General features: G+C 38.9%; 1 protein-coding gene across 1 annotated transcript; it reads left to right on the top strand.

Moving 5' to 3' along the window:
• Positions 1 to 50,530: 50,530 nt before the first annotated feature.
• Positions 50,531 to 55,070, top strand: LOC104213903 (uncharacterized). The gene is made up of 5 exons (XM_009763458.2): positions 50,531 to 50,857; positions 52,355 to 52,556; positions 53,459 to 53,527; positions 53,720 to 53,852; positions 54,152 to 55,070. The coding sequence occupies exons 1-5, from the start codon at positions 50,614 to 50,616 to the stop codon at positions 54,920 to 54,922; spliced, it is 1,419 nt and encodes a 472-aa protein (XP_009761760.1). The 5' UTR covers positions 50,531 to 50,613; the 3' UTR covers positions 54,923 to 55,070.
• Positions 55,071 to 72,089: the final 17,019 nt, after the last annotated feature.

Here is a 72,089-nt window from a genome sequence, read left to right as displayed (position 1 = left end):
TGCTTTTCAATATGTTGAGTATGTTGATTATGTTGTAAATAGGAGAAGAAGCAACCACACAATACCTAGAAGTTGTTCATGTCATTGTCTTATCTTGTGGGGCTGTTTAATGTTACTTTTATGATGGATATAAGGTTGGAATTTCATGTCAATATATATTTTATATGTTGGACCTATTAATGGTGTTGTAAGGACAGGGGAGATGGAAAAAAGAGTTGGGGTTTGGTTCCAATCCAAGCTTGTCGCTCGTCGTGTTAAATAGCAGTTTTGCGTATGACGTTTCACTTGTTGTTGTGTAGATTGATAGGTGTTTTTGGGATGGTGGTATATGGTATTGGAGAAGTCCCTTGTTACAAGGGAGATGCTGCCCAAAGTTACATAAACGAGCTACTAGCTTAAGTTACGGACTTAGCCTCTACTCTGCACCGATTTTGAATCTACTTATGCTATGGTAGACTGAGTTGAGTTGTTTGAAGAGTTGCTTGGAAGCTATTAAGGAATCAATGAGGTTAAGGTATGTTAAGGCTAAACCTTTCCTTCATTTTGGAATGATCCAGTAAATATATGTGTTTTATAATGAGACATAAAGAGAAATCATATTCCTGAATTTATGTACATTTTCCTAGTCGCATAAGTTACAGCATTCTCCCTTATCGAGACTTCATATTTAGTTTTGTTTTGTCTTCTTTCAGCCAAGAGAGAAGAGAGTCTATATATATATATATATATATATATATATATATATTACAGTATTTTCACCACTATCGAGCTATAATCGATGGGCAGACCCCTATTAGGCAACCTCAAATAAGATGGTAAGCTATATACTGAGCCTATTGTGGTCGAGCGCCTATGAGCGAGCCCAGAATGGCCGAGATACAGAGCCTAGTATGACCGAGCGCCTATGAGCGAGCCTACTATGGTAGAGCACTTACACATACCAAGAGATATAGGGTCAGACAACTATTTTACTTACTATATTGAGAGAATTGAGTCAGTATGAACAGGTAAGCACATCTTCAGATTATCTTTGACTCCCAATTACTTTCAGTTATTCTATTATCAATTTTTGTTGTAGCTTTCAGTTATTATATTTTCTTACATACTCGGTACATTATTTGGCGTTGACTTCCCTTTTTCTGGGGACGCTGTATTTCATGCCTGCAGGTCCTGATAGAGAGTTGAGTCAGTATCAACAGGTAAGCATATCTTCAGATTATCTTTGACTCCTAGTTAATTTCAGTTATTCTATTATCAATTTTTGTTGCATCTTTCATTTATTATATTGTCTTACATACTCGGTACATTATTTGGCATTGACTTCCCTTTTGTCGGGGATGTTGTATTTCATTTCTGCAGGTCCTGATAGACAGTTGGACAGACCCTCCCAGTGGACAAAGTCAAACATCAGCTTGGTTTGTAAGCTCCACTTCCTCGGAGTTACTAGGTCTAGACCTTGGAGTCTATTATATATATATAGGTTTGATGGGTAGGTCGAGGCCCTGTCCCGACCATGATACAGTTCAATTATCTCTAGAGGCTTGTAGACGAGTCCTGTATATTTTGTATATTAGTAGATGTTCATGGCGGCTTTGTCAGCCTGCACATTTATATATGTCAGCTTTTGGGTATGTTTACCCCTCATATGAGAGAGTTGTTATTTTAGATGATTCAGAATATGGCCTCATCGGCCTAAGTTGAGGGTTATTCCTCCAAATTTCGCAGTTACAGAGTGGTATGCTCGGGCCGAGTATGGTACCAGGTGCTGGCCACGCCTCTTCAGGTTTGGGGCGTGACAAACATTGTATCAGAGCAATTCTATCCTAGGGAGTCTACAAGTCGTGTCTAGTAGAACCTTGTTTATAGATGTGATGTGAACCACATTATATAAACATGAATCTTCAAGGCATTTAGGAGTCGGTTACCCTTCTTTCAAATCGAAATTGTGCTTTAAAGCTGAGTCATAAGAGTTCAAGCCATGACTAATGTTTGTTAATGATATAGAGATACTTGCAATTAGAAAAATTACAGTTAGCTAGAGGGCTGATACAAAAGCAAGTAAGGGAACTAGTAGAGAGAGAATTCTTGACAACGTGGCCCAGATTCAGGCCCTATCAGATCATGCATACTAGATGTGTAAATTTCAAGCTTAAGTCCCTAAAATGCGAATATCAAACACACCACATGAATAGCAGGCCATGGGAGTATCATAAGGTAAAAGTATAAGTTTCAACAGGTAACAGAAGCAAGGTGAAGGAGGGTACGAGGTACCCAATTAGTGGAGATTATCAATATTTACAATTCAGGAAAAAAATATAAGCATTTTGAGTTACCTTCAACAGTAATAGAGGTATATACAATTGGCCACACCTATCTCAATTATGCCATGTGGAAGCTAACAGATATAGTTAAGAGAAGGATAGGATATCAGAATCCAGCTGGGATTAGAGTAACCCAAAATGGTGGATAGATTGTTAGCATTAAATGACACTTCAGAAGGATATTTCAAACATGGTAATAGTTCTCCTTGGGAGATATCAAGATGGTGCACTCTAGAATAGTACAGATAGATATGAATACTAGAATGTTCAAAAAATTGAGAAGGTAGGAAATAGCATCCTATAAGGGATAAATATTTACTTTAGTATGACTCTCGTCCCTAGTAAAGAGAGAATATTAGGCGACCCAAAGAGCTAGTGAGATAGATCAAGGGGAGCTAAAGTGAAAGAATATTTTGTTGAAGTTTTCAGAATAATGTAATAGGCAGAGATATTAGTAGGAGAATAAGAAGTGTGTAAATGAAGCATTATGAGTAAGACATGATAAATGAACTATAACAATAAATCAAAATATGACAGTATGACAAAGTCTATAGTCAAGTGAAGGAAAAAACAAGAGAAGATAGGTCTTTATACTATAAAAGAGTATATGCCATAAAGTCGTATCCTTTTTTCGAAAAATGAGTTGGTGACTCCAACATGATTACTAGAAGGCTAAGTTAGAGCCCAGAAGTAATAAAAGTTAAGGACCAAAGGATTTGATAATAGTCGGCATCATGAGAATTTCAGAAATCGCAATCCGGCAATGATAGAATGGACAACAGAAGAATATCCTTTAAAGATCATTCAGGAAAATGCATCCCTAAAGAAAGCATTGTGAGTAGAGTTAAGTTTAAGGGACTAAGTATGCCCATTACACTAGGTGTCACCCTCATGCGTAAGAAATTCAATTATCCTTGGTATAGAAGGGTTATTGCAACGCGAGTAAAAGTCAGTGAAGATGTGAAAAGATGCCAAAGATGAAGGTGTAAAACATATATAGGTAAATCTTCACATCATTAAATGTTAGTACTCCCCTAAAGGGGGAAAATGGTGTGATGTGGAATTATATTAGAGTTAAGTGGTTCAGATAACTATAGAATAGTAAAAAGGCAAAAGGAATGAGATAACATTTATTCAGATCCTATAGATATGTTACGGCTTCAGAATATTATGTAAGCACAACACTGGGAAGGGGAAGTAAGGGTTATGGCACAAGATTTTAGTGATAAATAAGTGCAAATGAACACTTGATACATAAGGAACCAGTGTGAGAGGTAAGTTAAGACAATGGAAACAACCGAAGAGAGATTTTGCGAAATATAGGTATGAGAATGGATCAACGAGTAGCTAGTAGTTGATTCAGGAAGAGTCTAGTTATGGCTAGACAAGAGGATACAGACAAATCAGCAAATCGTGCAAGATAAACGTAGTATACCCAAACATAGTGAATTTAGTCTCGCAGATATGACATCATAATCCTTGAGAAATATTTAAATAGGAGTTGGGGTAGTTGAAGGTACCATGTAAGTGTTACAGAAATAAAAGAGAATACCACTGGGGAGATAGTCAAAAACTTTAGTTCAGAAGTAACCCTACGTTCACTAAGGCACAGAGGTAAGCAACTAAGGGTAACTATGGGCGAGTAAGAACATCAAAAATTCTATGAGGTATACAATGTAATAAACTCGTAGGTTTAGGAGAGCCAAAGGGTCTTTCTTGAGTATTACAACGAAAGACTTGCTGAGAAAATAATGAAGAAGGCTTCAATCTAAGCATAGTAACTTCAAGAATAAATGGTCTTGTAATAGCAGTCTCACTATAATATTGTATGCACTCCATAAAAAAATGGCACCTATCGTGACTAAAGAACGGGAATTAAAATCCAAAGTAATATTTGAGATCATATGAATTGCACAAAAATTCCAACATGTGTGGGAACTAAGATAAGCCAAGTATTCAGGCAACATGTGGCAGAAAGACTAGGAAAAATAATTGCTTACGTTTAAAAAAAAGCTGAGAAGGAATGAAAGGAATTATTCTATCAATGACCCAAATTTAGTTACGTTATGAACGCACTTAAGATTTTGGTGTATTATCCATACAGTATATATGTTGACACTCATACAACTGAAGAAGATTCCGGTATAAGTTAAAAGAAAGATTTGAGTCCAGGTCAAAAACAAAGGATTGAATTGTTAGAAGATTATATCATGAATGTTCCATAGCGTGCATGAAATGCTAAACTAATAACTAATATCCTGAATCGCAGATCAGAAGATAGCTTAAGCCTAAATAAAGGTTGAGAGAGAAGAGGAAACTAAAGAGTTACATTAACTAAGTAAATCAGGAGTTTGATTATTAGACCAACATAATTATAGAAATCTCGATTGAGAATATTGCAAAATCACTCTTAATATCAAAGGTACAAGAGAGATATTAAAGCAGTCATATTCTATAATGGCTATACGATAAAGCCAGTTAGAAGAATACCAGCCTCATAAGAAATTAGTATGAAGCTCCCGCCAGATTGTGTATGCACTAGAGATGCAAGTTTATAATAAAGCTTCATGTAGTGGATGTGAATTCTACCTATGTGGAAACAAGGTTATGAAAGAGGAAGAAGATACAATGTGAGATTAAAATCTAAGCAAGGTAAAGGTAAAGAAGGTACGCGATGCTCAAGTATAGAAGGTTGTGAAGTCCATACTTCAGATAGAGGGCTAGAGGCACTGTGATTCAGTATCCAAAAATGATAGTGGTGTCATCAGTAGCATATCTTCCACCCTATGGTTTCTAGGTACCGAGAGGTCTAGTTAAGAGAGTAAAGAAGAGTTAGAGACAGCGTGATGTCTTGCTTGAGGTATCAAAAAAACATAAGGAAATCTATGGTGCTTTCAAGGTAAAGAAAGGTTGAGAGTAGTATAAATAGATATGTGTAGGTCGCAAGCTAAAGTATGGTAGAGTTACAAGGTTTTAGGTAGACAGGAGTAAGGATAAGAAAATGTGGGTGAGAAGGTGACAAGAATAGGTAAGGCCTCGGGATTATGCCCATCAAAACAAGAGTGTTGATGAATTCCGTAAGTTATAGAAAGGTCAGTACAACCTGAATGAGCTCAGAGAAGTCTAAGACTATGAGTGATTTGAAGAGATGAAATGTTGTCCTGGTAGTATAATAAGGGTGTAATTGTGATAGATAAGAGGATGATGTTAAGGCCTTTGATTGGTTAATGATTCATAGAAAAGGGATTTCATGAATTGCACAGGATTATAATACCCCCATAAGGTGAATAACGTTGGGATGCCATGAAATACGATTATTGAAATATAATATTACCCCTAGGTGGATCAGGAAAATAACATTAGGTATTCCGCGATGAGATGTAAGCCCTCAACATTAAGGTGAATCAACAATATATGGATAAAAGTTCCAAAGTATGAGATGAGATAAGGTTGTCATTCTTAAGATGAACAATAATGAGGAAGCATTAAAGGACTTAGATTTATACATATGGGATAAGCAGTGAGAGAGTAAGCTGGAGTTAGGTAGCAGACCTCGGTAATAATAAATCGAAGTAAGAGTTATTGTATAGTATGACCTACCTAGATGTATTAAAACCATAAGTATAGATAATCGATGTTATAAAGAAATGTATGTCAGTATTCATAAGTTTGATAAAGTAACGAGCGAGGAATTTCAGTACAACTATAGATGCACAGAGGGATAGCTTGTCATAGATCTGTATATGTTCACAAAATGAGGCCTAGAGATTATCTAAAAGCTATAGGGAAAAGGAGAGAAGAGCCCATAGGAACATATACAAGGACAGAGTTGTACCGGCTGGATGACATAAGGTAGCAACAATTACGAGATTGGAAGAATTCCGATCACAAGTCGTAGTGTGAGAAAGAGGCCTAGAGGGGGGAATGCCCCGGCCTTTGGATTTATTCATAGAATAGCTGCCTAGATGGAAAAGACTATATAAAAGTATTCATTAGAGATATGGGTAATGAGACTGATAAGTGCATCAGTCAATGTTCGCGGACGAATGTTCCGAAGGTGGAATGATGTTACACCTCATGCTTTCGTACGTGAGAGTATGTCTTAAGTATAGTGACGTAAGCTCAGAAATGAGATTGTCTTTTTATAAAGTAAGTTAATCGTGTTATCTTGGACATTACAAATACTTAAGATCATGAATACGAAGTACTAAGAGGGTTTAAAGTCTAAGAAGCTAAACGAATTGAAGAATATAAGTTTCGTTAAAGGTCGACAAGTTGGAAATATTATAACACATACTTTTTGGGTGAGACTAGGGTTCTTAACATGCTAAGGAGGTTATGTTATAAGTTTTATTAGTTGTATAATAGTATTGTGTTATGTTTTGAAGTCAACCGAGTTGTGAAACAAAAGTTTGCTAAGGTCATCACAAGTTACATTCATAAAATGTGCTGAAAATTATGTCAAATGTAGGTGAGCTTTTCTCTCAATATACTTGAAATTACGGGATCCTCAACCTACCAAATTGAATATCTATGAGTCTAGTTTCTAATTCATTAAACCATTCATCTATACAATATCGAAGTAGAGATATATTCATGTTTCCGCGAGACCGCACAAGCAGCTCCCAATAGGACACACTTAGTCGGTGGACGACCCTTGGACATTTTAAAGGACTTGGACGGCTTATTTTTGGTCATTTCCGACCAAGGACAGTTCCCAAACTCTCTCAATACCTCTCTAACAGTTCTCAAGGATTCCAAGTCGAATACAAGGACGTTTTACGTAAACCTAACCTCAAAAATTAGCTTAAGTGAAGAAGAGAGTGTCTATAGTGTTGTTAGGTGATTAAGGGTGCTTGTAAGCTAAAGGAAGCTTTCGTTAGAGATTTTAAGATTATTTAAGGTATGTATAACACCCTATTTCTTGGGATTAATCTTATCTATGTGTTGATTAAGTTATTTGGATGAAGAATTACAAGATAGAAATTGAAGTTGTATAAGAAACTGTTGTCTCTTATTGGACTATTTTGGAGTTGTGTATATGACTTCATATGGATGGAAATCATGGGGAATTGGTTATAATGTTCTTATTGTTGTTATGATTGTCAATATGTTGAGTATGTTGATGATGTTGTAAATAGTAGAAGAAGCAACCACGCAATACCTAGAAGTTGTTCATGTCATTATCTTATCTTGTGAGGCTGTTTGATGTTACTTTTATGATGGATATAAGGTTGGAATGTCATGCCAATATATATATTTATATGATGGACCTATTAATGGTGTTGTAAGTACAGGGGATATGGGAAAAAGAGCTAGGATTTTGTTCCAATCCAAGCTTGCTGCTCGTCGTGTTAAATAGCAGTTTTGTGTATGACGTTTGTGCACTTGTTATTGTGTAGATGGATTGGTCTTGTTGGGATATTGGTATATGGTATTGGAGAAGGCCCTTATTACAGGGTATATTCTGACCAAATTTACATAAAGGAGCTACTAGCTTGAGTTACAGACTTAGCCTTTACTCAGCACCAATTTTGAATCTCCTTATGCTATGGTAGACTAAGCTGAGTTGTTTGAAGGGTTGCTTGGAAGCAATTTAGGACTCAACGGGGTTAAGGTATGTTAAGGCTAAATCTTTCCTTCATTTTGGCATGATCCAGTAACTACATGTGTTTGATAACGAGACATAAAGAGAAGTTCATATTCCTGAATTTATGTACATTTTCCTAGTCGCATAAGTTACAGCATTCTCCCTTATCGGGACTTCATATTCAGTTTTGTTTTGTCTTCTTTTAGCCAAGAGAGAAGAGAGAGTGTGTATATATATATATATATTACAGTATTTTCACCTCCATCGAGCTATAATCGATGGACAGATCCCTATTGGGCAACCTCCGATCAGATGGTAAATTATATACTGAACCTACTATGGTCGAGCGCCTATGAGCGAGGCCAGAATGGCCGAGATACATAGCCTAGTATGGCCAAGTGCCTACGAGCGAGCCTACTACGGCAGAGAAGTTACACGTACCGAGCCTTATAGGGTCGGACAACTATTTACTTACTATATTAAGAGAGTTGAGTCAGTATCAGCAGGTAAGCATATCTTCATATTATCTTTGACTCCCACTGAGTTGAGTCAGTATCAGCAGGTAAGCATATCTTCATATTATCTTTGACTCCCACTTACTTTCAGTTATTCTATTATCAGTTCAATTGCAACTTTCAGTTATTCTATTGTATTCTATACTCAGTACATTATTTCGTATTGACGTCCTTTTTGTCGGGGACATTGCATTTCATGCCTGCAGGTCTTGATAAGCCGTTGGACAGACCCTCCCAGCAGACAGAGTCAAACATTACTTGGTTGGTAAGCTCCACTTCCTCGGAGTTACTAGGTCTAGACCTTGGAGTCCATTTTATATATATGGGTTTGATGGGTAGGTCGAGGCCCTGTCCCGACCATGATACAGTTTAATTATCTCTAGAGGCTTGTAGATGAGTCCTGTATATTTGTATATCAGTAGATGTTCATGGTGGCTTCATATATGAGAGAGTTGTTATTTTCAGATGATTCAGAATATGGCCTCATCGGCCTAAGTTGAGGGTTACCTCTTCGAAATTCACAGTTATAGAGTGGTACGCTCGAGCCGAGTATGGCACCGGGTGCCGGCCACGCCTCTTTAGGTTTGGGGTGTGACATTAATCTGAAAAATCTAGCAACCCAATTCTTAGTAAAATGACCATAAACTCCTTATTCGATGTCCAAATTCGATGATTCTTTTTTATATGGCTTTGTAATTACGATACGGATATAATGCGTCAATAAAAATAGAAATTAGAGCTCATTTGCTTAATCTATTAATATTTATGCCTAAATAAACAGTGTCGAAATATAAAAAATGAGCGCAACACTACCCAAACCTATCTGAAACTCACCCGAGCCTCTCGGAACCCCGTCCGAACATACCAACAAGTCACATAACCCAAAATGAACCTGATCGAGGCCTTAAATCACACATAAAAACATCAAAACGATGAATCGCATTTCAAATCAAACTTAATGAACTTTGAACTTCCAAAAACTTGTGCCGAAATATATCAAATCAACTAAGAATGAACTCAAATTTTGCACACAAATACAAAATGACTTAACGAAGCTATTCCAATTCCTAGAACCACAATCCAAATTTGATATCCTTAAAGTCAACTTTCAGTCAAACTTATGAACTTTTCAAACCTTCAAATTTTTAAAGTTTGCCAATTAGTGCTGAATCCTTCTAGGAATATCCAATTGTAAATTAGGGAATATGCTTGAGTCCACAATCACCATACGAACCTAACAGAACCATCAAAACTCCGTTCTGGGGTCAAATTCACAAAAGTCAAACTTGGTAAACTCTTCCAACTTAAAGCTTCAACAATGAAATTCATTCTTCAAAATCGATTACGAATAACCTAAAAACCAAAACCGACGATTTTACACAAGTCATAATATATCATGCAGAGATACTTGTGACCTAAAACTATCGAGAAAAGTGCAAATGCTCAAAATGACCGGTCGGGTCGTTACATCCACTTGACATGCTACTTGACCCATCCCAGCCCCACCCAACTTCATCTTCGCATGATGCTCCTGCTGCTTAGACTGAGCAGTCGTGCCTTGCTACCGATACTACTGAGGTAGTGCTTGAGATGTTCACTTTTCTGGTCACTCCTAGACTTGATGATGAAACTCAATTGGTTGAGCCAATAAGGACTGATGCTTCAAGGGACACAATGATGACTGAGGACACTTGGGGAGTTTCTTCTCCCTTTCTACTCTTTGATCTTATTTTGTTAAGCATTGGAGGCAATGCTTATTTTTATTCGGGTGGTGGAGCTTATTTGATACATTTTCTTACTTTGGAATGTAATAATTGGATGATTCTACTTTATTTTTATTTTATCTTTAGTAGTTGTTACCTTCATTACCTTCTTTAGTTTTTTATCTTTAATTGTATTTTGTTTTAGTAGCTTTTATGTTTTTCTTAGTAGTGTTGATAATAAGACTTTGGTTTTCTTAATGCCACGGTTCTTTCCAAAGGTGGTCTTTTGTGTTAACCTGGTAACTCTTCCCGAGGATGGATAGCATGACAACTTTCTTAAGCGAATAAGTTCGTTTTATGTTTAGGTAATAATAGTAGTAAATAGTAATGAATAAAATTCCTAATTAAGTCATTCTCTAAAAAGAGTTATTCATGCTTCATTTGGCACCAACACACTTAACTGCATGCTTATGGTTTGAAACACGTTTTTTGGAAGAAAATAGCTCTAGTTAGGACTTTGAGGTTCTTGAGTTGACTTTGATAGTTATTAAGTGGTTGATTGGACCATAGTGATCTTTAACTTGAGTGTGATCGATGTGGGTTTTAGACTCTATATTCTTTTACGGTCTAGTTGCATGAGGGGTGAGGTGACTTCTTGTTGCTAGTCCAAGTACCTGAGTGGATAGTCTAGAACTTGCCCCCGAATGTGTTTCAAGGAAAAATTCTAGGTTTGCTTGGTTTGGAAGATGATTGTAGGCTTTCCTTGGTCCGTTTGAGCTTTTTATTTACCACCCTATGTTCGTTATCCCTAGTTAACCCCCCTTTAGCCTTTCTTTGTTGGTAATCATGCTATAAACCTTTACCCGTTTTGATCATAACCCTCTCTTATCACCTGAACCTTCCTTAAAACTCGTGGAATAAGGCATAAGTTTAAGGGAAAGGTTGAAGAATCTAAAAGAGTATTAAGGCATTGAAAAGAGAGAAAATAATTAATCTCCATGAAAAGAGAAGGCAAGAAAAGAAAGAGCAAAAAGGAAAATGCCAAAAGGAAAATAAAGGGGGAGATTGATGAAATCATAAAGAGGAAACTATCCCTAGTATGAGTATCAAGGGAGAAAAGAGTGAAATGAACAATAAAGAGTGATGGCAGTTCTCTCTAGACCCAAGAAAAGATGCCTCTAAGGGTTTGGTAAATGTGAGCCAAGAAATGAAAAATGTGGTGTGCTTAAGGAAGGGTGTAACCACTTATCCCATATGATTTCCTACCCCAGTCCAAAAGACTTCATTACAACCCGAAAGAAGTCCTACTTGATTTTTAACCGAGTGAGCTTATATTAGTGGAGATCTACATGATGGGACAAGCCTATGGTACTTGAAGCTTTACTTGTGACATTCCTTTTTTAGAGAAGAGTGAATCCTTTATTGCTCTAGAAATTGTGTGTTAATTCTTGAAGTGATCATGGCAAATGGAAGGTAGAGGAGGAAGAGTTTGGAGTCCACCATGATTTATGTGATAGAACAAGAGTCCTTGAAGAGTGAAGTCAATGCTTGAAGCTCAAATGTCACACTAAAATTATATGCACGTAACATATGTTTTGTCACCTTGTTGAAAATGCATGAATATTGTGGGTAATTGGTGATCCCAAATGAGTATGAATGTATTACAATTGACTCTTTGAAATGTCCTTTCACTTAGAGGAGGTGAGAACTAATCTATTTGCTTAAGAACAAGCAAATACTTAAGTTTGGGGGAGTTGATAAGTGTGGATTTCAACCACTTATCAATACCTTCTTGCTTTAGTTTTAGTCTGAAAGTAATAATTTTTGTTTCCAAATCCATTAAAATTGTGTCAATTGCAGGCATGTTGGAGGATTGGAGTTTAACGAATAAATCTAACTCAAAAGGAGTATTCCAGATCAACAAGGAAAAAAGGAGAGTTGCAAGCAAAAGTGCAGTCCACAGAAGTAATTCTATTGCCGTAGATGATTATGCGGTTCGTAGAAATAGAAGTGCAGACAAAGATGAAGCCCTAAAGCCTCGAAGGAGTTTTGTAGAAGCACGGTCCGCATACCAAGTTGTAAAGCCGCAAAAGCTGGTCGCATTAACAATGTTTGACAAGTTCAGAGAAGGTGCAAAATACCAAGTGTGAAGCCTCTTGAAAATGCGGTCCACAACCAAATTGTGTGGCCGCAGAAGCTGAAATGAAGCCGCAGAAATAATTGTGCGGCTGCAGAGTTCCTCCTATTGCAAGAGAAGAAGAAAAGTGTGGTCCACACATGGAATTGTGCGGCCGAAGAACCTTTCGAAGGGCATTTTTGTCATTAAATTTCTAGACACTATAAATAGACGAGAAACCATATTTAGGAAAACTTTTGTACTGTAGCAGCAGCTAGCGGTTATATTTAGCTATTTTGGGATATTTGGAGCAACAATTAGAGAAGACCCATTAATATTACACTTTAATTCTAGTTTTATGTCTTCAATTGCTTCTTCTCTTTATTTTTCTATGTCAATTAGTATGAGTAGCCAGATTTTATCTATGGTTGTCACCCAACCCTAGTGTGTAAAACTTATGTGTTGTTAATAATAATGCTTTTTTTATGATTGAGTTTTTGTTATTTAGCATTGTTTATGCTTTATATCAAGAATTAATGGTTGCAAATATTGATTCATGCCTATTTTCCTTAGTTCTTACTTGAGAAATAGGAACTTTATCTAAGAAAACTTGGCTAACAAGAAATTGAGCTAGTTAAGGTTTTGTCTAGTTTGATTAAAGGCTTTGAACTAGAGATAGGGAAAATCTGACTTGGATTCATATCAATTTCTTAGATTGCTACCCATTTCGTCTTGAGAAAGCCAATTTGGGCATAACCACTCTATGATCGAGAGGTACTGAGTGGGTACTTGAGAATTGAGAGTCATAATACGCCCCGATATACCAAACAAGCGTTAACTTATCATACTCATTAGGTTTACACCTACGTAGAGGTTACATCCTTAGGCTTTTTCTCAATTGATAAAAACACCAAAAAACAATAATTTACTCTTTAGTCGCTTTTATTTAGTCTAAATTCTTAGTGTTACAATCAGATAACAATCATCCCTCTTGTTTGAAAGTATAATTTGGTTATTTCACGTTCTTTCATTAAGTATTTACCTTAATACTTCTTGTAATTTTACGACCCGGTTCCCCCTCCGTGAACCATCGTGACGGTACCTAGTCTCTACGACTAGGTAAGCCTAAAATGCGGAAGATAAACCAATTTGCGGAAGAAAACAATTAAAAACCAAAATAGTAAAGTAAAATAGCATTTAAAAGTGCCGCTCGGCATACACAATATTAACTCTCAAAAACTAATACATTTTCCCAAAACCCAAAATCTCATGAAACTACAAGCCTTTGAATGTCTACCAATGTCTAACTCTAGAATATCTAACAAAGAAACGAAATACAGAAGGGCTAACACTTAAAAGAGAGAATAGAAAGGGACTCCTTGGTCTGCGGACGTGGCAGATATACCTCGAAGTCTCTGGAGCAGTCGCCTCGCCTCAAGGGTGGTAGGACTGAGTCGAAGTACCTGGATCTGCACATGAAAAACATGCACAGAAAGGGCATGAGTACACCACAGCGGTACTCAGTAAGTTCCAAGCCTAACCTCGGTCGGGTAGTGACGAGAAAGGTCAGGGCCCTACTGAAGTTAAATAAAATATAAGGATCAATAGTGTAAAAATAAATAGTATAAATAAATACAATAGTAAAAGTAACGCAGGATATAAAGGACAGTAACAACTACTACAGAGGAAAAGTAAACACAGAAAGAGATACAACTCAACACAAAGATAACAACCAAGGATCTCCTAAGATACCGTCCTATAGTACCAAATGTAAATATCCAGTGGATCTCCCGGGATATCATCCCATAGTCCAACTCATAATGCAAAGGGTCTCCATGAATACCGATCCGTAGTCCCAAAAGTAAAAGGGGAATCTACCGGGTGCAGTCCCATAGTTCCAATGTAAATGTGCAGGGGGGTCTCCCGAAAAACTGTTCCATAGTCCCAAAGTAAACAAACAGGGGGATCTCCCGGGATACCGTCCCATAGTCCAACTCATAATGCAAGGGGTCTCCCTGAATACCGATCCGTAGTCCCAAAAGTAAATACTCAGTACAAGGGGAATCTACCGGGTGCAGTCCCATAGTTCCAATGTAAATGTGCAGGGGGATCTCCCGAAAAACTGTTCCATAGTCCCAAAGTAAACAAACAGGGGGATCTCCCGGGATACCGTCCCGTAGTCCCAATGTAAACACACAGCAACAGCAAGAAGATGTACACAGTTCAATTCAAGTTGCATACCAAGGTAAAGCATGTATTTCTAACCTAGCATGATGCACGTAATACAAATAAGGCAGTTTGAACAAGTAAGGCAGTTAAGTCAATTAGACATGCTTTCCTAAGCTAACACCAGGCTAAATTTGCAAGTAATATAAACAGGAAAGGAAATATACTAGTAATTACTTAATAAAAACTGGATTTCCAACAATTAGCACAAGTACACACTCGTCACCTCACGTACAAGGCATTTCAATTATCAATAATACCAAATCCTAATGGGAAGGTCCCCCACACAAGGTTAGGCAAGCCACTTACCTCGAACTAGCTCAATAATCAACCTGAGATCACGTTCTTGCCACGAGTACTCGACTCCAAATGGCCCAAATCTATTCAATTCAATTGCATAATGTAAATAACACTTCAAGTAACTAGTTATACAAATAAATTCTAAGCTAATACGCGAAATTAGGTAAAATGACCAAAACGCCCCTCATGCCCACGTCTCGGAATCGGGTAAAATTTACATTTCCAGAATCCTCACTATCTCACGAGTTTAGTCATACTAAAAGTACCAAAATCGGACCTCAAATGGTCCCTCAAATGATCACTCAAAGGTCTCCAATTAGTCAAGCCCTAACCCGTAATTTACTACTGATTTTTCCTTAAATTATTCATGCTTATAATGATAAAATCCTTCCAATAACGAGTTTAGGGACCAAAGACCTTACCCCAATGAATTCCTCTGAAAATCTCCCTTGAAAATGCTCCCCAAGGCTTCTTCCCATTTGAAAAGAGGTGAAAATAACTCAAATTTCGCGAAGACAACTATTTATATGTTCTGCCCAGTTAATCTTCTTCTGCGGCCCTGGGACCGCATCTGCGGTCCCGCTTCTGCGAGGACATGGTCGCATCTGCGACATTTCACTTAAAGCCCAGCTTCCACTTCTGCGGTGACTCTGTCGCTTCTGCGGCTCCGCACCTGCGGGACCCAACTGCAGGTGCGGTTATGACAGAGATCAGCAGCTTTAGCTGCTTCAAACCACTTCCAATTATTCCAACAACCCTCCAAAATCACCCCGAGGCCCCCGGGACCTCAACCAAAAATACAAACAAGTCCTATACCACTATCCAAACTTATATCAATCCTCAAAATACCTAAAACAACATCGAAACATCGAATTAACCATGGATCAAGCCTAAGAACTCCAAAAACTCTCAATTTACGCTTTCGATCAAAAAGTCTATCAAACCTCGTCCGAATGACCTAAAATTTTGCACAAACGTCAAATTCCACACTACGGAGCTTCTCCAACTTCCGGAATTCCATTCCGACCCTCAAATCAAAATCTCACTATCGAACCGGAAACTTCAAAATTTGACTTTTGATTTTTCAAGCCTAAATTAGCTATGAACCTCCAAAACACAATCCGAACATGCCCCAAAGCCCGAAATCACCCAACGGAGCTAACAGAACCATCAGAGTTCCATTCCAAGGCCATCTCCATACTATTCCGACTATGGTCAAATTTTCAATACTTAAGCTCTCATTTAGGGACTAAGTGCCCCAAAATTCTCCGAAACTCAAAACCAAACATCTCGGAAATCAAAATAGTAGAAATAAACACGGGGAGAGCAGTTAATAGGGGATCGAGGCATTAATTCTTAAAACGACCGGCCGGGTCGTTACATCCTCCCACACTTAAACATTTGTTCGTACTCAAACGAGCATAGAGACATACCTGAAGTAGTGAAAAGATGAGGGTAACGACTGTGCATATCCTGCTCGGTCTCCCAGGTCGCCTCCTCGATCGGCTGACCCCGCCACTGAACCTTAACTGTTGCAATGTTCTTTGACCTCAACTTTCGAACTTACATGTCCAATATCGCCACTGGCTCATAGATCCTTGTCCAACTGGACAGAACTGAAATCCAACACATGTGACGGATCACCATGATACTTCCGAAGCGTCGAAACATGAAATACCGGATAAACCCCTGCCAAGCTAGGAGGTAAGGCAAGCTCATAAGGAACCTCCCCAACACGCTGTAATATCTCAAAAGGGCCAATAAACATCGGACTCAACTTCCCTTTCTTCCCAAATCTCATCATGCCCTTCATAGGCGAAACTCGAAGCAGAACCCGTTCTCCAACCATATAGGAAACATCACGAACCTTCCGGTCCGTGTAACTCTTCTGTCTGGACTGAGTTGTACGGAGTCTATCCTGAATCACCTTAACCTTCTCCAAAGCATCCTGAACCAAGTTTGTGCCCAATAATCTAGCCTCACCCGGCTCAAACCAACCCATCGGGGATTTACACCGCCTACCATATAAAGCCTCATACGGTGCCATCTAAATGTTGGACTGATAGCTGTTATTGTAAGCAAACTCTGCCAATGGCAAGAATTGATCCCAAGACCCTCCAAACTCAATCACTCACGCATGAAGCATATCCTCAAGAATCTGAATAGTGCGCTCGGTCTGTCCGTCCGTCTGAGGGTGAAATGATGTGCTCAACTCCACCCCGAGTACCTAACTCATGCTGAACGGCCCTCCAGAACCATGATGTGAACTGAGTACCTCTATCTGAAATGATGGAAACTGGAATACCATGCAGATGAACAATCTCCCAGATATAAATCTCCTCTGGACGCTCCAAAGAATAGGTAGTACACACAGGAATGAAATGCGCGGACTTGGTCAACCAATCCATAATCACCAAAATGGCATCGAGCTTCCTCAAGGTCTGTGGGAGCCGAACTACGAAGTCCATGGTGATCCGCTCCCACTTCCACTCCGGAATCTCTATTTGCTAAAGCAACCCACCCGGTCTCTGGTTCTCATACTTCACCTGCTGACAATGAGGCACCGAGCTACAAACCCAACTATATATTTCTTCATCCGCCTCTACCAATAGTGCTGTCTCAAATCCTGATACATATTCGCGGCACCCGGATGAATGGAATACCGCGAACTATGGGCCTCCTTTAGAATCAACTCTCGAAGCCCATCAACATTGGGTACACAAATCCGACCCTGCATCCTCAATACCCTGTCATCACCAATAGTCACATCTCAGGCATCACCATGTTGAACCTTGTCCTTGAGGACAAGCAAATGAGGGTCATCATACTGAAGCTCCCTAATACGATCAAATAAAGAAGACCGAGAAACCACGCAAGCTAGAACCCGACTAGGCTCCGAAAGATCCAATCTCACAAACTGGTTGGCTAAGGCCTGAACATCTATCGCCATAGGCCTCTCCGATGCTGGTAAATAAGCCAAACTCCCCAAACTCTCTGCCCGACGACTCAAGGCATTGGCCACCACATTGGCCTTGCCTAGGTGATACAAAATAGTGATATCATAGTCCTTCAGCAACTCTAACCATCTCCTCTGGCGCAAATTTAGATCCTTTTGCTTGAACAGGTGCTGTAAGATCCGATGATTAGTATAAATCTCATAAGGAACCCCATACAAATAATGATGTCAGATCTTCAGGGCATGAACAATGGAAGCTAACTCAAGGTCATAGACAGGGTAATTCTTCTTGTGAACCTTCAATTGTCGGGACGCGTAGGCAATCACCCTACCATCCTGTATCAAAATCGCTCCAAGGTCAATCCTTGAGGCATCACAATAGATAGTGTAAGACCCCGAACCTATAGGCAGTATCAAAATTGGGGTTGTACTCAAAGCTATCTTGAGCTTCTTAAAGCTCCCCTCACACTCTTCCGTCCACTGGAACAGAGCACCCTTGTGGGTCAGTCTAGTCCCAGGGGCTGCAATCGATGAAAACCCCTCCACAAAACGACGGTAATAACCTGCCAAGCTAAGAAAACTATGGATCTCTGTAGCTGAGGATGGTCTGGGCCAGTTCTGTAGTGCCTCTACTTTCTTCGGATCCACATGAATACCCTCACTCGACACCACGTGGCCTAAGAATGCCATAGAATCCAACCAAAACTCACATTTCAAGAACTTAGCATATAACTTCTTTTCTCTCAAGGTCTGAAGCACTGTCCTCAGGTGTTGCTCATGATCTTCCCGACTCACGGAATACACTAGAATATCATCAATAAAGACAATGAGGAACGAGTCAAGATACGGCCGAAACACACTGTGCATCAAATGCATGAAGGCTGTTGGGGCATTGGTCAGCCCAAATGACATAACAAGGAAATCGTAATGACCATACCGAGTCCTGAAAGTAGTCTTCAAGATATCTGGCTCCCGAATCTTCAACTGATAGTAACCTGAGCGTAAGTCAATCTTAGAAAACACACATGCGCCCTGAAGCTGGTCAAATAGATTATCAATACGAGGCAAAGGATAATGTTTCTTCACTTTAACTATGTTTAATTGGTGATAATCAATACACATACGCATAGAACCATCCTTTTTCTTCACAAACAAGACAAGAGCACCCCAAGGTGATACACTGGGTCGAATAAACCCCTTATCAAGCAATTCCTGTAACTAATCCTTCAACTCTTTCAACTCAGGAGGAGCCATATGATACGGATGGATATAAATGGGCTGAGTGCCCGGCAACAGATCAATACCAAAATCAATATCTCTATCAGGCGGCATGCCCGGAAGATCAGCTAGAAACCCATCAGAAAAATCCCATACTACTGGGACTGAATCAACTAAAGGAGTATCAATACTGGCATCTCTCACATAAGCTAGATACGCGTCACACCCCTTCTCAACCATACGTTGAGCCTTAAGGAAAGAAATAACTCTACTAGGAGTGTGATCTAAAGTACCCCTCCACTCAACACGTGGTACACCTGCCATAGCCAGCGTCATGGTTTTGGTGTGACAATCAAGAATAGCATAATGGGGTGACAACCAGTCCATGCCCAAGATAATATCAAAATCTACCATGCTGAGCAATAATAAATCGGCTCTGGTCTCAAAACCACTAAGTGTAACCACACACGACCGATAAATGTAGTCCACAATAAGGGAATCTCTCATAGGAGTAGAAACATAAACAAGGGAACTCAATGAATTCCAAGGTACACCCAAATGCGGAGCAAAATAAGAAGACACGTAAGAGTAAGTGGATCCTTGATCGAATAGAACTGATGCATCTCTGTGATAAACCAGTATAATACCTGTGATGACAAAATTGGAGGCAACAGCCTCGGTACGGGCAGGAAAGGCATGGTATCTGTCCTAGCCTCCCCCTCTAGGGCGACCTCTACCTCCCCGACCTCCACCGCTAGCTGACTGAGCAGGTAGGGTAGCAACAGGAGCTGTAACCATGTCCTGAGAACTCTGTGGGGCACGTTGTGGCTGAGAAGTCTACGGAGGTGCACCGCTCCTAAGTCTGGGGCAATCCCTCACCATATGGAATGTATCACCACACTCAAAACAAGCTCTAGGAGGATGTGGTGGATGTGACTACCTCGGGCCAGGTCTGCTGGACTGACCACTGAAAGCACCCCGCGCAGGAGGCGCACTAGATACTAGAGGTTCATAATAAGGCTCCTGAGGCATAGGAGGAGCTGGAATACCACTGGCTGCTGGAAGAGCTGGATGGATGGGGCGACTCATATAACCCCTACCATGAAGACCTGTAGTTGGGGCACGAGCACAGAATAATGGCCTGACTCTCGAGACCTCTTGGCCTCCCTTTCATCTCTCTCCCTAGCATGCATACCCTCAATCCTCATAGCAATGCTCACCACCTGATAATAAGAAATATCCATCTCCAACTCACGAGCCATGCTAGACCTGATGCTAGGAATAAGCACCTCAATAAACTGGCGAACCCTCTCGCAAACAGTAGAAACCAAGGGTGATGCATATCTAGCCAAGCTAGTATAACAGACAACATACTCTAAGACAGTCATAGCACCCTGGCACAAATGCTCAAACTCTGTGCGCCATGCATCACTGAGGCTCTAAGGAATAAACTCTCTTAGGAACATATCTGAAAACTGGGTCCAAGTCAGTGAAGCAACCTTGTCCGGACTGTCTAACTCATAGGTGCGCCACCACTTATAGGCGGCTCCTCGAAGCTGGAAGGCAGTGAAAGAAACCCCACTCGATCCTGATATACCCTTAGTGCGGAGGATATGGTGACACTCCTCCAGAAATCCCAAGGCATCATCTGATGCTAACCCACTGAACACCGGAGGATCATACTTCTTGAACCTCTTAAGTCTCCGCTGCTCATCCTCTAAAGTTGTTACCCTATCCTCGGGCGGAACTGGCACTACAGGCGGTACATGAATAATCTCTGGGACCTGATCAACATGTACTCGCTACTCAAGAATGCGGGCAGTGGGAGTCTGTGCTCCTCCCCCGGCCTGAGATGTGGCTGCAGCAAGGGGAAGCAACCTTGCATGAGCCAAAGTGGTGTACATGCTCATGAATTGTGCAAGAGTCTCCTGGAGAGCTGGAGTAGTAGTAGTAGGCATATTAGGTGCATGGACTCTGGCTGGAACTGCTGGTGATACCTCGGTGGCAGCTCGTGCGGCTGCTCTGGCTACACCACGGGCGCGTCCTCGGCCTCTACCCCGACCCCGGCCTCTGACAGCTACAGTAAGGGGCGCGGGTTCCTGATCATCTCAGGTAGCGCGTGTCCTCCCCATATGTGAGAGAATAGAAGACAGAAGTTTAGAATTGTGATGTCAAAATCTTGCACGACAAGGAAATCAAATGAAATGAAATTTTCCTAACAGCTACATAGCCTCTCGTAGATAAGTACGGACGTCTCCATACCAATAAGAGAAACTCTAATAAACCGGCTTGTGATTCATGACTCCTATGAACCTAGAGCTCTGATATCAACTTGTCATACCCGATTTGCCCTATGTGATACCAACTTGTCAACTCTCAAAAACTAATACATTTTCTCAAAACCCGGAATCTTATGAAACCACAAGCTTTTGAATGTCTACTAGTGCCTAACTCCAGAATATCTAACAAAGAAAAGAAATACAGAAGGGCTAATACTTAAAAGAGAGAATAGAAAAGGACTCCTCGGTCTGCGGACACGGCAAATTGACCTCGAAGTCTCTGGAGCAGTCCCCTCGCCTCAAGGGTGATAGGACTGAGTCGAAATACCTGGATCTGTACATGAAAAACATGCGCAGAAAGGGTATAAGTACACCATAGTGGTACTTAGTAAGTGCCAAGCTTAACCTCGGTCGAGTAGTGACGAGGAAGGTCAGGGCCCTACTGAGGTTAAATAAAATATAAGGTTCAACAGTGTAGAAATAAATAGTATAAATAAATACAGCAGTAAAAGTAACGCATGATATAAAGGACAACAACAACTACTACAGAGGCAAAGTAAACACAGAAAGAGATACAACTCAACACAAAGATAACAACCGGGGATCTCCCAAGATACTGTCATTTAGTCCCAAATGTCAATATCCAGTGGATCTCTCGGGATACCGTCCCGTAGTCTAACTCATAATTCAAGGGGATCTCCCGGAATACTGATCCATAGTCCCAAATGTAAATACTCAGTACAGGGGGAATCTACCGAGTGCAGTCCCGTAGTTCCAATGTAAATGTGTAGGGGGATCTCCTAGAAAACTGTTCCGTAGTCCCAAAGTAAACAAACAAGGGGATCTCCCGGGATACCGTCCCGTAGTCCCAAAGTAAACACACAGCAATAGCAAGAAGATGTACACAATTCAATTCAAGTTCTATACCAACGTAAAGCAGGTATGTCTAACCTAGCATGCTGCACATAATCCAAATAAGGCAGTTTGCACAAGTAAGGCAGTTAAGTCAATTAGACATGCTTTCCTAAGCTAACAACAAGCTAAAATTCCAAGTAATATAAACAGGAAAGGAAACATACTATAATTACTTAATGAAAACTGGATTTCCAACAAATAGCATAAGTACGCACTCGTCACCTCATGTACAAGGAATTTCAATTATCAATAATACCAAATCCTAAGGGGAAGGTCCCCCACACAAGGCTAGGCAAGCCACTAACCTCGAACCGACTCAATAATCAACACGAGACCACGTTCTTGCCACGAGTACTCGACTCCAAATGGCCCAAATATATTTAATTCAATTGCATAATGTAAATAACACTTCAAGTAACTGATTCTACAAATAAATTCTAAGCTAATACACGAAATTAGGTAAAATGACCAAAATGCCCCTCGGGCCCACGTCTTGGGATCGGGTAAAATATACATTTCTAGAATCCTCACACTCTCATGAGTTCAGTCATACCAAAAGTACCAAAATCGGACCTCAAATGGTCCCTCAAATCATCACTCAAAGGTCTCCAATTAATCAAGCCCTAACCCCCAATTTACTACTGATTTTCCTCAAATTTTTCATTCTTATGATGATAAAAATCACTCCAATAATGCGTTTAGGGACCAAAGACTTTACCCCAATGAATTCCTCTGAAAATCTCCCTTGAAAATGCTCCTCAAGGCTTCTTCCCGTTTGAAAAGAGGTGAAAATAACTCAAATTTCGTGAAGGCAACTATTTATATGTTATGCACAGTTAATCCGCTTTTGTGGATCTATGACCGCATCTGCGGTCCCGCTTCTATGAGGACATGGTCGCATCTGTGATATTTCACTTAAAGCCCAGCTTTTACACCTGCGGTTAACCTTACGCAGATGCGGTGCCACTTCTGTCGTGAAGCTCGCGCTTCTGCGCTGACTCTGCCGCTTCTACGGCCCCGCACCTGCGGGACCCAACCGCAGGTGCGGTTATGACAGAGATCAGTAGCATCAGCTACTTCAAACCACTTCCAATTCTTCCGACAACCCTCCAAAATCACGCCGAGGCCCCCTGGACCTCAACCAAAAATATAAAAAAGTCCTATACCACTATCCACACTTATACCAATCCTCAAAACACCTAAAACAATATCGAAACATCGAATTAACCATGGATTCAAGCCTAAGAACTCCAAAAACTCTCAATTTACACTTTTGATTAAAAAGTCTATCAAACCTCGTCCGAATGACCTGAAATTTTGCACACACGTCACATTCAACAGTACGGCTTCTCCAACTTCCGGTATTCCATTCCGACCCTCGGATCAAAATCTCTCTATCGAACTGGAAATTTCAAAATTCAACTTTCGGCATTTCAATCCTAAATTAGCTACGGACCTCCAAAACACAATCCGAACATGTCCCTAAGCCCGAAATCACCCAACGGAGGTAACGGAACCATCAGAATTTCATTCTGAGGCCTTCTCCACATTGTTCTGACTACGATCAAATTTTCAAAACTTAAGCTCTCATTTACGGACTAAGTGTCCCAAAACTCTCCAAAACTCAAAACCGGACATCCCGGCAAATCAAAATAGCAAAAATAAATATAGGGAGAGCATTTAATAGGGGATCAGGGCGTTAAATCTTAAAACGACCGACCGTGTCGTTACATGTAAACTCCCTTAGGAATTCGATCTCGACTCACGTGGGGTATTATAATTGCAACGACCCTTTCTCACTTATTATTGAGTATAGGTGATCAAATTCTAAAGAGTTTGTTTTCGCTTTCTAAGCTAGAGTTAGTTTAGAAAGGGGTAGGTATAATTGAGTTGATTGTAGGGAGGGGTACTAGAGTTAGTCTCCTTAGTTATAGAGTTGTAATCTAAATTTTAGCTACAATTAGGTTGATTGTAGGGTAAGGTATTAGAGTTAGTCCCTTTGGTTATTTAGTTGTAACTTAAAATTGCTCTTTAAAATTAGTGAAGTTTTGAGGAAAATCCTACGATGGTAGGTCGTGATTTTTTTACTACCTTGAGCAAGGAGGTTTTTCACGCAAAAATTGATGTGTTGTTTATATTTTCACACTTTACTTTCAATTTTGTGTCAAAATAGTTAGTTCAAAGAACAAAGTTCTTTGGTACGCAAAAATTGGGCAAGACAGAATTTATTCCCCCTCCCCCCTTCTTGTGTCTAAGTGCATCCTAAAATAACAATTTCCTTTTTGTCATTGTAAAATTTTAAGTAATTGATTGTAGGCTAGGAGCTTACGGTTTAGATATATTTTGAACTATAATTACTACACTTTATTTGTGTTTGAACCTAATTATTACTTTATACTATTGCGTATGTTATGTTATGTAGGATGTGATTTCGAGTTAAGAAGCAAATTTGGAGCTAAAATAGATGAATTGGAGTTTTGAAATCTGAGTAGAAGTCCAAGGAATTAAGTCGAGATCATATTCAAGGTTCGAGGACCAAGTCTGGATATCAAAAATGAAGGAAAAACCTAAGCACAAAATAATGCACTAATGTGCAGCATGGCGCGCCGCAGAGCGCGTCGTGCTAGTACAATTTTCTTGTAGAGTGACAAAATTAAGCCTCTGAACTTTTCCACTAATATGGCGCATGGTGCAGTGGGTGGGTGGAGCGTTAGTACAAACTAGTGACCAACTTTTCCCACTTCGGCTTTAAAATGGTAGTTTGATTTGGGCCTGTTACTACTTAATATAAATACATCAGATACATATTTTTGAAGGGTCTTTTGACCTAAAGAGGATTGAGAGACCATTGGAGACTTCAAGACACAAGATTTCATCATCCTTCCATCAATTCAATACGCGAGTTTCGATTGTAACGTTGGATTAATGTTTCTTATTCTTTAACTCTACTTGTGATGACTTCTTCCATTACTATGGAGTAGTTTACCTTAGGGTTTGACATGATTTGGTGACTTGATTTTTGTTCATGTATTTAACTCGTGTTTAATAGCTTGAATTAATTAGAGGAGCTTTAATCTTAGTAGTGATTTTATTCTCTCTTGTCTAATCTAAAGAAGATCACTTTATTGAATATTATTATAACATATGCCTTAATTTATTTTGATGATACTTTAACGTAATCAAAAAATACTTTGTGATTTATTGTTTGATTTAAGATTGAGAAATATTTGCGAGAAGTTTCTCTTAGACCATTCCTACCAACAGATTCTTGCATATCTTCATTGCACTTCACATTAGTTTATTTGAAAGGTTTAGGTTTAACCAAGAGAGAAATCTAAATCAGAAGAGTAAGATAATAACTTGTTGAATTCATGAGAATCAATAGAACTTTAAAATGAATTTAAATAGAGTTAGATCTTAGATAACAATCTTGCACCTGTCTAGTCATGACCCATCCTTCTCATATTGACAGTTAACCATCATAGCTCAGTTATCATTCTCTCCGATCAAGTCTCCTTAATCATAATCTTAGTTTAGTTCATTAATCGTAGTTGTTAGACACTCCAAATCAAAGTGTTAATTCTCTTGAATAGCAAGTAAGCCAGAAATTACTCGAACATTATTTAAATCTAATCTCTATAGAGATGATATTTTTCTATACTATCTTTGACTACAGAGCTTTAAGTTTAAATGTCAGTTTGTGCTCATTAAATTTTGACGTTGTTGTTGGAGATTGGCAATTAATAGCGTTTAAAATTATTTTTGGATCTAATTCGGGAATTAAATTTTTTTCTTTAACTAGTTAACTCCTCTTCAACATCTCCTTTGTAGTACCTGACAAGTACAAGGGAAAAGCTTGAAGAAAATATTATTGATGTTTGAACTCAAGTGCTATGAAGATGGAGCATAACCAATCTAATAAAACAGTTGCAGAGTTAGCAGCTGAACACTATCACAAGTCTGCTATTTACTTTAAATATAGTAGAAATCATTTATGGGTTGATTGTCAAGCAGGCAGTATTCCTCCTATGGTTCATCTTTTGAAAAAATCTCGCGTTGTTTCTAGTCATTACAGGTATGAGATTTCATATGGACACAATCTTAACTCTTGATTGAGTGAATACCCTTATTATGACTGGAATTATAGCAAAGTAAAACAACCACCTCAAGAGGAGAATGGTAATTTAGAAGAGCTTATGTATAAGTTCATAAATTGTGTTAAAGAGAGATTTATATAAAATGATGAAGCTATTAAGACCCTAAAAACACAAATGAGTCAATTAATAAGTACATTTTTAGAGCGCTCATTGCATTGTGATGGTGAATATATGAAGAAGATACCCTGTGAGAATAAGCCTACGCAAGAGGAAGAGCACCTGGAGAGAGAAGTTGATTCTCTACAAGAGTACTCTAATTCAATTAAGATGATTAAGGATGAGGCTTTGGTTGTTTGTAAAGCAACAGAAGAAGAGTTCAGACCCCCTGTCAGCATTCCACATTTACAACTAGTATTAGAAGAGAATGAGAAACAATTGGTCTTAAACGTACCAGAGAAATATTCCCATGACCTTTCTTTTTTGTTTTCTTATTCTAACCTTGATCATGTGGATTTTATTTTTGGGGATCTACAGAAAGATGCATGTATTAATCATGTAAAATAATGCAAGAACAAGTTGAGGATCATCATGAACAAATAATTTACCACTCAAGATGAGGCCAAGAAAGAAAGAAAAGAGCGACTCTTAAAGATATCCTTAGATAAATTTGGCTTAATGACCTCCATAAACAATCCCAAAGATCAAAAACAAGGAATAAATTCAGAATAAGGGGTTAAATTCATAAGCTCTCGAAAAAAAATCAGGGAGTTTCCTTTACCTCTTGCTTTTTACTTGTGTGTCATGGGGATATGCCATAATTTAAAGTGTGAGTTGAGAGATGTAAACATATGTATATTCTTTTATTTCGTGTGTTTATCGTCATATTTTTTATGAAAAAAATTAGACTTTTTCCAACAATAGATATCTTCGGCCATTTTTTTAGGGATAAGAGTTTTAAAAAAATTAAAAATTTGAAGAAAAAAATCAAAACAATTTGAAAAATAATAATATATCTTTTATTTTATTTTATTTTCTCAAGTAGTGTAACAATTCCCCCTTGATTTCTCTGTCACAACGTAGCCTAGGGCCGCGATGGATAACCGACACTAAGTGTTGATCATCACTAAACTTGTTGATAATCTACTAATCATGAACATAAACGGATAAACTGAACAAGCATAAGCATAACTGATAAGAACTGTACAATTTGGAAAGCTGACAAGGCTAACACAAGCGGACATATAAAAATATACTACTCCCTCCATTCTAATTTATTTGAATCTATTTCCTCTTTGGTTTGTTCCAAAAAGAATGACCCCTTTCTAAATTTAAAAATATTAGCTTAAACTTCTAATTATACCCTTAATGAGAAGCTTTTATAATCACACAAATACTATGGACCCCTTTATGACTTGTTTAGGACCACAAATTTTAAAAGTCTTCTTTTTTTCTTAAACTCGGTGTCAAATCAAACAAGTTCACATAAATTTGAACGGAGGGAGTAACTGCGCAGGTGCATATCTACAGGCCTTTAGGAGTGCTGAACTGAAAAGTACTGGATGAAACAGGGCCTATCATACTCAAACTAGCTGACTGTACACATACTAAAAGATAAGTAACTCTGGGAGTAAGCGGCGTGACTGCAATAGCTAGTGGATGGCCTACTGATGTGGCTCAAATGCTTATCTATCTGTACCTGCGCAGCATGAAACATAGTTCCCCGGAAGGGACATAAGTATGATATGTACAAAGTATGTAGGATGTAAAGCATATGTAAAGCATACTAAAGTATGACAATAAGATGGAAATCTGAATATAAGCTGAACACTAAACAAGAGTCTGAACTAGCAATTGATCTGGAACTGAACCGAAGTTTAAGCTGAAATTGTGCTGAAACTGAACAACTATCTGAACTGGTACCTATGTGGTGTTATGGGATATATCCCCCCAATCAGGTAACTGTAAGACTAAACTAGCCTCATGTATAGTCATGCAATACAAATTGTAGTTGTATACACATATATAAATTACTTGGCTGGTGTTATGGACTATATCCCCCAATAGGTAAATATATAATCAACATGCCCGGCTGGTGCTATGACTATCTCCCCCAGCTGGCGTTATGGGCTATCTCCCCCAACATATAATCAATGGCCTCGCTAGTGTTATGGGATATATCTCCCCATCATAATCAATGTAAGCATTTTGAGGCATAACACATGTGGCAACATCATATGAACTCAAGAGATCATGAAGAAAATCATAAACGTAATCTGACGCTCGTCGTCCATAAGTTGGAGGGAGGAGACTATCCTCATTTTAGGGATAAACTAAGTATGTACATGAGATACTAAGGTTAATTAACTCATTAGGATCCCTCTATTATCAATTTAGAACTAAGGAACTCAAGATTTATCCACCCCTTGGAATTTTTAAAAGTTTCGGCAGAGTTTCTCCTAAAACTGGATGATCCCCAAAAACAACAACAAGCACCACAATATACACGAGAATGGATACTCGACCACGATGATAACATCAAACCAAAGGAGATTCAGTTATCCACAATAGTGTTAAATGATTGACAAAACAGAATTATGAACCTAATGTTGGCTCATAGTGGCTAACTTGTGACATGAAAATCTAAATATTATTTAGGAATAATATAAGAATAAACACATGATAATTAAGCTTATGTAATATTATATGAATCTGTTAGGATCATATGGGGGTTAGGTATACGTAAAAACATCAAAGGAATGGAACAAATGAAAGTCTAGATGGCATAGGCCAAATGGAGCCATTTTCAAAATACGATTTATAAGAGAAGGGGGAGGGCAAAGTCTTACCTGTGTCGTAAAGATTACATTGATGTGTTTGCATCTTGATTTTGTGTTGCGGATGATTGAATTGCTTCAAAATCCTAAGGATGTATTTAGGAGGTTAAAACAGCATTTTAAGGTCTGATTTGAGTCGAAATGAGGCTTAGAGACGAAGGCTACAACTTTATATAGCAAGATAATCCTCAACCGACCTTGTGGGTCCCAAAGGGACCTGCTTGCTCAACCTCGCAAAAACGCGAATATCTCTCCACTCCGATGTCGTATAGATGAACGTTTTAAGACATTGGAAATTAGACTCATAGATATTCAATTTGGTGGATGGATCACCCCGTAATTCAAATTACATTGTGTGAAAAGCTTAGTAACATTAAACTTAAATTTTAAATAAAATTATGAATGATACTTGCGACAACTTTTGTCGACTTTTGTTTCATAACTCGTTTGACTTCAAAACTTAACCATGACTATAATACGTCTAAAATACCTCATAACATCACCTCCTTATCATGTTAAGCATCCTAGTATCATCCCAAAAGTACGGATTAAAACATTCCCAACCTGCCGACTTTCGGCGAAACCTATTTTCTTCGATTCATTTAGCTTCTAAACCTTCCAATCCTCTTGGGGATTGTAATTTATGATCTTAAATATTATAACCTCCAAGGTAATATGGTTAACTTATTTTATGTACTTTCAAAAATGATGTAATTTTTGAGCATACATCAACTGACTTACGATGTACTTTTACGTACGAAAACATGGGATGTAATATTTTCTTTAAGCTACGGTTCTTTTTCAAGGATTTTACTTGAACCGATTGTTGTTAGTTTTTTATTTTCTTATGAATATAGAATCTTGTGTGTTAGTGCTAATTGGAGGCAAAATTTCTTGTGATGCCTTCTTGACTCATGTAGAAGTGGTTAAAATACTTGATTTTGCTTAATTGCATTGACTAGAGAGTCCTAAGTGAGTTATGTGTCAATGTGTGTGTGAGTTATTTGTTGAAAGTTTTGTTCTTATACTTAATGTCTAGAACTTTTCACAAGTGTGTTCTTAGCAAATTATAGTCTTGTTCAATCTAGGAAGTGATATAGATATTTTTTTTGTCGAGCCAGATATATTCTTTTGATCCACCTAATTATTGTGTATTCTAGTTAGCCCCTTTGTGCATGTAATCATATTTCTTTGGCAACTATATTACAAGTCTAACTCTCTTTATTTGAATTGACCATCTTTTTGAACATTTAATCTCTCTTAAGCACTTGAAGTTTTTATGAGCTTGTTAAAAGCTAAGCGGATGTATGGTTGGATTTTTGAGTGAAATTTAGAAAAAGTGAAGAAAGGGGTATTGTTTGAAAAAACAAATTGTGATACCCACTTGTAGAGAAGTGGAAAAAAGAAAATTTGCTTGAAAAGAGAAAAAATCAGAAATTAGGAAGGAGGAAAAAAAAAAGAAAAAAAGAAGTTTGTGTATATAATAGAAAGAAATATTTATTCCTTTCTAATGTCATCTTATTTGTACTTAAAAAAATTGGGAGTTTGATGCTACTATTTCGTGAAGGTTGGGGTGTGGGAATTAAAGTATTAATGTGTATGTAATAAAGTACTTAGGGAGGTATCTTCATTATTATCCAAATTGTATCCCACCCTTCCCGCAACCTAAATTACAACAAAAATAAAGTCTTATTTGATTCTTGACTGAGTGAGCTCGAATTAGTAGAGTGTTACAATATGGACAAGCCTATGGTACATCTTGTGTGGCACATGACTTCTATTTCTGAGAGTAAATTAATTCTACCTATTCTGATTCCCTATTTCTTCTTGAATTATATGTGTGTGGGACTGCTCTTTGTTGTTTTTGTGAGGGACGCATGACTTGCGAGGAAAATATAATGTCTTTGGCTTCTTTGTAAAAGTAAGTGAGCAAGTTTTCAAAAATTAGTACTTTTGAGTCAAGTCTTGAGGCCAAGATGTTACGATATGTTGCTTAGTCTGTTTTAAACAGTATTGGCATGATTAGTTGGGAAAGTTGCTTGAAAAAATAACCTCTATTTGAAATGTTGTTTGTATTTCTTGAGGACGAGCAGTGGTCTACATGTGGGGTATTGATGGTAGGCTAGGAATACAGGTTTTTAGCTATAGTTCGCACTCCAATTACTGCACTTTATTCGTGTTTGAGCCTAATTATTAGTACTTTGTACTTATTACGCGTGTTATGCTATGCAGGATGTGATATCGGACTGAGAAGCAATTTTGGAGCTAAAATGAATGAATTTGGAGCTTTGAAACTTGAGTAGAAGCCCAAGGAATTAAGGCGGGATCGTGTTTGGGATTCAAGAGTCAAGTCTGGATATCAAAAATTGAAGATTGTTTAAATTCAATCCCTGTGGAGACGATATTTTATTACTATATTATTTTGACTAGCGAGCTTCACTTTCACATGTCGGTTTTGCGCTCGTCAGTAAATGTGTATATTAAAACTAGTAACAGTGGATGACGTAGCACATTCTCAATGAGTTAAACTAATCTCAGTATTTTCGATACAAATTATAAATATACATGTAAAACATTATTTTTTTTAATAAAAAAATATTTTTGGACTTATAATTTCAAATGCATAATGCTTACAATAGTAAGAACTTAAGGGTTAAACCCGTTAAATTTATATTACTAAATAGTGTACCTACCCTTTTGAAATTTTGAATTCGCCTTTAATATAGCTGACAATGTTATAAAATAAAAGAAATTTAGTAAAATGTAAATAAGAAACAAAGATAGAAGAAAGAGTATTTCACTTCCTTTTGGTGTGTCTTTACAATGCCATTTACATAGCCTTTTATCATACTATATTATAAGTAGGAAGACCAAAAATGAAAGTTAAATTACTATATTACCCAGTTAAAATTAAGTGACAGTTTTACCCTTCTCTTAAACAATATTTTCATAATAATTTTATATCAAAAAGTAAATTTACGTTACTACCCTACTAAAGTACTCATGTAATGTTAATACACGAAAAACAACCAGCAATAAATTAAGAATTTGAAGAGTTACAATTAATCATATAATATGAACCAAATTGTAACGATCCGACCGATTATTTTGAGCTTTTGCACTTTGATCGCTAGTTCTCCGGCATAACTTGCCAGGTGTGATGTATTATGACTTATGTAAATCGTTGGTTTTGGTTTTCAGGGAAATTAGAATGAATTTGGAAGAACAGTTCTCAGTTTGTAGCTTGAAATTGGAAAGGTTTGACCAAGATTTGACTTGCTTGTATATGATCTCGGATCGAAATTTTTATGATTTGTCTAGCTCTGTTGGGTGATTTGGGACTTAGGAGCGTGACCGGTATGCATTTTGGAAGTCCGTGGAAGGTTTAAGCTTGAATTGGCGAAATTGAGATTTCGGCGTTTTCCGGTTGATAGGTGAGATTTTGATATAGAGGTCGGAATGAAATTCCGAGAGTTGCAGTAGCTTTGTGGTGTCATTTGGGATGTGTGTGTAAAATTTCAGGTCATTCGGGCGTGGTTTGATTGGGTTTTTTTATTAAAAATATATTTCGGAAGATTTTGGAAACTTAGTGTTGAATCCGATGTGATTTGGTAGTTTGATGTCATTTGAGGTGTTTTGATGATTGGAACAAGTTTGAATAAGATATTGGGTCATGTTTGTGCTTTTAGTTGAGGTCTCGGGGGCCTCGGGGTGATTTCGGATGCTTAGCGGGAAAATTGGAATTTGTGTTGCAGCTTCACATTTGCTGCTTCTGGTATTTCTGCATCTGTGGTTTGTGGACCGCAGATGCGGTGCCGCAGATGAGGGTGTTTCATCGCAGAAGCGAAAATGGGTCAGCTGAGCTGGACCGCAGAAGCAACTAAAGGGATCGCATTTGCGGAAGCACAGATGCGGAGGAGGTTCGCAGATGCGGCTTAGGCCGGTTTAATGAACTCCGCAGAAGCGGATGTGTTGACCGCATATGTGGTACTGCAAAAGCGAATTTTGGACCACATATGTGGTTATGTCTGGGCAGAATGTATATATGTCTTCCTTCATGATTTTTGAAGGGTTTAACCATTTTTGCACTCAGAATTGGGAGCTTTGGGCGATTTTGAAGAGAGGAATCAAAGAGACTTCGTTGAGGTAAGGATTTTGGACTTAAAACACATTTTTATGGTATAATTTCATGAATTAAGGCTGTAAATAATGGGTTTAAAGGGCTAAAAATGGAGGATTAGGGCTTGAGTTTAAGAGGCTTTTAATGGAAGATTTGAGGGGTCATTTGAACTCCGATTTTGATGTTGTTGATATGTATGAACTCATGGGGAGACGAGGAATCTAATGATGTAAAAATTTCTGAGCTTCGAGAAGTGGGCCCAGGGCTCGGGTTTTGGTAATTTCGGGATTTGTGCCCGTTATTGATTGTTTTTGCGAGCTTTATTCCCTTAGCATATTTTGATGTTCTTGTTCTGATTTTGGATCGATTCGACACGCATGGAGGCCGATTTGAGGGGCAAAGGCGTCGCGAGCTAGAGATTTAGCCGGTTCAAGTTGAGTAATGATTGTAAATGATGCTTTGAGGGTTTGAAACCCCGGATTGTACATCATAGTGCTATATTGAGGTGAGGCACACGCTTGATGACGGGCGTGGGGTCGTGCACTATTGGGGATTGTGACTTGGTCTGTCCCGATTGATGATTTTACCGCGTATTTGACTGAAATCTATTTGGTATCATCATTATTTGGGTTGAATGCCATATTTGGGCTTCCTGCCAACTATTTGACATTTGGGGGATTTTTATTGATGTTTCCTCACTGTTCTGATTTTTATGCTTGAACTCAGTCATGTTATTTTTCGCTGTTTTCAAAACTCAACCATGTTTACTCTGTTTTAACACTTGAAATGATATTTTAAATCATATTTTGGGCTGAGCATCATGTTTTACTGTTGCCCCAGTGGCTTATGTGATTTTTGACTGAGAAAGGCCGAGGGCCTGTGTTGTGAGGATACTTTTGGGTCGGGTTGCACGCCGCAGCGAAAATACACTGATTTGATTACGAGGCCGAGGGCGTGAGATATGTATGCCACGAGGTGGATTGTTGATATTGATATGAGGCCGAGAGCCCGTTTATGATTCCACGAGGTGGCTTGATATTGTGCTTTGGTAGTAAGGGGCTCCTCCCGGAGTCTGCATACCCCCAGTGAGCGCGGTACCCATTGTGATGTGAGATATAGCCCGAGAGGCTGGTATTGTTTTGAGATATTGCCCGAGGGCGAACCTTATGTGTGGTTGTCTTTCTTGTTTGCTTGTCATGTACTTGTTTAATTGTGTATTTGTGCCCGAGGGGAGGATTTTTGTGTTTATCTGCGCTAATTGTTTTGCATTCATTTACGCAACTGTTGAGAAAGTCATTTTCAAAGAAGTTTAAACTGAGCTAAGATGTTTAAAGAGATTTTATAGCTTCAATGCTTTCTTATTGGTTTTGAACTGCTTCTATACAATATCCTGATATGCTTTACGTAATTTCTTACCATTAAGACTTTAGTTATGATTATTACTCACTGAGTTGGAGTACTCACTTTACTCCCAGCACCTTGTGTGCAGATTCAGGTATTTATACACCCGGTAACGATTTTTGGCTGATCGGAGGCAGAGTTATCGGAGTTTAGCAAGGTAGCTGCCAGCGTTCGCAGCACTGCTTTCCTCTCTCTTCATTCATTAGTTTGTATTTAGCCTATTTCTGGACTTTGTTGTATTTTAGACCTTAGTAGATGCTCGTGACTTGTGACATCCCGGTTAGGGTTATGTCGGGTTGGAATTCCGCTTTGTTATCTCTATTTCCGCTAATTATGCTATTAAATCATGTTTGAACTATTTTTATGCTATTTAACTGCTTAGAAGGATGAATTGTGTTAGACTGGCTGGCCTTGTCTTCACGAGAGGCGCCATCACGACCGGGTCCTATTGTCTTCACGAGAGGCGCCATCACGACCGGGTTCCGGGTTAGGATCGTGACACAAATTCTCTTAAATGCAAATTGTATCTCAATGGTCTTTCTTTGTACAAAAACGTATTCTACATATATGCTTTTTCAATTGCTATTTGTAATCTTTTAAGTTTAACTTATATGAATTTCAATATCATCTTGGTTAACTAAATTGGAGAGCAAATAAAAGGACAGTAATCTCATTACTTATGTTTATAGGCAAAATACATAAGTTACCACTTAAAATTATAGATCAAATTCCTGTTACACACTTTCTGACGGCGAAAATTAACTTATACACTCAAACTTTCAAAAGTGTGTTTATAACACACCACTTTGCTTAGCTGGCACTCACGTGTTATACACAGAAAAAGGGCGAGTGAACTCCAAAAATTTTAAAAAAAAAAACTTAAAACTTTAACTCAGTTTTGAAGTCATAAGAACTCAACCATGGAAGTTCAGAATTCCTCGTGAAATCACTCCGTTCAAATAATTTTAAGCTCAAGGATTAGTTCTTAATCAATTCCAAACAGCAAACAATCTACATAATTTTTAGATCTCAAATTAGCATCAACCAAGAACTCAGTAACTATTTTTGCATTCTGCTCGCCCTTGAAGTCTTTTGAAAGCAGCGGTTGCTTTCAAATTTCAACCCACACAATTATTATCCATTGATGCCAACTATAAATTCGAGTTCAAAATTGAATTTTATCTTTGACTCGAACAATGGAACTCACCTCAAGTCTATTACAATAAAATTAATATGTTTTGAATCAACAATTTATTTTTAAAAATAGTGGTGTTGTGAGATCGAAAATTGAATTGTAATCATTGTTTGGGATGAGATTTGGGTGTACTAATATTCAAATCACCATTGCCGGCAAAGCTTCGAAGGTTGAAGTCGGAATAAAATTTGGATATGAAATTTCATGTTCAAATTCAAGTGGGTATTCAAGGTCCTTGATGAAAACACTAGCACAAAGCTAAATCTGATGTTTGGAATGAATTGAAATTGATTAGGGTGGCTTTGAAAGAAAAAAAAAACAAAAAGAGAACTTTAATCCGGAAAAAAAAGTCCAAAAATCTAAGAGGGAAGGAGATAAGGGTATATTTGTAAATCTAAATATTTTTTGTGTTAAGGACACGTATCGAAACCCCATTGGTGCGTGACATAGACATGTTTTGTGAAACTGATCAACTACAAAAGTGGTGTGTCATGGACGCACTTTTGAAAGGTTAAGTGTGTAAGATAATTTTCGCTGTCAGAAAGTATGTAAGAGGGATTTGGTCCATAGTTTAGGTAGCAATCTATGTATTTTGCCATGTTTATATAATAATTAATACATTCGTGAATTAACATCTTTTATATTCCCTATGTTGCATGCTCAATTTATCTCTCTCATTTCACTTATTGTCTTTTTTAATTAGACTATTTATTAAAGATTTCATTAGAAAAGCCACGTTGTAAGATTATGTTTTCAGAATTCGTGGCAATAGCAGAGACGAAAAGATTAATATTCGACCACGTCTGATAGAATTTTAATTCCACTACTTTCAAGAACGAGTAATATCAAGGTTATATGATGCCATGCTTTTGGTGCAAACCTAATCTGATGAGAAAATAAAAGTGAGTTTTCTATTTTCTGACCAAATATTTTATTCACATAATTCAAAATTAGTTGCTTTTATTGATGTAATTAAACTATTCTTGTCCCTTCGGATATATTATTGTTTACCTTTTTGATAGTATAATTTTATTTCTTTTCAACAAATACAGTACAAATATAGGTATTATGTAAGGAGTGGACGATAAATTCACTTAGCTCTTTTCATTTCCGGCGAGAATGAACTTTTTAATATTGGTTGAGTTCCTTAATTCTTTTCTGGACTACTTAATGAGGATATATTGAGTCCAATTGTTGCTTTTGGGTGATTTTTTTTAGATAGCAAAGAATGATTGTTCTTCTCGTGCATGTTCTTAATTTTCAACTTTCTTCATTTTTGTTTCTTGCTACTTACTTATCGTGTAAATCATGTTAGTTTAAGAGTTTTCTCTAGCACATGAATTTAGTTGGTAGAGTTTTGTTTTCATCAAGTTTGTGGTTATGAGATTTTTGTTTCCGGAGAAAAATTGGTCAGTGTGATGCTTTTGTAGACAATTGAACAGACCTCTCGGGGCTAGCTTTACTGCGATGTGCATCGATACAAATGAGGTGTGCGTCTTTCTAACTTGAATTTTTATTCTTTGGCTCGGCTACTGAAATTCTTTTTTCTGGATAATTTCTTATTTGATTGTGTAGTTGGTATTGTAAAAAGATCTTGTCATATATATCTGAGTTCTGACTATCTTATGGTTAATTCGCTATCAACGGTACTTTTTAAATTCAAATCTATTGTCATTATAACCCTCTCATGTATGGTCTTTCTGGTTGAAGTTTGTGGAACATACATGTGGCGAGTTTCAATAGAATGGGCACAAGGCAGAATTTCTTGCAATATTGTACTTTTAGAAGTGTATTTTTGGTTCGTCGATGACTAATTTATATAATTTATATTTTGCTTTAGTTTTCTTGGCTCCTAGATAAAAACATAATCTTATGACCAACTTTTTCCCTCAACTACACATGTAAAAGAAACTAAGACGATCATTAAAAGGGCCGGAGAATAACAAATGAGCAATTTGATATTGTAGCTACGCAATAACGAAAAAATCCAACCAAAATAATATAATTAAATATACACAAAAAATATTATATGTGAGGAAATGTTAGGTAAGTCAAGACCAAGTGAAATATTTTTACCTCATAAACTAAAATAATGTGATTATAAATAATAACTAAGTCAATATAATTGTTCATCTTTTTTCATATAGAGAAGGTTTTCAATTAAAATTTGAATTACTTTGAATTTGAGATATGGTCACTGTAGCATGTATTCTCATTCAAATGAGCTAAAACTATTAATATGTATAATTGTAATAGTATATCAAAAATACTCTTTGAACAATACGTATGTAATTTAAATTTATATATTTTATCTAAGTTTTATAAAAATAATTTGGGATACACGTGCAATGCACGTGTCCAGAAACTAGTAGGCATAAAAAGTAAAGACCACTATAGTAAAATAGTGTAAGGAATGGACATAAAGTGGAAATCCATCCGCAAACTGTTCATACATGGACTTCATCCACATACTATTTACAACAGTCCCCTTGGATGACCATGTAAAAAAATATCATTAAGAGCTTAATAGAAGGAAAAAAAAGTAGGAATTATATAGTTATTTGCAATACGCATTACTTGCTGCCTCATTAAAAGCCTTACCAGGAAACTCCAATGGGACAAAATCTTAATTAAGGAAAAAAGGGTACAACACGTATTTTTACTCCCCATGATTAATATATCACTTAACCTCTCGGAGACGCCGCATTCCAATCTTGTATATTAACTTCTCAAATGTTGAGGTTGGCAATGCCGTAGTAGACAGATCTGCCAAATCATCACTTGAACGAACTTGTTGATCATATATTTCACCATTTTTTTGAAGATCAAGAGTGAAGAAGAATTTTGATGAAATATGTTTTGTTCTGTCTCCTTTAATATACCCGCTTTCAGTTGAGCTATACATGCAACATTGTCTTCATACAATGTTGTTGGAATATTTCCTTTCAAAGAAAGACCACATGTTTCCTGAATATGTTGAGTTACTGATCTCAACCAAATGCATTCTCGGCTTACTTCATGAATGACTATTATGTCTGCATGATTTGAAGAAGTAGCAACAATAGTTTGCTTCGTTGAACGCCAAGATATGGATGTACCTCCACATGTAAATAAGCATCACGTCTGAGATCGAGCTTTATGTGGATCAGATAAAATCCTACATCTACATAACCAACTAATGCTGATTTGGATTTATTTGAATAGAATAAACCCCATATCAATGGTCCATTGCACGTATCTGAATATATGCTTAATACCATTCCAGTGTCTTTGTGTTGGGGAAGAACTAAATCTTGTTAACAAGCTTACTAAGAAAGTAATATCTGGTCGGAAATTATTAGCAAGATACATTAACGCCCCAATTGCACTAAGATATAGTATTTCGGCACCAAGAAGCTTTTCATCATTTTCATGAGGTCGGAATGTATCTTTATTTATATCAAGTGATCTTACAACCATTGGGCTACTCAATGGATGTGCTTTATCCATATAGAATCGCTTTATGATCTTTTCAGTGTATGTTGATTGATGAACAAAAATTCCATCTTTCATATACTCAATTTGTAGACCAAGACAATCTCGTCTTTCCAAGATCTTTCATTTCAAATTCTTTCTTCAAACAGATTACTGCGTTTGGAAGCTCCCGGGGAGTTCCAATGATATTCAAATCATCAATATACACAGCAATTATAACAAATTCAAATCCGCACCTTTATATAAAGACACAAGGACAAATTGGATCATTCTTGTACCCTTCTTTCAACAGGTACTCACTCAGGCGATAATACCACATGCGCCCTGATTGTTTCAATTCGTATAAGGATTTCTGAAGCTTTATTGAACAAGTTTCTTGAAACTTTTATATGCTTCAAGTACTTTAAATCCTTGTTTACCGTGAAACTGGTAACAACAATTAAATGTGTAAATGGGATTCTAAAAATACATGATCTATTCTCGAGCTAGTTGTTAAAGCAGTTGATGCTAAGAATGTGAAGTTTAACGATGAAATGCAAGCTAAAATGAGGTAGTAAACAAACTGAGGGGCCTGTTACCCGGATGCAGGACTGGTCGATGGGGGACCTCGGGGTCGATGTTCGGGTCGAGCTCGAGCTATCGGGGACGATCGAGAATGGGATAACAGTTGAGATATGATTAAATAAAGCTCTTTAAGGCCAATACCGAGCGATAAGATGGAGAACAAGTAAGAGAACGATGAATATTAAAGCAGCCTCGGGCCAGTGAGAACGAGCAAATTAGAAAGAAGAGAGAGAGAGAGAGCGAGAGAGAGAGAGAGAGAGATTATTGATCTTGTGGAGAAATTGAGCAACATCAGCCCTTTACAAAGTGGCATGGATCCCCCTTATACAGGAAAGGGAATACCATATAGTACAAAGCGCATTGACTGTAAAGATACGGGGATGGGATAGATAGGCATGGTACTAGTGTTTACTGATTCTAGCTGCTCTCCTAGGGAATCCCCCATCCTCAGAATTTTTGTTGGGTCACGGACAAATTCCCTATCCTGGGAATCTTTGCGGGGTCACGGGCGAACCCCGAGGGAGGGAGCTTGATCGTAATCCTGCAGCCTCGATATGCCGATATGACTTCCCGAATATACCTTAACGGCGACAAATAGACTCCCCTGATTTCACCGCATAAAGATAGTCTCCGCATTTCCTAGAATGAAGTAATAGTAAACGATATTGAGCCATCATCTCGAGGCCATTATTGCCATGATGTCAACCGTCTAAGAGCACTAAATGTCATGCCCCAGAGAACAGTGCAGGGCTACCGTCAGATGCGGTAATCGAGAAACCCATGAACTATCATCGACTCGTCTCTTCTGCTTCCCCAGTGATTCCTATAAATGCACCGGTTGCTAGATACTTCCCAATTTCACCCTACTTACAAGCCCGTGAGTCAGAATTTTGTATTTGACACTCTTTCCTCTTTTCACAGAAGGGTTTTTACCATTTTACATGGCTAGGACTTCTAGGACGGTTCCCCAACGGAATGATACTATATCGTCTTCCTGATTAACGAGGAAGAAACCAAATCGATTCCCACTTTGGAACAATTTACCCCACCAATATTGACAAGTCGAAGGATTTTGACATCGAGACTTCATTGTCTATGCCAGGCCGGTATGAGCACGTGTCTATCCCTTCCCGGCCCTAACAATAATATTACTGACTTTAAGGCTGCTTCATTTATGTATACACTTACCCATTCACCCTGGGCCCTAATAAATCCGTCAAATCTCCTTCCTTGGAAATCAACACGGTTATTCTTGACTTCTGCGACCAATATCAGGTGACACTTGGTCAGATCTACCCTTCTTTTTGGAGGATAGTGTTGATGCTTAGACATTTCACTGAAGGCGTTGAAGGTGAGGTTTTTTACCCTTAATCATTTGATTAGACTATACCGCCCTCGACTTTATCGAGGCTTAATAAAGCTCCGCCATCAGTCAAAAAAATCTTTTTTCACGAGCATTGATGAGGGGAAGGACCAAGGATGGATGAGTAGGTTTATCCGGGTGAGGACCTCAGACATCATCCCGGCCCGGAGAATGCCCTTTCCGGAGTAGTGGAACGCCCGACGTAAGCGATTTTCCCTTTACCTGCTTTTCGACTACTCTTTCATTTGTCATAATAACCTCTTTGTGCTTTCTGCAGCCACTGCTTGGCATCCGGAGGTGGTCCCAGATTTGTCGGGATAGATCAGGCAGTTGAGCGAGAAATTCTCGTACAACGTTTGGTCTTGGACCGTCCTTGCTAAGAAGTATTGGGTGGCAAAGAATCACGGTGAGGTTCCTTTACTGCCCGTGCTTCGCATTTTGTGTTTCCTTCTGAGCCCTTAGCGAAAACCTATCGCGGTTATTATGCTGGTGCAGGTCTTGGCGAGAATATACAGATGAGGCCACCCCCTAATGGTGAAGCAGAGGCCTTGGAGCCTGGCATGAACAAGAAGAGGAAAAGCAGGGCAAACGTTGCCTGTCCAATGGGACTGCCACTCTACCCTCCGGGTCGAATTCTAATATTGAAGGGGAGTACGATGATGGAAGTCCAATAAGGAGGGGAACAAGGTCCAATGCGAGAGATCTGAAGGTGCCCTGGTCGGAGGCTGCTGAGTCCGGAACTGCTTGCTCTGGCCGAGCTCGTGAGCCAGGGGTTCCTTGAAGAGGACGTTGATGTAGCTTCGAATCGTACAGCTGGATTCGGTGTAGCTTCTGTTAGGAGGATCATTGACGTTGATCCTGAGGAATCAGAGCTCGGGGCCTTCCAGGAATATAGGTTGCCACTTGGAGAAATCGGCGAACCAAATGACTTCATTTCGAACTTTCCGGTTTCATCAGGGGAACTAAGGGATGCGGAAGGGATGATCGGCGCCAGAGCTGGGACTCCTCCCAAAGGGGGAGACTTTATTGCCAACATTTTTGATGGCGTAATCGACAGGGTTGATCGCGATATTTCTAGCACCGTTAAAGCGGCAGAGAAGTCTATGCAGCAGGTGATAGTTTTCCCTCACGTATTTCTTTCGTTCTCAAGAATTATTCGTCGTCTTTCTAACTTTCTCGTTATGCTGCAGTGTAAGGAGATGTATGACCATGCCATTCTTCTACTCCGCGGGGAACTTTCTTGCCACGACAAGGAGCATAAGAAAATTGCTTTGAAGCTACAGGATTTGGAGGCTCGCTCTACTTGGGGAGATAAAGAGCTGGGAGAACTTCGGGTCGCTTTGGAGACGGCGCTCTAGGAGAAGGCTAATCTTGCTGTTCAGGTATTATGCCTTGCTCATACCCAACCTTTTACCCCATATTCACATATATTTTGGATTCATATATTCATCGACTTGCCCTTTTCCCGTAGGTCAAGCAGAGTGACTCGCGGATTAGTCAGTTGAAAGCGGAGATCTCTGGGCTGAAAGAGCGAAACGAGATTGTGGCCAGGGAATTGGTGACATCCCGGGATCTTCACTTGGACACTCACAGGGAGATTGTTGCTTTGGCCGTGGCTAAGTCTGAAGCCGAACGAGATATTGCCACTTATCAGGAGGATATGGCCACAACACATACAATGGTTTGTGACATATCCATGGCAGCTAAACAGAAACTAATCCGAGCTATCGAGCATGCCAAAGCGAAGGTGAAGAGGGAGACCCTGGAAGAACTCGAGGCGAGAGGCTTCGAGCTGTTTGCTGATCTAAAGGAGGCCTGTGCGGCAGAGGGAAGATTGGCGCTCATGATTGCCCCTGAAAAGGGTGAAGACGATAGTGGCGAGGAGTAGTCTCTGAGTCCTTTTTGTATGCCTTCCTTTTTGCTTCAAGTGTCCCCCCCGGGAGACGAATAGTGTAAAGACATTTTTTCTCTTTGTCGATGTATAAAAGGAGCTTTTATTATGTCAGCCCTTCTTCCTGCTTTTTTGCTTTTGCATTACGGCATCGGCCCTTCGAGGACTTTTTGTGGGATAGACTGGGGGCCCCGAGACTGGCCATGTCCCGAGGTTGAATCGATATCTCCTCCCGAACTAATATTTATGACGTCAGGGATTTCCAGAGGTCCCACAGTTTTATGAGTTATGTGGGAACCTGGAGTGATTCTGCCAGTACACTCCCCAAGGAGAGGGCGGCATTAATGCGACCAGAATTAATTGGACCTCTTGGGAAAACGAGCAGTTGTCGCTTAGCCTCTATATATTTGCTCATCCACCTCTTAAGCGGCGATTTTGTAGTTTTTGATAAGCCTATCTCCTCTGCAGAGCCTAGAGCTTTGTGTTAGTCCTTCCGCTTCCCTGTTTCAGAAAGTTTTTGCCTGGATCCTCATCTTCTTCCTCTTATCCTGCAATAATCATGGCCGCCGCTTCGTCGCCTGATCCTCGGGCGAAGGGGAGTCCCTCTGTGCTACGCTTTTGGTCAATACCAGTGGCTCGCCTCTGATGTCGAGAGAGCGAGGCTCGGGGTGCCCTTCCTCAAAGAGGGCTATCACATCGGGGATGCCTCCCAATGTTTCGGGCCATTGAGAGCCTGTGTCGAGGGTTATTTCATCGGTGAAGGAGAAAGACCTCGAGATGATCAAGAAAGAATGCAGATGGGGGGAAGGCGTGATTTTGCAAGCACCTTCCCCCGAGGAGAGTGTCATGACATATGTTGAGGGATTCTTGAGTGTGTATATTCATGTTCTTGTGTCAGGTTCCTCGAACCGGGTCGTGCTTGATTTCTGTATAAGATATCAAGTAATGTTGGCGTAGGTTCATCCCTTTCTTTGGAGAATAGTGTAGTCGATGAAAACTCAAGACAAAGAAAGACATACGCAAGCAAACGGAAATTCATGAAAGGAGAAAACCGAAAGGTTTCTTTATATATGTATCCGTGAAATAATACAAGGCTTCATCTACAAATGTTCTCTAAGAGCATTACACACAGAATCAAAAGCCTAATCTACTTTCCCCTTGGGAACTACGGCTTAGTTGGCCTTTTCCTCATTATCTTCGGAATTAGAAATGAGGAACTCAGCGTCGTGTTCATCCACCTTGGCCTGCTCTATCTCTTCCGAGAGATCGAAGCCCCTAGCGTAGATCTCTCTGAGGGCTTCCCTCCGAGATTTGCACTGGGCATACTCATTGCTTCTGCTCTCCCGATTGGAAGCCCCTCTCAACTTACCTCGAGCATCAGCAACATCTTTCAAATAGACGACCATTTTCTTGTCAGCCTTAGCCCGAATCTCTTCAGCTTCAGCTCGGGCATCCACAACCTCGGCCTTCATCTCCAAAAAGTTGGACTTGAGCCTTGCAATCCTGCTCATCTGGATCGAGCTGTTTTCATGGGCGTTCCGGAGCTGTACCTCGAAGGCAGAAGCCTTGGCCAAAGCATTCTTCTTGGCGGCAATGTGGGCATCTATCTGAGCCCTTAGATCGTTACACTTATACTTGGCCTGGCCAACCTTGCCCCAAAGGCATTCCAGATCCTCTGTCTTGCTCTGCAACTGAAGCATCAAAATATTAACCTCTGGGGATAGAAGAAGAAACATGCACCCACTCGGAGCAAAGGTTACCTATTTCTCAAGGTGGCTTTCGTAGTTCAGGCTTCGAATCGCCTCATATCGAAGGTGCCTCAGTTACTTTCCCCTTTTATTACAAAGAATCATGAGGGATTTCTCCTCGTCCATGGCCTTCCGCATCCTGGATTCACGACGGAGCAACTCGGATTTGAGCTTCTCAAAGGCCTATGAAAAAGAAGCTCGATAAGAAAATGAAAATGTAAAATAAAAAAACCAACAAAGTCAACCAAAAGCTCACCGCAATACAAAGCCGCTGAGCCTCCTCAAAAGTTGAACGTGCATCTACTCGCTTTGTCTCACTGGACCTAGTTGAACCGATCTCAGTAGGGACATGGTCGCTCAAGACCTCGCTTGTTTTAGGCGACCCCTGGCCTCGAACATCCCTCAAAGTACCTTCGACAGGAGATGAAGACGACGGCAAAACACCTGTATCCCTCGAAGTACCTTCGACGGGAAAAGAAGACGACGGCAATGCACCTGTCTCCCTCAAAGTACCTTTGACGGGAAAAGAAGACGAGGGCAATGCACCAGTATCCCTCGAAGTACTTTCGACGGGAAAAGAAGACGACGTCAAAGGAGGAGCCACTCTTCTGAGGCTAGAAGTCTCGGTAGCTGCAAGCTCAGCCGATACATCCCTTTTGAGCCTCCGAGCAGGGCTTGCCTTACTATGAGCTCTTCGTCATTCGAAGATTCCTTCCATTTGTTATCATTCCTCAGCCCTGAAACTGACGATCCTTCCTCCTCTCCAAAGGGGCACAGTCTCATCTCAGAAAATTCTTCAATACCTACGATGACGGAGTTAATACACATAAAAGAAAGTACCTTTCAAAGAAAATAGGCCGCACAACATGTATCATGGTGTTTGGCCTCCCATCTACCTTTGGACAGATCTCGCCACTTGCGCTCATCGTAAGTTGAGCAAGCTGCTAGTTTCCGAGTCCAATCCGCCAGGTCGGGGACCTCGTATGGCATCCAGGCGATTATTGTACAAAGGAAAAGGAAAACATCTTTACGGAGTCCGCCTCCACCATGAACAAAATGACAAAAATGCAAGTGTACCACTTACGTCTGAAATTCCATTTCTCAGGAAATGGCAGGAACTCCACAGGGATGATATCGACAATCTGCACTCAGACAAATCGATTCATCTACCCTCGGTTCCCATTTTCTTCATCGTCGGCAGCAAAGGTCCTGGTGGATCAGCATCGTAAAGATATCAGGCCTCGGAAATGAAAGGGCCGATATAATCTGATGAGATGGCTAAGGGTGAACTCAAGCCCGGCTTCCTCCGCAAAGAACCTCATCATCAATACTATCCTCTAGAACGACGGGTGAACCTATGCCAGGGTAGCCCAATATCTTCGACAGAAGTCAAGCATGACTCTATCGAGAAGGCCCAATGTGAAGGAGTACATGTATACGTTCAAAAACCCCTCTACGTGAGCCGTAATGTTCTCTTCTAGGGAAGGTACCTGTAGTACCACCTTTTCTCCCCATCCGCAGTCTCTCCTCACTACCTCGAGGTGTCCCTCTCCTATTGATGAAGTGAACCTCGATGCATGATCCCAATGTCCCTCAACATTGGGAGGTGTCTCTAACGAAAGGTCCCTCTCAAGACAAAGCATATCGAGGTTAGCTCGCCAGACGCCGACGGTGTACCACCAACTGAGCGGGAAGCAGAGGTGGAACCCTCCTCTTCTTGGTAAACGAATTTGGGCGTAGCAGACATAGCTATGGAAAAACAAGAGAAGGGAAATGAAAACATAGGTGAAAACTCTGAGTTAAAATGATGAAAGAGCTGGCGTGAGGAAGGAGAACACTGTAAAAAGGATAGCTACTCAAAGTAGCGGAACCCCCAAATAAAGGGAGAGCAAACTCATATATAGATCAAGATAGGCAACTGTCCGCCTACTTTAAAGGCCAATTAATTCTAACTAGCCATTATCACTTTCGAGGAAGTATACCGGTAGGACCATCCCAGTCATCTCGTGACCATGTCATATGAATGACGATGTCGTACAACATTCGAGGGGTCAGAGATTCCTAAGTTAACCTAGCCTTGAGATGGTGCCTGATCTTGAGAATCTCTGCTATCGCTAAGATAAGCTCTAAGGATCCATCAATACTTATATCGCCTCGAGATAGTGCCCGATCTCGAGGATCTATATCGATATAAAATGGGGCTCTAAGGAGCCATCAAAGACAGTCTAGCCTCGAGATGGTGCCTGATCTCGAGAATCTCTAGTATTATAACTATGAGCTCTATAGAGTTGTCAATATAAACCTAGCCTCGAGGTAGTACCCTATCTCGAGGATCTCAACTATTGCAAGTGCGGGTCTTTCACCCGATCCTTCGGCCCCCGGGTCACCTAAGTCCAAGTCAGTTCTCACTAGAGAATTATTCATAAAGCCTCAGGGCTATCTCTACTTAGAGCTCGAACCGACGCCTTCTCGACTACTAATCCCAAGGGCTACCCAAGTTTGAGCCAATTCCCACTCGAGGGCCACCTGAGTTCGAATGCATCCGCGTTCAGGAACTATCTATAACGCCTTAAGGCTATTTTCATTTTAAACTCAAGGCCAATTTTTGCTTAGCTGGAAGATACCCGAGTGCAATCAAACTCTCACTCGGGGACTATTGGCCTAAGGGTTATCTTTATTTTCAGATGATCGAGCAAGCTCTTGCTCGAGGACTAGCAACGAGGCCCAATGAGGCTAAGCCTCACTCCAAAGAGAATCGAGACCCTGCTCTCACTCAACTCGAACTCAGAGGTTCCGGCAACCTAGGTTCATATCGGATCAATCCAGGCTTGGTCCAAAGGTTGACAGGGAATTTTAAAGAACATCGTATTAACCACTCGAGCACCAAAGAAATTCCTATGTCCAGGTCCAGTATTCGGATCGACTGATAAAGTCACATACTTGGCTCTTTTCACAAACACAGGCGAAAGGGAATCCAACACAAGTCAAAAGCAAATTGAAGAAATTTTTGAATTAATTAAACGACGATTACAAAAGCCCACGAGGGGTCCTTACATGGAAATAAAGCAGTAGAAAACAACAGTCTAAAAGCCTAGTCTACTTTCGGAGGTACAACCTCGGGAGAGACATCTGCGAGAACCATTTCCTCGGGAACCCCATTTCGATCTTCCAAACGACGTCTTCGAGAATCTCCTCCGAAGCAGAAAAAGATAAGGAAGATGTTGTAGCCTATCAAAGAGCAAAAACTTTCAACAAGCGGGGAAAATTGTGCCTTGGTGGAAACTTTGGCGAGTATGGGTCTCGCCAACACTACTATTGGGAAGCCACTTCTTGAGACATTGCACCGGTGTAGGATGCAAAGGTTAGTAGATGACACCACCTCACTCCATGGAAAGCAAAAGGAGCGAAGCACGACACCAGGTTGAAATTAAGGGAGATGAGTGGTAGTTCATGGTCCATATATCCTCTAATACGGGGATAATTCGTAGCCCCCCTCTCATTATTTCAGGCCAACAACAACAAACCAGTACGATCCCACTCAGTGAGGAAAAGCTCTAAAAAGGAGCCATGGCATAACTGGCAAAACCGTTGCCGTGTGACCTTACGGTCATGGGCTTGAACCATGAAAGTTAGAGTTTAGATGAGTATGAAGAGAAGAAAAGGGTTAAAGGTTGTTAAAGGATGGCTGAGTGGAATTTTGGGTCAAGAAACCTTCCATTTATAGAAAGGCAGTACCGTAACTGACGGCGCAATCAGCGCCTTTGGGAAACGTATCGACAGGCGCAATCAATGTTTTTTGGGAAACAGATCGGCGGCGATATTATCACTTTTGGGAAAATAAACTAGCGATACATTGAATGCTTCTGGAAAGATGAACCGATGGGACGTTTCAGTTATCACAAAAGCTTACGTCATAAGCATGATGTCATCATGAGAGGCTCGAGGAGATCGATGTCAAACTCGTTTCTTATCATTTTACTCTAAGAAACGCGGGGACTATCTGTATATGGCTAAAATTGGAGAGTCCGATTTGGGGTCATCAAGGCATTCCGTAGCTCATCACCAGAAGGCTCGAGGCACAGTTCGAGGTTTTATGAACTAGAAGGCTCGAGGCATAGCTTGACCTCGGGGCAGTACAAATCGGTGGCTATGATGAATGAGTGGGAGATTCCCAGGGCGAGTGATTAGAGCTGACCAAGTCCATAAGAATAGTACAAGCACGTACCGTGGTATTAAATGGTTGTACCAGCCGCATATCTTTGTAATAAATACATTTGTACTATGTTGGGATTCCCCCTCCAATATAAAGGGGACCCTTGTTATTTTTTGCACACATAATATTCAATACAACCACAAGAACATTCTCTGCTCTCTAACCTTAGCATTCTCTATTGTCTCTACTTTAATTCATTACTTAAATTTATTACGTTTCATTGATTGTCCTTCATTTATTACTCATCGTTGATCATAAAGAGCCCTCGCTAAATCTCTTAGGACTGTTAGTCCCCCATCTATCGGCCCCAGCCTAGCGCCCAGCTCGATCCCGAGGCCCCGTATAGCCAGGCTCGAGGCCCCGATCCTCAGCCTCTCGATTCGCACAACATACTACCTTCAGGCTCTTTCTATTTTCTAGTCTTTCACTTAGCACCTATTGCCTAACAACTAGCATAAAAATAAATCACATATTTTTAGAACCACATAATCAAATTTAATTGTTATTACCATTTTCACGGTAAACAATTCTATTTTCATAATGTAGAAAAATATTTTCCCATTTCAACAAATTGAATTTTTTTTCATGATGTAGAAAAAGTATTTTCTTTTATTCAACAAAATGAGTAATTTTTTTTTATGTTGCAGTAAAGATACTTTCTTTTTCAACAAAATAAAGTAGTTTCTTTTTAGTTATCAAGCTCAAATTTTAACGTTGTTCTTGTGTGAAAAAGTAAAGTAGCACATTAGTTCCTTTGGGTTTGTGTGAACTTTAAGAAAAAATAATTAAATTTTTGAAGAAAATAGAGTGGAGGGGTGGGGGGAGGGGGGAGTACAGAAAACATGAGGATTTTGGGGAAGGTGAGTTGAGGAGAGTAGCATAAAAAATTATTTTCTTAAAAATATTTTATACTCTCTAACCAATAACTAGAAAATATTTTTCGCAAAATTTTTTTCACTCACCAACCAAATGAGAGAAAATAAATTATAAAAGCATCATTTTCCAGGAAAACATTTTCCTTCCTGCCAAACACACCCCAAAAGTAATCAAATTTTGTAAGTTTACGCAAGTATATATTTAGTGGGCATTTGGACATAAGAATAGTAAAATTCCAAAATACGGTGAAATATTTTTTCAAGTGAAAAGAGTTGTGTTTGGACAAGAATATAATTTTGGATTGTTTTTTAAGTTTTGAGTGAAAATTTTGAAAAATAACTTTTTTGAGTTTTTTAAATTTTCAAAATGCATCTTCAAATGAAAATTATAAATTTTATAAACAAACGCTGATTTTAGAAAAATAAATAAAAAATTATTAGAAAAAGAAAAAAATTTCTTATGTCCAAACTATGGCTTTAAAGTACTTGTATTTCATTATTTCATATCAACTCGGAGTATGACCGAGAGCGACAAAAAAGGAAAAAGCCATTTTTCGCTCCTAAACGACGGTGTTTTAGTGAAGGCCTAAAAATCTAAAAGACGCTGTTGCTTGAGCCAGAACTTCTTCTTTCCTTTGCTGCATTACCAAAACCCTGATAAACCCTAAACCCAACAACCCTCAGAGGCTAATCTGCGCAATGGATGAGAAAGAAGCATCGGCATCAGCTTCAGCTTCAGCGCCATACCCTAACCCCGTACAATCAAGTGAATGCGAAGAGTGCAAGTCAAATTCATGGAAATACAAATGCCCTGCTTGCTCTATACGCACGTGTAGCCTTCCTTGTGTCAAATCCCACAAGGAAAGAACTGGCTGTACTGGAAAAAGATCGCTCACTGATGTCGTCCCTTTATCCCAATTCAACGATAACATTCTTTTATCAGGTTTATATCTTACTCTTAATAATGAATTTTCATCCTCTATAGTTGAAGTTTCTTCCCTCCCCCCCCCCCCCATTTTGGTACTTGTTATGATTGCTTAGGATTTTCAATGGAACTCGTTGCATTTATGAATGTTTGCTTTTTGCATGAAAGTCTATACAATATAATTTCTTAATTCAGTCTCACTTTGAATCCCCCCGGCATGACAAAAAGTTCAAAATGTAGTGTTAAATGGGGTTCAAAAGTTGCTTTAGGTCATATATTCAAATCCCAATTGTGATTTTCTAGATTCTTTTTGGATCCCCATGTATAAATTTTTTGCTCTGCCACTGCTTTGGTAGGATGTATTTGCTTCATCAAGGTTGAAGATATCCTTGCAGTAGGAACATGAGTGCAAAAAAAGTTACTGAAATTGTTGAAATAGGCGGAGAATGTGTAAAAAGGAAGTTATTACTGAAAATATTGGAAGCTTTGCGATAGGAGCCTGATAGTTTGGTTTCACATACCCTTTCTTCTTTCTTTTTAATTTTTCTTTTTTCTGCCAAAGTGGAACCCTTGGCATGCTGCTAACTTTTGCTTCCAAAGTAATAAAAATTCCCTCCAAAAGTTGCGCAAGGTCAAGTTTATAAGAAGTTTCTGTAATAAACTAGTTTCCCTTTGACAATGATAGGTTTGCGTATTCCAGTTTTATTAATCTTTCTATATGCCTTGTTTTTTCCAATTTGGAGGTTTTGCTAAGAGTTTTATGTTAAACGTCCCCTTCAGTCTTGTAAATATGCTTCATTCAGTGGGATCTATCTACTTCACCTATGAGCAGGGGTGGAGCTAGCATAAGAGTTACGGATTCGGCCGCACCCAATAACTTTGGTCCAAATCGTGTATTTTTCTTAAGAAATCCATTGAATATGTATGTTAATTTAGACGTAACCTAAACGGACTAGAATTCCTAACCCAAAGCTTCAGATCCTAGCTCCGTCTCTGCCTGAGGAGGCATTAATTCATTGTCTATGTTGGCGAAAAGCTCTAAAAAGCTCTCTAGGTTTATTGGCGCGTTAAGCGCAAAACACAATTCAAGTGTGGGCTTCAGTAAAGAAAAAGCGTGATGGGAAATAAAAATAAAAATAGATATGTAATTTAAGTCTTAAGAAAAAGTAACAAATTCATTCATAATGTTTTTCTTAACAACTAATGAACTAATTTGCCGGTTATATTTGTTGTTTAGCACCACTTGATTCAAGATAGAACTCATGCGCAATGAATACACACGCCTTAGTGCTTTGCCTACACTGAAGTGCAACTTAGCAAGGCAAAGCGAAAGCGTCCTTCCCGAGCTTTTCCGAGCTTCAGGGCTTAAGCGCGCCTTAAATGAGCCTTTGACAATTCCATTAGTTGGGAAGAAGTCTCTCAACGATGGTGAAAATCTTCTGTTATGATATGCTTTTGGAAACTGTTTTTTTTTCCCAATTGATGAATGCTTTTTGAAACTTTTACTTTTGGCAGATTATAACATGCTTGAGGATGTTAAGAGAGTTGCTGAATCAGCTAAAAGAATGAGACAGAAGCTATGTGGCTACTCTCATTTTAGGCTTCCTTTACATCTGAAGAATCTTCTGCGAGCTGCTTCTGATCGTAGGACCAAAATACTCTTCCTATCAAGCGGAATGTCGAGAAGATTGAAAAATCAAACTTATTACAATGAAAGGTTTGGTCTCGTGGAGTTGGCTTGTGCTTTGAGTTAATGATGCATAGATTTCATTTGTATAATGGCGGAATGCTTGGCATATGGATATCCTTTATTGTTTTGAAATTAGGAGGCCTATATTTGTTTCAGTCTTGTTTTAGTCTGAAGTCCATAAAGTTGCAGTAATAATGCATGCTTTGGATAATCTCATTGTGCACATAATATATATTTTTTGTGCTATGATTATACGGCTTTCTAGGAGTGTTCTAGGCCTGTGTAGTTTTTTTTTTTGCCAGTTAAATATAGAGAACCTCTAATACATTTTATTTCTATTTTTATGTTGCATGATGTTGACCTGGGATGAATTTAATTGGATAAACAGGGTCAGTGAGGATTCATACAATTGACCCCAGCTGGTTTGGGATTGAGGCCTAGTAATAGTAGTTGTTGTCATTATACGGCTTGCTAGATTACAGAAGCAAGCGCCCTTCACATTACTTGGTTTGGCATTCCCTAAGCCAACAACTTGGTGAATTGGTTCCTGCTTCAACATTTTTTTTATCCATAAAATTATTCCATATGGCATATGCCTTTGGAAAATATCTCCTTTTCTCCTGTGGATTTCTCATTGTTCTCATCTTGGACTTCATGAGAAATACAAGGCTTCTGTTTATAGCCAGTTGGTTTAAATGTGAGCCTCCGTTAATCATTTTTCCTTACTTCTAGATTCATTGTTAGCCACGTCAGTTTGCGTTGTTTGTTATTATTGTTACTACTCTATCATCAAACTTATCTTCAGCTTTATCTTTATAACGTGCTTCCCCCTTTTTGCTCTTAAAAATACCATCTGGGCTTTTGTTATCTTATGCATCAGAAATTTTGAGATGTTTTTTATGATTAACAAATTCTTATTTATTCCGCAGGAAAAAGTTCATATCTTGGACAATTGAATGGCGTTTTCACTCGACAGATATTGTGTTGATTGATCATGGGTAAACATCCTTCTTGACTATGCTTACCCTTTCTCAAAAAAAAAAAGAAAAAAGAAAAAGACACCCTTCATGACTAATTATATTTTCCCTTTTGGTTCCTGAAGTTTTCATCTTTTGTTTTGACCTACATAATATTGATCTACACACTGTCTTGGTGAACTTTCCCGTACTTACTAATTGCTTTTGTTGCAGAGTACATGAAGACACAAGCCTCTGCTCTGTGATTGAGAATCATTTGAAACCAGGCCCTTGGAATCATCCATTGAGGCAATTCTTTGAAGAGCCACTGGATTCTCTTAAACTTTTCATCCGCAAAAATCCAAAGGTCTCTTCTGATTTCTTGGATCTTGTTTCATATAATTATGTTCGTGGCTGTTTTCAGCTCTTTTGGATAGGCCGATTCCATCTTATCCTTGGGGGTAAATTTTGTTTACAATGCCAAACAACAATTAGTGTGCTTTATGTAATTTCTTTTTCGTTGTTTCTTTCTTCTTCTTTTTGAGACATGCTTTTCTTATTATTTTTTAATAACTATTTATATATGGGTATATCTTCAAATGGGTTATTTTTAGTTAATGCTGCCAAAGGGAGTGTATGGAGTCTGATTACTTTGTTTGGTGGCAGGGCACACAATCACCTTTTTATCAGTTGGATATAAAGGCTTCGCTGCGTGAACAACTAGCCACTAAGGTTGTCCTAGAGTACCCTGTCATTTATGTTTTCCTGCCATCGCACAGCTGTGATTTTGAAGTAATCAAATATTCTGTCCCTCTAAGAGTGGAGCAAAATGAGCTCGATTGTGATAGCCGAAGTCCCAAGGGAGTAATGTTCAGGGAGGAGGATATAGAAGATGGTGGATCTTTAAACCCACACGTTTCAGATCTCTTGACTTATACCAACTTAAATGTTGCATCCAAGTCATCTGCCAATAAAAAGGAGACCAACAAATTGGAAGCGAGCAGAGGTGCCAGATCATTTGTAAATGAACATTTTAATGAAGATGACCAACATATATGTGATGACACATACTCAGATCTTGATCTGGTTCATTCATTTATGAAAGAAAAGGATCTGGGGGTAAAAGAGGACTGTTCATACTTGTGTGATGTTTTACCTGTGGAAGGAGAATTTGAGGAAGGAGAGATAGCATTCAAGTCATCTACGGAAAAAAGGGAGACTAACAAATCTGTATTATCAGAAGGCCAAAGTTCCAAATCATTTGTAAGTGGACTTCTTAATGAAAATGACAAAGATATATGTGATGATACATACTCAGATCTTGATTTGTTTCTTTCATCTATGAACGAGAAGGATCTGGGGGAAAAACAGGACTATACATATTTGAGTAATGTTCTACTCGTGGATGAAGAATTGGAGGAAGGAGAGATAGCTTGACTTCTTCTTTTCCAATTCCTTGTTGCTAATGGTAGTTAAATGCACCAAAAGTCGAGTCATTGTTATGGTGGACTGGTGCTAGTGGTACAAACCAGGCTTGGCGTGTCAAGTAAATACTTGCTTTTTGTGCCACTGACTTGCATAATATAGTCAGAAAGATAATTGATAGCAGAATTTCTGAATATGGCTTCCTGAAGAAATTTTCACTTCTGAATTGTTGGAGGAGCATTATAACCATATTCTGCGGGTTTCTGGTCCGGATTCTCTTACAGCCCTTTTTTGTGGGATGTGAAAGATCCAGACATGGTTGTCGTTGACAAAATTTTAATTATAACTGAGAGCTGTCTCTACAATGAGAAGGTCCTAAATGAGATCAGTCGGATTGCAGAATCTGCTAGCTGTTCACTTTCCAGTTCTAGCTGATATCTGGAGTAATATGCACATTTAAGCAATGGTTTCTTATGCTACCCTTTCTTATTCGGTTATCAACAGCATATCATTTTTCTGGTGCCAAAGGAGACGCAAACCTCTGCAGTTCTTGATCCATTGCTTAGTATAACCCTATAAATAGTTCTCAGGAATGATGTTCATCTGGGGTGATCAGGCGCACCCATTTTGTTGTCTACATTCCTCCCTTTTGTTTTCTTAAAGAACTTGGTTCATTCGACAATTGGCAATTGGATGTGTTTTTTCATATGTAATTTATGAGTTTTAGCCCTGCAGAAATGGGGTACTTGAAATGTAATGTCGTTTCCACCAGAACGATAAATGTTCCAAGAAGTGTTTGATATCTGTTTAATATATCATGTAAAATTTGATGGAAAAGCCCAAGGTTGACGAATGATAATTATGTGAAAAATTTGAGGCAATCGAGTGGAAAAGCCCAAAGTTTGACGAATGATAATTATGTGGATGAAATGGAGAAATTTTACTATTAGATTGCTGAACAATTATGCGGTCTGCGAGATGTTTGTTTAATGCTTTTTGAACATACTAGGTTAAACGTACAAATAATATTGTTCTTAATAGTCCATGTGATAATGAGAGACCTCGTTTCATGTAATATAAATTTTTATATAAGGGTCCTTCGTATGTGGTTAATCACTAATTCCGTTAGTGTAGTTTTTCTTCTTCTGGGAATTCTATTAGAATTCTTTTTTCTCCTTTTATCGTGTTTCATATGGTATGATAGCTTTTAAACTTTTAGAAGCTATCCTAGGCTTCTTTGCTTTGTAGCGGCTAAATCCGTGCGCGTGGCAATATGAAAAGTATCATGTCGTTAAGAGATGCAAATATTGTACTCAAACTTATGCTTCCTCAAGTGCTCATGTCACACACAAAACTCAAGTCCAAATAATGCAATGCATCTCACGTCTTAAAAGTTTCGTGGGACGCCCCATTTAACAAATAGGCAAGAAATAATGAGAATATTGTGAGCGTTACTGTGTAAAACAAAAAATCAGAAAAACTGTTAGAAGAATAAAGAAATGTATAAAATAGTAAAAAATCAGAAATATTCCGAGTCCACAATTTTCTTGTGCACCCTTAAGGAATTTTAACCCCCTCACACGTTGCCAAGGTAATGGATTAAATCCTCCCAGGATAAAACGGAATAAACCTTCCTGCAACAGTGGCAATACAAACAGCAGGATACCAACGAACTCAAAGAACGGAGCAAAATCACACTTACGAATTTGAGAGAGAGAGACTGCGAATTAGGATGCAGTATATTCAGAAAGAAAGAAGTTCTAGAGTGTTTTTTTCGTATCTAGAAGATGCAGCCTTGCCTCAGAATTTATAGGCAAATATCAGAAGAGGCGTCTGGAAAGGTGCCTTTTCAGAAAATACGTGGCCAGAGAGGCCCTCTGAACCTGACTGTCGCGATTCTACCGCGGTCGCGGCAGAATCGCGGCCAACGAGGCCCTCTGAACTTTCACCAGGGTTCTGGCGTAGTTTCAGCAGTGATTTGACATTTAATTAATTATTAAATAATTAAATAAATTTTGTCCAAAAAATAATCTTATCGATCATTTTCCGAATCCGAATCCGAATCCGAGCCGAGCGAGCAACGACGACGGCGCGAGGGTTCATTCTCTTCAACTCCTTTTAAGAACTTTAAGAAGTGAATCTATATATAAGCACACAAATGTGATTGTCCCTCACCAATGAGGGACAAAGTGCAAGACAAAGGTTCACTTCTTCAAATTTTCATTTTCCCTCCATTTTATTTCCCTCCATTTCCAATTCACACTTCTTCTACTTTAAAGTCCAATGGCTTAAAGTCCAACAATCCCCCACATGAATGGGAATGGCTGTATCAAGAAAGATCATAGATGAAAGCTATGTGATTTTGCAAGTAAAGATTAATTGCATCTGGATAAGTAGGTTTCCCTTTGAACTTTCCGTAGTGAACATATGTCAGATATACTCGGTCAATCGGTAGATTTGATATCTTTGAACCGTCGAACTTTAGTGTATACCTAGACAGCCATATGTCACACAACCAACCCTTAACCGTCTTTTAGTTCTCATTGTTGTGTTCGTTTTAGCCATGAACACCGCCTGGTCTCATAAGTGCGTAGAGAATTGGCCTTACAGAATTCTCCTTGAAGCGGCTTACACTTCACACTTACGTAGGTGATTCCTAAACGTGTAATCCTTTAGATTGACACTATTTGATAGATACCTCATCAAACTTTGGTAATCATTAAAGAACGTGTAAAGTTCTATCCTTGTTACTGAACATTGTCTTCATCACGAGAATGGACCAAAGATTTTATTTTGACAATGTTGAACCGGTCAATCACAACTTTGTTTGAGCTCCTTGAACCTAGATCTCGGAACATCCAAAATTCTAGGTAGAGTTACCGCCATGTTGACTTGTCCTCGGCCATAGTCCCATTCCCTTAGATGATTTCTCAACTCCCTCTCTAGTTAAGCCTTTTGTAAGTGGATCCGCAACATTATCCTTTGATCTTACATAATCAATAGTGATAATTCCACTAGAAAGTAGTTGTCTAACGGTATTATGTCTTCGTCGTATATGACGAGACTTTCCGTTATACATAACGCTCCCTGCCCGTCCTATTGCAGCCTCACTATCGCAATGTATGCAAATAGGAGCCAAAGGTTTTGGCCAGAACGGAATGTCTTCTAAAAAATTCCGAAGCCATTCAGCTTCTTCACCGGCTTTATCCAATGCTATAAACTCTGATTCCATTGTAGAGCGAGTGATAAATGTCTGTTTGGAAGACTTCCAAGATACTGCTCCTCCACCAATAGTAAACACATATCCACTTGTGGACTTTATTTCTGATGAGCCGGTTATCCAATTAGCATCACTATATCCTTCAATAACCGCAAGATATTTATTGTAGTGCAAAGCGTAGTCTTGGGTATACTCCAAATATCCCAGAACTCGTTTCATAGCCACCCAGTGATGCTTGTTGGGATTACTTGTGAATCGACTAAGTTTACTTATTGCACAAGCTATATCGGGTCGTGTACAGTTCATGATGTACATTAGACTTCCCAACACACGAGCATACTCCAATTGAGACGTACTTTCGCCTTTATTCTTCATAAGATGATGGTTTAAGTCAATTGGAGTCCTTGCACTTCTAAATTCCAAGTGTTTGAATTTTTCAAGTACCATTTTCACGTAATGTGATTGAGACAAAGCTAGACCTTGAGGAGTCCTCTGGATTTTAATTCCTAGAATTACATCGGCAACTCCTAAGTCTTTCATATCAAACTTACTAGCAAGCATACGCTTAGTAGCTTGAATGTCGGCAATGTCTTTGCTCATTATTAGCATATCATCAACATATAAGCAAACAATGACTACATGATTTTGAACGTTCTTAATGTAAACACATTTATCACATTCATTAATCTTAAAACCATTTGACAACATTGTTTGGTCAAATTTCGCATGCCATTGTTTGGGTGCTTGTTTTAGTCCATAAAGAGACTTAACAAGTCTACACACCTTCTTTTCTTTTCCCGGAACCACAAACCCTTCAGGTTGGTTCATGTAAATTTCTTCCTCAAGATCACCATTTAAGAAGGTTGTTTTTACATCCATTTGATGGATTTGAAGACCATACAAGGCGACTAACGCTATTAGCATCCGAATAGATGTAATTCTTGTTACCGGCGAGTATGTGTCAAAATAGTCAAGACCTTCTCGTTGTCTAAATCCTTTGACAACAAGTCTTGCCTTGTATTTGTCAATAGTACCATCGTCTTTCATTTTCTTCTTGAAAATCCATTTAGAACCCAACATTTTGTTACCCGGAGGAAGATCAACCAATTCCCAAGTATGGTTGCTCAATATGGATTCTATTTCACTATTGACAACTTCTTTCCAATATTGTGCCTCTGAGGAAGACATTGCTTCCTTGAAGGTACGAGGCTCATTTTCTAACAAGAAAGTCAGAAAATCTGGACCGAATGAAGTAGATGTCCTTTGACATTTACTTCTTCTCGGATTTTCCTCATTAGGCATACCATCTGTTGTTTTCTCCCGAGGTCGTTTTGACTTTTGGCAGGTCACTTCACTTTCCTTTTTATACGGATAAATAGTTTCAAAGAATTCAGCATTATCTGATTCTATTATCGTATTAATGTGAATCTCAGGATTTTCTGATTTATGAACCAGAAAACGATATGCCTTGCTATTGGTTACATATCCAATAAACACACAATCAACCATTTTTGGACCTATCTTAACCCTTTTAGGTTTAGGAACTTGTACCTTAGCTAAACACCCCCACACTTTGAAGTATTTCAAGCTAGGCTTCCTTCCTTTCCACTTTTCATAAGGAATGGACTGTGTTTTACTATGAGGTACACGATTGATTATCCGGTTAGCTGTAAGTATAGCTTCCCCCCACAAGTTCGGTGGTAAGCCAGAACTTATTAGCAATGCATTCATCATCTCCTTCAATGTTCGATTCTTCCTCTCCGCAATTCCATTAGATTGTGGAGAGTAAGGGGCAGTTGTTTGGTGAATAATGCCATTTTCCAAACAAATTTCTTCAAAAGGAGATTCATATTCGCCACCCCTATCACTTCTTATCATTTTGATCTTTTTGTTTAGTTGCGTTTCAACTTCACTCTTGTATTGCTTGAAAGCATCAATTGCCTCATCTTTACTATTAAGTAAATAAACATAGCAGTATCTCGTGCTATCGTCAATAAAAGTAATAAAATACTTTTTCCCACCGCGAGATGGTGTTGACTTCATGTCGCAAATATCTGTGTGAATTAAGTCTAAAGGACTTGAATTCCTTTCAACGGACTTATAAGGATGCTTAGCATACTTTGATTCCACACATATTTGACATTTGGAATTAATGCAATCAAATTTTGGCAATACTTCTAGATTTATCATCTTCCGCAATGTTTTGAAGTTTACGTGACCTAAACGCGAATGCCATAAAGTGTTTGACTCAAGTAAGTAAGAAGAAACATTCACTTTATTGATAGGAACTGCTATTACATTTAGCTTAAAAAGGCCCTCATTTAGGTAACCTTTTCCTACATATACATCGTTCTTACTAAGTACAACACTATTAGAAACAAAAATACATTTGAATCCATTCTTGACAAGAAGTGAGGTAGACACAAGATTCTTGCGAATTTCTGGAACATGGAGGACTTGGTTTAGAGTCACTATTTTTTCCGACGTCATCTTCAACGCCATTTTGCCAACTCCTTCAATTTTGGTCGTAGATGAATTTCCCATGAAGATTATCTTGTCGGGACCTGCAGGGGCATAAGAAGAAAATAACTCCTTGTTAGTACACACATGGCGGGTGGCTCCAGAATCTATCCACCATTCTTTCAGATTTCCTACCAAGTTGCATTCAGACAACATGGCACACAAGTCTTCCATTTCATCTTCAACCATGTTGGCTTGATTCTTTTTCTTCTTATCAGTCTTTGGCGCACGACAATCCACTGCCTTATGCCCAGTTTTTCCACAATTGTGGCAATTACCCTTGAACTTTTTCTTGCTTGGGTAATTCTTTGGTTCAGAAGCCTTCTTCCTTTTCTTATTTTGTGTGCCTCCTCAACAATGTTTGCCCCCACAATTGTTGAGTTTCCACGTGACTTCTTTTCAACATTTTTGTTGTCTTCTTCTACCCTCAGACGAACAATCAAGTCTTCTAGTGTCATTTCCTTCTGCTTGTGTTTAAGATAGTTCTTAAAATCCTTCCATAACGGAGGTAATTTCTCAATGAAAGCAGCGACTTGAAAGGCCTCATTTATAACCATACCTTCAATAACAAACTCATAATTAGTAATAAGATAAATCTTATTAATAAAATTATTGACTCGGGTCATACCTTCAGCCAGGAGGTCATGCACAATGACTTGTAATTCTTGGACTTGAGTTATGACTGACCTAGTGTCAATCATCTTGAAATCCAAAAATCTTGCAGCCACGAACTTCTTAAGTCCGACATCCTCAGTCTTGTACTTCTTCTCAAGTGCATTCCATAACGCTTTTGAAGTTTCCATGACACTATAGACATTGTACAAACCATCTTCCAAACAACTCAATATGTAGTTTTTGCACAAGAAATCAGAATGTTTGCATGCTTCAGTTACAACAAGTCGTTCATCATCCGGAGTATTCTCAGCCATGACCGGAGGATCCTCCTTGATGAAACGCTGCAAACTCAACGTAGTAAGATAGAAGAGCATCTTCATTTGCCAGCGTTTGAAGTCAATACCGGAAAACTTTCTAGGTTTTTCTGCCGGTGCCATAGCATGAGCAAGAGTAGAACGGCTTGATGAGGCAGCAACACTCGTAACAGTAGCAACCGTTCCTGCAACACTTCCATTAGTTTGGTTTTCATTCATCATATTTCTGTAAAGTTGAAAACAATACAGAACTTGTTAAATCAGTGAAGTTTTGATATCTTCAAACTGAATACCAAACCAAACATAGAACACGTAACAACGGTGAAGTTTTTATATACTTCAAATCCGTACGTTTATTATTCCGGCAAAGTTTTTATGAACTTTAAACCGGACAGAAACTATTATAGGAGTAGAAAGCAACAAGGCTTTAGTCTCCAACAAAGTATATAGAAAACAGTTTAATAATCAACACAGAAACGTTAGTAATATTATAAAATTCCTTAAGCTTGTGAGCGTTACTGTGTTAAAACAAAAAATCAGAAAAACTGTTAGAAGAATAAAGAAATATATAAAATAGTAAAGAATCAGAAATATTCCGAGTCCACAATTTTCTTGTGCGTCCTTAAGGAATTTTAACCCCCTCACACGTTGCCAAGGTAATGGATTAAATCCTCCCAGGATAAAACGGAATAAACCTTCCTGCAACAGTGGCAATACAAACTGCAGGATACCAACGAACTCAAAGAACGGAGCAAAATCACACTTATGAATTTGAGAGAGAGAGAGACTGCGAATTAGGATGCAGTATATTCAGAAAGAAAGAAGTTCTAGAGTGTTTTTTCGTATCTAGAAGATGCAGCCTTGCCTCAGAATTTATAGGCAAATATCAGAAGAGGTGTCTGGAAAGGTGCCTTTTCAGAAAATATGCGGCCTGCCGCGGTTCTACTGTGATCGCGGCAGAACCGCGGCCAGAGAGGCCCTCTGAACCTGACTGCCGCGATTCTACCGCGGTCGCGGCAGAACCGCAGCCAGTGAGGCCCTCTGAACTTTCACCAGGGTTCTGGCGTATTTTCAACAGTGATTTGGCATTTAATTAATTATTAAATAATTAAATAAATAATCCAAATCCAAATCCGAAGCCGAGCCGAGCGAGCGACGACGACGGCGCGAGGGTTCATTCTCTTCAACTCCTTTTAAGAGCTTTAAGAAGTGAATCTATATATAAGCACACAAATGTGATTGTCCCTCACCAATGAGGGACAAAGTGCAAGACATAGGTTCACTTCTTCAAATTTTTATTTTCCCTCCATTTTATTTCCCTCCATTTACAATTCACACTTCTTCTACTTTAAAGCCCAATGGCTTAAAGTCCAACAAATATTTCAAGCCCAATAAAATTTTGGAATTAAGGGTCTATTGTGGAGAACTCATGAATTTGAACTCCAAATCTTCGTTAGAACCCAATAATGACATCAAATATCATTTACCTATGAATCAAAGGATTCAAATGTTATGACTCATATCTGGCATTCAAGATGCAACAAGGCACTCAACGAGCCACTGCCCCGCTATATAAGCTAACCATGCTATTACCAATGAAATAAATATGATAACAATAATACTAAAGATGTCTCAAAGATATAAATATGAAAATGGAAATACAGCCGTCTGAGCATTGGCCTACAGTACCCGAATATTGAACTAATTAAATCATGGAGCTACTATGAATTTGAGTACAACTTATACATGATGCAACCCGAAAAAATAAAAGACAAGACTGAAAGAAAAAATAGAAGCTGATATTGCCTCCACGAACTAGTAGATGGCTCACCTCAACTGGAAGGACTGGATCAAGCTAGAATCACTGCTCAACTGGTGTGTCACTGTCGACAGGATCTGCATAACACAAGAAACTGTGAATTAACTAGACCTAGCAAGATCACTGATTCACCCTCTCATGTTATCCTAGGGACAAGTTTTTAGAAAAAAATATAGTGCATATTGGTCGTTAAAAATCAAATTTCTTTTAGTGTGTGGAGCGTTATTGTATGTTTGACCAACCTGGTGTGGTGCATCAACTACCCATCTTACCCGATAATAACTCAATAATATAGAGCTGCTAGCTAAGATATTGCATAAAATGCACCCAAGTTAGGAATAGTGCTAAACAAGTGATATTGTATGCTATGCAGTTAAACAAATATCACAATCATAAACTGCTAAAAGTATCATAAAAGTATAAATACACATAGTAGAACCCTTGTAATCTATGTTAGATACTCTGAAATTAACTAATCTAGCTTATGCTTGCTGCACACCCAAACTAGATAGTTAACAAGCATACATACAACATAAATAAGTTGCTTTTTTAAGCAAATAATTTAATAGTAAAAGTTTTCACTTGCCTCGAGATGACAAAACATCCAATCCACCAAGATGCGCTCCAAAGTCCTCAATCTATGCAAAATACGCACCATCAGATAAGCATACATATTAGACTAGGTCCTAGAATTTTAGGATACACGGAAATCAAAGTCAACAGTTGATCAACTCAAAGTTAATTCTCAGGTCAACTAGTCAAATGTAAGGTTCCGCAAAAGTTCACCCGGGATCTAAGGGTTTAAAGTGCCAAGAACAAGCTAATATGCAGCATAGTTTTGTGGACCGCACAATGCGTCGCGAAGCTGGCAGAAGAATTAGCTTGAGAAGATGATTCTACGGTCAGTTATGCGGATCGTGAATCAGCTTACTGACCACAGAATCGTTGCAGAATGAGTTAGAAGCGAGCCGGTTTGGGGGTCTTTTCCGGTGATCATGTAAACCGCATGGCAGTTTTGTGAACCGCATATCCATCGTGAAAATGGTCAGGCCACCTGGGAAATTTTTGAAGGAGAATCTACAGTCCAATATGCGGACCGCAAAATAAAAGTACAGACCACAGAATCACCGCATATCCGACCAGATCATTTTGAAAATTTGGAGGACCATTTCGAGGTCCCTTTTGTCACAAACCAAATCGATGGGCCGCGACGGACACCCGGTACCTTACTCAATCGAGTACCAACGTAATGTATCTTTCTTATTACATATTGATGTATATGCTGCATGTATAAAACTCTGAACCCTTATGTGAGTCCATAATGTAACCAACTCTGGATCATTGATCAAATAATTTCTTTTGTTCCATTTTAGCTTTCTTTCAACGTAAGCTATTACTTTTCCTGGTCCTTCTACCCTTTGTTGCGTCCATACTTAGCTCGTCTTAGTGCCCATACATGCCAGAGTCTTCGTGCAACTCATATGATCTCGAATATTACTTTTAATTTTACTTCCCGTTCATTAGTCACGGTAGGTGCACTTTCCTTTGGAGTGCTTATAATGTTGTTGTGAGACTGTTGTTACACGACCATTTTCTCTTTAGGTCGTTGTACTTAAGTTGAAGCCTTCTTCCTTATTTCCTCAGCTAGTCTTTCGTTATAGCACTTAGGGAGAACCCTTGATCCTCGTAAAGTTGTGAGCTTATTACAGACCTTTTGATGTCCTTCCTTGCCTATAATTATCTGTAGTTGCTTACCTCCGTGCCCATGTACTTGTAGGGTTGCTTCAACTGATATTTTGATTGCCTTCCCAGTGACACTTTCTTTTATCCCCGTAAAACTCATACGGTATCTCTAACTACCCCGACTCCTATTTGAATATATCTCAAGTATTATAATAACATTACTACGAGGATGAAATCTCCATGTTGGGGTTTACTACATTTATCTTGCATGATCTGCTAATTTGTCTGTAACTTCTTGTCTAACCATGACTAGGCTCTTCCTGAATCAACTACTAACTACTCATTGACCCATTCTCATATCCATATTCCGCATAATCTCTCTTAGGTTATTTCCTTTGTCTAACTTACCTCTTGCACTGGTTTCTTATTTATCAATAACCTTCCGAGCAAGAAACCTTACTTCCTTTTTCTAACATCGCTTACGTAACGTTATGGAATCATAGAATAAATGTAGGATTCGGATAAGTGCAATCTCATTCCTTTCTCATTTCTATCGCATTCTTCCTTTAACATTCTATATTCCCCCCTTTAGGGGATTACTAAGACTTGGAGCTACGATGATCTGCCTATAGATTTTTTTCCTCTCCATCTTTGGCGTCCTTTCGCATCCTCAATGACCCTTACTCGCCTTGCGGTAATTCTTATGTACCAAGGATAACAAAATTCCTCAATCGCAATGGTGGCACTTAGCGTAGTGGCACATATAGTCCCTTAAGCCTAACTTTGCTTACATTGCTTGCTTTAGGGAAACGTTTTCCTGAATGACCATCCTCTGAATTCGTCATGGATCTTCTTCTGTTGTCCATTCTATTATTGCCGGAACGCAATCTGGAATTCTCATGATGCTGACTATTATCAAATCACTCAGTCCCTAATTTATGTTTAGTTTATCTTGTTTACCAGTCCATATTGATTTCTATTAATCTAGGGTCTAACTTTTCCTTCTATTAATCACGTTAGAGTTGCGAACTTATTTCTCGAAATGAGGATATGACTTTATTGGCTATATTTTTTTTCAAGGCCTGTCATCTTTTGTCTTTTCCTTCACTTGACAGTAGACTCTGTAATACTGTCGCCATCATTTTTTTGACCTACCTATGTCATCCATGTATCACATCTTACTCATAATGCTTCATTAACTCTCTTCTTATTTTCCGCTAATCATCTAGGTCCATTGCTTTACTTTGAAAACTTGAGCAAAATGTTCTTTTGCTTTTGGCTCCCCTTGCTCCATCCCTTGGTTCTTCGATTTGCCAAGCATTCTCATTCTACTAGGATGAGAGCCATACTAAGGTAATATTTATCCCTTTAAGGCTTCCAGTGCCTATCTTTGTAGTACTCATATCGTGCTGTACTATTTTAGAGTGCACCATCTGGGTGTCTCATAAAGAGATCTATTAGCAAATTTGCAATATCCTTCGGAAATGTCGACCGACGCAAATGATTCATCCATCATATCTTCGTATACTACTTCTGTTAACCCCCATAGGGCATATCTGGAATGGGTGTGACCAATTGTATATACCTCTATTACTATTGAATATAACTCAAAAAGCTTATGTTCCTCTGCCTCAATTATAAACGTTGTTAACCTTCATTAATTGGGCGCCTCGTACCATTCTTCATCTTGCTTCTTTTGCTTGTTGAAACTTGTATTTATCTTCTTAATATCTGATTGTCTTTTACCATAAAGATGGATAGACATTCTTGCCTTAAGGCTTCTTATCAGGAAGCTTACACCTTTTAGTATACCCATGATCAGCTAAAGACCTCACATTTTCTTGTCGTAGACATCTTACAAAAATCCAATTCCTCTGACTCAACTCTTCCACAACTATCTCTCTTTCCAATCCTTCTTTCCAGATGTAGATATCATCTTATTACGAGAAAACAAAAAATCAGAATTTGAATTCTTATAAGTGAGCTCTACCACACGATCTAGAGTAAGAAGAAAGAGTGACAATCCTAAATGCCTTGTAGCCTCCTGCTTATAAGTGTGGTGCACGACACACCCATAAACAAGACTCTACTAGACACGGCTTGTAGACTCCCTAGGACAGAACAACTCTGATACCACTTTTGTCACGGCCCAAACCGATTAGCCGTGACGGGCACCCGGTACCTTACTCAACCGAGTACCAACGTAACATATCTTTCTTATTACATCATCATATACATGTGACATACGAGCCTAATAGGCTAACATGATCATTTATAAACTCAAAACATAGGCCGACAAGGTCGTATAATCTTTCACGTGCACGACATATGTCTACAAGCCTCTAAGAGTACATAAATGTCATAAACGTCGGGATAGAGTCCCGCCATACCAAACAATACACGTCTAAATCATACTAACCAAACAAGCAACTCTGAAGCAAATAGAGAGCACCAACATCTTCCATTGAGCTGATAGCCTACTTGGAGGTGTTGATAGCACCAACACCTACGGGCATGAAACGCAGCGTCCCCAGGCAAAAGGGACGTTAGTACAAAAAATGTACCCAGTATGTAAGGCACATAAGTAAGTACATAACAGACATGGAAGAAATATAGAGTAACTGACTCAACTTGTAAGTCTGGATAACTCTGTAAATCATGAAATACTTTTAGCGTCATGAATATGCGTATGAATGTCATGTCGTGCATAGGTACATGTTTCATAACATTATCAGCCTCTGAGGGCATCCCATCATATCATATTGGCCACTGTGGGCAAAATCATCAACGTATACCACCTGATCAGGTGGTGGTGCGTCTATAACGCCATAACCTTTCCCATATATATATATATACATACATACATATATACGTGTATATAACGCCATTTGGTCACGGTCAATGTACATGAATGCAAGGCATGAAAAGTACCTTAATAAAATATTTCGTAATGTCATAAGACCATTTTGCCTTTGAGTAATATCATAAAGTAAACTCTTTTCAACTGTCGCATTTTTCTGAGACCCTTGAATAGATGATAAAATATTATGACACATGAAAATTCAAGAACATAGATATCTCTAATACTTCTATGAATAGAGTCATTTTTGGAATTTGTGCATTTGCACATTTCGTTCGTATCGTATGGATCATGCCAAAAGAAAGAAGGGATATCCTTAACATACCTGAGTCGATTCTCTTGACAATCCTTCCAACATATATCAATTTTGATAACACGTAACGGCGGATCAAAGTAGCGAAAAGTCCATATGATGTTCTTGAGAAAGATTGTACCGTGCTCTCTTAGAATTGCAAATCCCGTTACTATTACGCAGTGTAACTTTGTATGAAAATTTTGCCCAAAATCCATCACTTTCCTTAGGCTTATCCAAGATCCCTTAATTAACTTTGTTTTCCCTCATTAATCCAATAATTTCTTAATTATAATTTAATCTCCCACTTAAAAAATCAATAATTACCCGATTATTCACATAATTAGGAATTATCTCAAATTACTTAAAATACTACTCACTTTTAACACACCTTACTATCATGGCCATGTGGTACCTTGTATGGTACTAGTCCATAAATACCAGGTATTATAGCTCGGACCATATTTTATCCCAAAATGTCAAAACTTGACGAAATTCATTTTCTTCGAGAGAGAGGAGGAGCTCCACATTTCAACACTTCAATTCCCTGCCCAATTCTTAGAGATTTGAGGGGAGAAAGTTACAAGGTCTTCTTCTATCAAGGTAAGGCTTAATTCCAAGCTCTTATTCATTTTAGAATGATTTAATTATAGGTAGAATTTGAGGATTGGAGCTTATGGGATGATGATTGGAAGCCATAATCTCCCAACCTGAGATTGAGTATTGTGGAGAGTTGGGAAAAAGTATTATTTTATGTAATTGTTGGTTGGGTGTAGTATGGTTGGCCATACATGTATTGTTCAAGGTCTCATACTACCCAATGGTGGCTATGGATATGAATGTAGTTATGAAAAAGATGTGAAGGATGAGAAATCATCATTACTAGATGTGGTAAAAGGCTATGCCCTTAGGTGTTTGATAAAATGCCTAAAATCTTAAAAATATAGAAACTCTCACTAATGTTGGTTTAATTAAATTTTTGTGATTTAGATTGAAGCATTACAAGTAGTGGAACCTAGTAGGAACCCTAATGACAATTGATTAAGGTATGTTTCGCTAAGCTCTCCCCATAGAATTGGATTCCTCGAACTCCCCTAAGGTACTTCTCTCAAATTTCTCTCTTGATGATGTACACACGATATAAGAAAAACTTATCAGTGTTTGATTTTTTTATATCTTCTATATATGCAAATACCTTGGGTGTATACATAACTTTATCGCATATCTTCTATCTATGCAAACACCTTTGGTGTATACATATTTTATCGCATATCTTCTCTATATGCTAGTTCTAAAATATATATAGATATATATATGCCTTGTTATGCATATCATCTCTATATGGGTGACGACCCGATATGTCATTTTGAGTACTAACCTTAATTTCTATATTCTGAGACCTTTCATAGCTTTATATGATATTTATTAGTTTGTGTGCGTGGTCCGTGTCATTTTCTGGAAAGCTTTTACGTAAATTTTTGAAGATAAAATAATTTTTGACTTAAAATGAGGTTTGAGTTGATCACGATCAATGTTTTTAGTAAACGACTTCAGATCGGTATTTTAACGATTCCGATAGGTTCGTATGATGTTTTGGACTTGTGCACATGTTTAGTTAGGGTCCCGGGTGACCAGAGTGCATTTCGGCATATTATGTGAAAGATTGTGAAAAATGAGTTTTTAAGTTGAAATCTTGAGTTTTGATGATCAATTCTTGTTATTTAATGTTATTTTGATGATTTGAGGTAGCGAGCATGTTTGTATGATATTATTACACTTTTGTGCATGCTCGAATTGGAGCCCGAGGGGCTCGGGAAAGTTTCGGATGTGTTTTAGGATGTTTTGGAACAACTGATGCATAGCTATTGCTGATGTAAATATGTAGATCCCGCAAATGCGAGCCTCACTTTTGCGAGTGACTGCTCGCATTTTCAAAGGGGTTTGGGGAAATAGGTACTTTTCATTTGCAATTGTGAAGTTTGGATCGCAAATGCGGACTGGGGGAGCTCCGCAAATGCGATTTTCCTATTGCGTTTGCGACACTTGGGAATGCTGGCTAGCTTCGCAAATGCGAAACTTTGATCGCATTTGTGCACATAGGGGCAGTTGCAAATGCGAGGCTTTTGTAGCAATTGCGATTTCTGAGGGTTTGCACTGATCGCATTTGCGATCTTTGTTTTGTAATTGCACACAAGAGTTCGCAATTGCGACATTTGTAGATGGGTAAAAGATGGGGAAAATGGACTTAGCTCATTTTACATAATTTCTCAACCCTAGACTCCATTGAGGCAATTTTTTAGAACTTTCTCTTTCCAAATTAATGGGTAAGCAACTTTAACTAGTTTTTAATCAATTTTAATTACTTCTCCATAAATTTTATCATCAAATCCATTAATTCCAAGGTAGAAATTAGGAGTTTTGGGAGAATTTAGGGATTTTGAAAAATTGAGATTTAGGCCTTAAATTGATGTCGGATTTCAAAATAAATCACATAACCAGGATCGGGGTGAATAGTGAAGAACGTAGGAGCGGTCTGGGACCGCAGAAGCGGACAATGATCCGCAGGTGCGGCCTCTTGATCACATAAGCGGGCGAGGTGCATTAAGTGAAAAGCCGCACCTGCGATGGAAATTCCGCAGGTGCGGGGCCGCAAATGCGGTCCTGGGATCGCATAAGCGGAAATCGCTGGGCAGAAAAGGGGATTTCGAGGGTTTGAAATTCATATCACAAAATTTGATTTGGAGCTCGATGGGTATTGATATTACGGAAATATTAGTGTTGAGTTGTTTATGTTGATATATTGATATTGGGGGATCGGGTTGCATGCCGCAACAGAATAGGAAATGATATGATATGAAGAATAAGGACAGAATATGATATGAAAAGATTATGATATTGTATGATAATGGAAATTGGATCATGGTATCGTGTTATATGCTAAAATGGTCGAAACATCCGAAATAGAGTATTTTATAATCATTAGGCGAATTAATGATTCGCGATCATGAAGAAGGAAAAGCACTGCCCCAGAAAATACCCTATGTGATCACAACAATAGCCTCGCGAATGTGATACACAAAAGTACGCGATCGCGGGAACAACATCGCGAATGCAAAGAGGAAACCTGCCTCCTGGCCAACTTTTCCCATAACACTAGGCGAACACGTAGAAGTAGTTGCGAACGCGATGAAGACCAGACCCCTACCTATGTGCATGCGTTCATACTCATGCGAACGCGAAGAGCAAATTTCACAGTAGACCAAAACACCTTTTGCGATCGCGTCCAAACCTTCGCGATCGCGAAGAATACCAGAAGCAACAGGTAATAGCAGAAAACCAGCAATGCAAAAACCATTTGAAATGACTAAACTACGTCCAAAACTCACCCGAACCCCTTGGGACCATGTTCAAATATAACAACAAGTCCCACAATATAACACGGACCTACTCGAGGTCTCAAATCACACATAACAATATCGAAACGATGAATCACACCTCAATTCGAACTTAAATATACTTTGAACTTTCAACTTCCAAAACCTGCGCCGAACATATAAAATCAACCTGGAATGGGCTCAAATTTTGCACATAAGTCCCAAATGACATAATTAAGCTATTCCAATTCCTTGAACCACAATCCGAATCTGATATCATCAAAGTCAACTCCCCGTCAAACTTATGAACTTTCTAAACCTTCAAATTTCCAACTTTCACCAATTAGTGTCGAATCCTTATAGGAATATCCAAATGCAAATATGGAAATACACCCGAGTCCAAAATCACCATATGAACCTAACGGAACCATCAAAACTCTGTTCCGGGTTCAAATTTACAAAAGTCAAACTTGGTCAACTCT

The sequence above is a fragment of the Nicotiana sylvestris genome, chromosome 12 (genome assembly GCF_000393655.2).
Source record: "Nicotiana sylvestris chromosome 12, ASM39365v2, whole genome shotgun sequence".
Lineage (NCBI taxonomy): Eukaryota > Viridiplantae > Streptophyta > Magnoliopsida > Solanales > Solanaceae > Nicotiana > Nicotiana sylvestris.
Note: the sequence above shows the minus strand (reverse complement) of the source record. Positions and strands in the feature narration are given on the sequence as shown.

Bases quoted from the DNA above. Each gene is read 5' to 3' on its own strand.
- LOC104213903 (XM_009763458.2), top strand. From the start codon at position 50,614: ATGGATGAGAAAGAAGCATCGGCATCAGCTTCAGCTTCAGCGCCATAC. The intron at 52,557-53,458 runs GTTTGGTCTCGT...TTTATTCCGCAG, and splicing joins CAAACTTATTACAATGAAAG to GAAAAAGTTCATATCTTGGA. The intron at 53,528-53,719 runs GTAAACATCCTT...CTTTTGTTGCAG, and splicing joins ATTGTGTTGATTGATCATGG to AGTACATGAAGACACAAGCC.